This window comes from Erigeron canadensis, chromosome 4 (genome assembly GCF_010389155.1).
Source record: "Erigeron canadensis isolate Cc75 chromosome 4, C_canadensis_v1, whole genome shotgun sequence".
In the NCBI taxonomy this organism is placed as follows: Eukaryota; Viridiplantae; Streptophyta; class Magnoliopsida; order Asterales; family Asteraceae; genus Erigeron; species Erigeron canadensis.
Genome location: NC_057764.1, coordinates 18,322,360 through 18,394,448, shown reverse-complemented (window position 1 = coordinate 18,394,448; position 72,089 = coordinate 18,322,360). Strand labels below are relative to the sequence as shown.

At 33.8% G+C, this 72,089-nt stretch overlaps 2 protein-coding genes across 5 annotated transcripts; both read left to right on the top strand.

Annotated features, from left to right (window-relative positions):
* The first annotated feature begins 18,022 nt into the window (after positions 1–18,022).
* Positions 18,023–51,122, top strand: LOC122595314 (phosphatidylinositol N-acetylglucosaminyltransferase subunit P-like). Of its 4 annotated transcripts, XM_043767656.1 has the most exons (7): positions 33,987–34,281; positions 34,582–34,692; positions 35,255–35,450; positions 48,403–48,614; positions 49,901–49,973; positions 50,484–50,602; positions 50,750–51,122. In XM_043767656.1, the coding sequence occupies exons 4-7, from the start codon at positions 48,428–48,430 to the stop codon at positions 50,872–50,874; spliced, it is 504 nt and encodes a 167-aa protein (XP_043623591.1). In that variant the 5' UTR covers positions 33,987–34,281; positions 34,582–34,692; positions 35,255–35,450; positions 48,403–48,427; the 3' UTR covers positions 50,875–51,122. The 4 variants fall into 4 exon arrangements, with proteins under 4 accessions (XP_043623590.1, XP_043623591.1, XP_043623592.1 ...); XM_043767655.1 differs by lacking the exons at positions 33,987–34,281; positions 34,582–34,692; positions 35,255–35,450 and adding an exon at positions 18,023–18,170 and having other exon boundaries at positions 48,400–48,614; XM_043767657.1 differs by lacking the exons at positions 33,987–34,281; positions 34,582–34,692; positions 35,255–35,450 and adding an exon at positions 46,402–46,555.
* LOC122595317 (early nodulin-93-like) lies at positions 28,722–29,398 on the top strand. Its single transcript, XM_043767660.1, has 4 exons — positions 28,722–28,803; positions 28,917–28,978; positions 29,090–29,165; positions 29,288–29,398. The coding sequence occupies exons 1-4, from the start codon at positions 28,755–28,757 to the stop codon at positions 29,392–29,394; spliced, it is 294 nt and encodes a 97-aa protein (XP_043623595.1). The 5' UTR covers positions 28,722–28,754; the 3' UTR covers positions 29,395–29,398.
* Positions 51,123–72,089: the final 20,967 nt, after the last annotated feature.

The window sequence follows — 72,089 nt, the reverse complement described above, 5'->3', positions numbered from 1 at the left end:
TCATATGATTCATTTACTCGTGTCTACAAGGAAATTTCTTTTGTTTGTTTTGCCACGAGTGGGATGTTCCCTAGACATAGACCATGCCGATATCAATACAACATCTTCCACAACATTCCATTTAGTGGTTCCTGGCAGTTTTAGCAGCAGGAACCCGTGCGTTCAGATTTTACAGCACGTTAAATGATGTAATGATAATAACAACTTGGTACTCTTTTCGTAAACTAGAAATATATGTTCTCGGTTTTAACGTGTGACATACGTTTGTACAACCCGAATGCAAGACATCGTATCAATTACATGATGGTATGCTGGGACACAAGAAACATACTAAAAATAACACCATCGCTGACTTGGTTCTAGTCAAGCAGTAGCTGCCAGAATCTAACAACAAACTAATATCACAAACTTGACCTTATAATTCAAATTGCCAAGGTTCTCAATAATATTTCCTATTGCTGACGATTTATGTCCACAAACGCTCCATATAGCAATATTGAAACTTAGGTTAACTAATTAGATTCATTAAAAAGCAATGCAACTGATAATACTTCATTAAACCCTTATTTTGACCATGTATGGAAAATACTATAACTGAGGTAAACAAGACATGCTTTTCATGTTCAGAGTAGAGTGAGTTCTTAATTCATGTAAGTGGTCTAACCAATATATCTTCATGACCTTCTCCACATCCTTTCTCTGGGAACCTCCAATAAAATGCTATTTTCCTACACCAATAACCATGGAGTCATGAACAAGTATCATACCAATTTGTAAAATTTCTTTTGTTTACGTAAAGTTTAATAGTCATAGTTTATCATGATTGGGTCAAAAAGAGCTGCAATCAAAGCATAAAACTCCAACCTTCTCGCCATGTCAAATTACTATTCTTGCATATTCTAATCAAGATCTTAACATCAAACACAGTTTTCCAAACAAGTCATGGGTCTTCAGGCAAGTCTTTTCAAATTTTTAACAAGCATCATGTCTACTTTGTTCACATAATAGATACCGTATAATTCTTTATCGAGTTTATCTATTAGTGAGCACTGATTATAAAAATGAGAAGCACAAAATGTCAAAGGTACCTTTAATCGCAAAATTCACCTACCAGAATAGATAGATGAATCTTGCATGTTGGGCGAAACATCAAACATATTCTAAATTTAATTCTTACAATAGTGTATTACCAAATGACACAGATCCATATATGTGTTGGGCGAAAGTTTCACTTTATTGTATGTAGTTTCCGATTTTGTGAAAGAATTAAAGTCAGCTAACGAAACATATTAGAAAGAGCAAAAGGCATGATTAGAATCTTACGGTGGACACTCGTTTAGGTTGGTGGAGGGCCATGATACGAGCTTTGACCATCCGAAAATAGGAAGAAACTAGCAGAAACAGCAAGCATTCCCAACACCAAGCACTGCAGCAAAATCGTTACTTTCCTAGGAAACAGTTTAACCACCTTGTCCTGCTCTTCATGCAAAATATAATACTCTTCAGGTACGGTTTTAACCAAAATATCCAAAAGCTTCTTATATGGTAGATCTATCTCAGCTGAATGCAAAACCTGAAGCATAGATAGCCTTAGATGCTTTACTAATGATTCTAGCTTATTTGAACTTGTTTCTTCTGTTGTAGTCCCATTATGAATGACTGAATCAACGAAAACCATGTCAGTTTCATCAGTTATTGGGGATGACTGTGGAGTCTTTTTAATAGTTGTTATGCTTGACAATGGAGTGCCTTCTACAGAACCAGCCGTAGTAGTTGACGACGTAATGAATTGATTCAAAGACACAATGTAGCTCTGATACATTAAAGAATAAACCCAAATTAATACGAGTAGCAAATGGAATAAAGGATTAGTAGTATACAACAAGCAGTTATCTCCAATGGAAAATATAAATTGAGTTGTCCATCAAATGAAACTCGTATTACAGAATTCTTCAGATGCTTTAAGATCCAGTCACTACTAACAGCAACACATATAACTACTTCTAATCGGGAAAAAGACTTCATACCAGAAAAATAGAGAACCATAAAAGGTAAATTTGAATAAGGATTAGTCATAGATATTGAAAGATATGTGTTAAACTTGCATAGGACAGTGAATAAGGATGTTGAAAGATGTGTGTTAAACTTGCATAGGACAGTGAATAAGGATGTTCAAAGATATGTGTTAACTTGCATCAGAAAGTGAATAAGGAAAAACTGCTAATCTGTTGTGCAAAGAAAGCATGCAGATTTTAAATCTAAATATGTAAATGCATGTTTTAACAACAATTTGGTTACTAATCTGCAAGTTGTAAAAGTAATAAAACACATTAGTCATCATACTACAAATTCATACTATATCCATTACGCATCACAGATCACAACCCTTGCTCAGTTGTGACTTGAACCAAATACCAAAGTAAAGTATACATCACTTAGACACAAATGTACATTCTACACATTTTTTGTATTCTAAAAAAAAAGGGTAAATGGGTGGGAACCTATAGTCCCATGTACCATTTTGGTACATGCATTCTTTGTATTCTAATTAGCAAGCATCACAATATGTCCACTGATGTGACTAATTTATACCTATTACCCACATCATTATTAGCCACTGCCCATGAGTGCGTAGTAGTGAGTTCTTTGGTAGTTTTAGTTTATAAATTTTAAGCTCGATTTTGCACATCAAGTTTTTGGCGCCGCTGTCGGGGACTGTGTGCCGAATTAGTTGTTTATTTAGTGGTTTGATCCTTCCTCACGCGTGAGGAAGTTAATTGCTTTATTAGTTTAGACTTGTTTATTTGAATTATCACAAGTGCATTTAACGCGTGGTGTTAGTTGTGTTTTGCAGGAAACCTTAATAGTTGATGATTTTGCGTTCTTCGGGGAGACCTCTTTTTAGTCCACTAAAAACTCCACCTAGACGCAGGATCAACTACACGGCACCACCAGATTGGGACGAAGAAGGCTTCTATCTAGAGGAATTCTTTGACCTTTCACTTGTAAAAGAAAAGATGGGTGACAATCCGCCAATAGATCCGAATGATATCAAGTATGGAGACCGAACCCGCAATATCCCTTCGGCTCGTGGTTCCGCCATTAGAACACCGGCGGTCGATCAGAACTTTAATTTGAAACCGAATCATTTAAAGAGCATCGAGGAACAAAAGTTTGATGGAAAGAAGAAGTGGGATCCATATAAGCACTTAGAAAGGTTTGAGAAGTTGGCACGGCTCTACCAATATGGTCAAAACCAAATGAATGCCGTGAAGCGTGAAACTTTTCCTATCACTCTTACCGGGGAAGCCGAAGATTGGTTTAATGATCTTCCCGAGAATTCGATTACAACTTGGGATCAACTCAAGGAAGCTTTTATCGGTGAGTTTTACTCAGTTAGAACTCAAAGGCAATTGGAGAACTTGATTAGGTCTTTCATGCAAGAAGATGGGGAAGATGTGGTAGATGCATGGATCCAGTTTAAAGAAATGTTGAGAAATTGTCCGGGTCATGATTTGACCAAGGAGAAGTATGTTGAGTTGCTCTTTCATGGATTGACCAAGGCCTCAAAAAGAGAGATGGGATATGCTTTTGGTGGGAGTTTTAGCAAGATCACTCCAAATGAAGGTTTTGACATTTTGGAGAGAATGGTGAAGGATAATGCGGCCATGGATGATAAGAGGTTTGTGAAGAATGAGAGCCGATTCAAGTAAAACAAGGTTGCAAGGGCCGATGGAAGCAATAATTCTAGTGTAATTGATGAGATTCAAGCTTTATCGGCAAGGATGGATAAAGGTTTTGCTAACCAAGAAGCGAGGTTTGGACATCTAGAGCGAGAGGTGAAGGTGCTAGCTGATGGATGTGACCATTGTGGAGACATACACTATTCCGAAGAGTGTCCCAAACGGGGACCTGAAGATGTCAATTTCGTCCAGAATCAGCAAGGAGGTTTTCAGAGGAACACCGGTTTTCAGAATCGGTCATCAGGTAACAATTCCTATAACTCTTCTTTTCCTGCTAATACTTCTCGTTTTTCTGGTAACAGGTGGCAAAAGAGCAACTATCAAAGTCAGCCAAAGCAGCAGGAGACTAAGCAAAGCCAAGGATCGGGTTCAGCCTCTTCTATTACCGATCCTAATGCCGAGCTGAGAGAGATGATGAAGCAGATGATGAGTAATCAGATTGAGACAAACACAAGTATCCAGAACATAAGGGAGGATACTCGGGAGTTGAGTGAGAGGCTAGACAGGATTAATGGCAAGGTGGAGATGAATGCCAAGAATCAAGATATTAACTTTAAGGATCTTGAAAGCAGGATGGCTGCTCTAACTAGGCCCCAGGGTGCTTTGCCTAGTAACACTCAGTAGAATCCAAAGCAGGATCAAGGATCCAGCAGTAGTCAGAAGTACACTCCACCACCTGTTCGTCATGAGCAGGCGAAGGCCATTACTACTCGTACAGGTAGATCCTATGCCCCTCCTCCTAATCCTAATGTTGTTGTTTCAGATGTACAGGATACAGGAAATGAAGAAGCTGAAGATGTGGACGAGGAGATTGTGATGGAAGATCAACCGACCATGAAGACTCCGGTTACCCGACTGGAACCGGCGGTGACACCCGAGGCTAAGCCATTTAAGCCTAAGGTTCCATTTCTACAGCGGTTCAGGAAGGCCAAATTAAAGGAACAATATGATAAATTTGTTAACATGATTAAAAATGTTCATATTAATGTGCCTTTAGTCGATCTGATACAGGGAATGCCCAACTATGCAAAGTTTATCAAGGAACTCGTTACAGACAAAGGAAAGATGGATGAGGTGAAGGCGACATATCTCAATGCTGAGTGTTCTGCTATCTTGCAGAATCAACAGATTCCGCCTAAGCTTGAGGATCCAGGGATTTTTCTTATAACTTGTTCCATTTGTACTTTGAGTTGTAAGGCTTTAGCAGATTTAGGTGCAAGTATTAATTTGATGCCTTACTCGGTTTGGAGTAAGTTGGCTTCCGGTATCTTGAGACCCACTCGTATGAGTATAAGACTAGCTGACCACTCTTTTCAGTATCCCATTGGGATTGCTGAGAACATGACTGTCCAAGTAGGTCATATAGTCTTTCTTGTTGATTTTGTGATCCTAGAAATGGGAGAAGACACTAAGGTACCCTTGATTTTAGGTAGACCATTCCTTTACACCGCGGATGCTATCATCCGGGTGAAAGATAAGGAAATTTCATTGGGTGTGGGTACGGATAGAATAGTGTTTAATGTTGAACGACCTATTAAACATTCTTACTCGACTGATGAATCTTGTTTCAGGATTGACGTAATTGATGATGCTTTGGATCAAGAATTTCAGGAATTCATGGAGACAAAAGTTGATGAAGAGCTCGTTTGCTTAGGAGTTGGGGACATTGGTGATGATGATTTGTTTGCAGAGGTGATGGCGCTTGATATGGATGAGACACCTCCAGAAAATGAGAGCTTTGAAAACGTTGTTGCTGATGGAAGCTCAAGGGTGCCAAATTCGGTTGATGTACCCCCTACTGATCTGGAGCTCAAGCCATTTCCTGCCCACTTGGAGTATGCTTACTTGGCAGGTAAATCCTCTTTACCCGTTGTCATCTCGTCCGCACTTTTGAGTGACGAGAAGGATCTTCTTTTAGCCGTGCTTAGAGCTCATAAGCGGGCTTTTGCTTGGAAAACCACCGACATTCCAGGAATTAGTCCTGATTTTTGCATGCACAAGATAGATTTTGTTGATGATGCTAAGCCCGTTGTCTAGAGACAAAGGAGGCTTAACCCGAATATGAAGGAGGTGGTTAAGAAAGAGGTGATTAAGCTTTTAGATGCAGGGACATTTTTCCTATTGCTGATAGTTCTTGGGTAAGTCCCGTCCACTGTGTTCCCAAAAGGAGGGCATGACGGTCATTGAAAATGAAAATAACGAACTTTTGGCCACTAGGACTGTCACGGGTTGGCGGGTTTGCATAGATTACCGTAAGTTGAATGATGCCACCCGTATGGATCATTTTCCCCTCCCATTTATTGATCAAATGTTGGAAAGACTTGCCGGAAATGCATACTTTTGTTTCTTGGATGGGTTCTCCGGGTATTTTCAAATACCCATCGACCCGAAAGATCAAGAAAAGACCACTTTTACATGCCCATTTGGTACCTTTGCTTACCGGCGAATGCCCTTTGGTTTGTGTAATGCCCCGGGCACCTTCCAAAGGTGCATGATAGCTATTTTCCAGGACATACTTGAAACCTCAATGGAGGTTTTCATGGATGATTTCTCGGTTTTTGGGGATTCCTTTAGGTCTTTTTTGCATAACCTAGATAAGATGTTGACTAGGTGTGAAAAGGCTCGTCTAGTTTTGAATTGGGAGAAGTGTCACTTCATGGTAACCGAGGGAATTGTTCTAGGTCATAAGGTGTCTAGGGCCGGAATAGAAGTGGATAGGGCTAAGATTGATGTGATAGCCAAGTTACCCCCACCTTCAAATGTGAAAGGGGTACGTAATTTCCTTGGCCATGCCGGTTTCTACCGGAGATTCATTAAAGATTTCTCTAAGATTACTCATCCGATGACCCACTTGTTGGAGAAGGACGTCCCTTTTGTTTTTGATAAATCTTGTTTAAGTGTTTTTCAAGTGTTGAAGGATAAGTTGACCAATTCTCCCATTATAGTTGGACCGGATTGGAATCTACCGTTTGAGCTGATGTGTGACGCGAGTGACTATGCTGTTGGAGCTGTGCTTGGGCAGAGGGATGATAAGCATTTCAGGCCGATTTACTATGCTAGTAAAACTTTGAATCCCGCCCAGCAAAACTATACCACTACAGAGAAGGAGTTACTCGCGGTAGTCTTTGCATTTGATAAGTTTCGGTCATATCTTGTACTGAGTAAAACTGTTGTTTTCACTGACCACTCTGCTTTGAAGTATTTGTTTTCTAAGCAAGATACAAAGCCTAGACTGATTCGATGGATTCTATTATTGCAAGAATTTGATGTCGAAATCAAGGATAAGAAAGGTGCCGAAAACTTAGCAGCTGATCATTTGAGCCGGTTGGAGGACCCGAACCGGGAGGAGCTTCAGGATGGGGAAATTAAGGATCACTTCCCCGATGAATATTTGAATTTCATTTCTAGTTCTGATGAAGGTCCTTGGTTTGCTGACATTGCTAATTATTTGGTTGCAGGTGAAATACCAAATGATTTCTCGGGTCAACAGAAGAAGAAGCTCATATCGGATGCTAAGCATTATTACTGGGATGACCCATATCTGTTTAGAATTTGTGCAGATGGTATGGTCAGGAGATGTGTTGCGGGAGCTGAGACTAGAGAGATTTTGGATGCTTGCCATTATGGGCCAACCGGAGGTCACTATGGCCCGTCAGTTACAGGTAGAAAGGTTTTTGATGCAGGTTTCCACTGGCCTACAATCTTTAAAGAGGCTCAAACGTTGGTTGAAACCTGTGACATTTGCCAACGCCAAGGAAGCATCACAAAAAGGGATGAAATGCCACAGCAAGGGATTCAGGTATGTGAGGTTTTCGATATTTGGGGCATAGACTTCATGGGACCATTCCCACCGTCTAACAAGTCCTAGTACATCCTAGTTGCTGTTGACTACGTGTCTAAGTGGGTTGAAGCCAAGGCCTTGCCTACAAACGACACGAGGGTAGTCATTGACTTCTTAAAACAGTTGTTCAGTAGGTTTGGTTGCCCTAGAGCCTTAATTAGTGATCGTGGAACACATTTTGCTAATCATCATCTAGATAAGGTTCTTAAGAAGTATGGTGTTCATCATTACTTTTCAACTTCTTACCATCCACAGACCAGTGGTCAAGTAGAGAACACCAATAGGGCATTAAAAAGAATTTTGGAAAAAACGGTCGGGGATAACCCCAAGGTTTGGTCAAAAAAGTTAGATGACGCCTTGTGGGCATTTAGGACCGCTTTTAAGACGCCTATTGGCACGACACCATATAAGTTGCTCTACGGTAAGAATTGTCATTTGCCGATTGAATTAGAGCATAAGGCGTATTGGGCTTTGAGAAATTTGAACCTAGACATGATGGAGGCCGGTGAACTTAGGTTGTTGCAACTCCATGAGCTCGATGAGCTTAGATTGGGAGCTTATGAGAATTCCCGGCTTTACAAAGAAAAGACCAAGATTTACCATGATAAAAGGGTCCGTAGGAAGAAATTTAAGGTTGGTGCAAAAGTGTTATTATTCTTATCAAAGTTTATAATCAAACAACCGAAATTAACTTCCAGGTGGATAGGTCCTTTCGTGATTAAGCATGTTTATCCATCCGGGTATGTTGAATTGTTTAAAAGGGATGAAAATGGGTCCTTTATTGTGAATGGTCATCGTTTGAAATTGTATATGAAAGAAAAACAGGAGGATGGGACGATTGAGGAGGTCCCCATTTTTTAATCGGAAACTTGAAAGGTGATCGAGTCTAGCTCACGACTCGTAAATAAATTAAGCGCTTCTCGGGAGGCAACCCGTGTTTGATTTTGTTTTGTCAAATTGCTTTTAATTTCGTTAGATAGTTTTAATTTGTTTTGTCGAGAATGTGCTGGTTCAAGTGTGGTGTGAAGCGATTGAGGTAAGTTTATGTTTAAAACCGAAAAACTAATTTTTCTGGAAAAGTCCCCTACTGCGCCGCAGTGGGGGTGGTAAACTCAACTGCGCCGCAGTCGGTTTCCACGGACTTTATTGACCATCACCCCACTGCGCCGCAGTGGGGGTGTGAGGGAAGGACTGCGCCGTAGTCCAAATGTTCGGCATAGGCTGCTCAAAGCCTCACTGCGCAGCAGTGAGGAAAGTCTCAGCCCACTGCGCCGCAGTGGGTCTGTTGACTGGTCAAGAGGGGGAGCGGGCCTTTAACTAAAAAAGGAAAGTAGGGGATGTTTTAACCACATATTCAAATCTTAAGCTATTTCCTTTTTTTCTCTCTAGAGCAAAACCGAACCCCTCCCCAAGAACACCCTTGAATCCGAAAATTTTCCCCTTATCCACTAAATTCTTGCATTCTCTTTTCTTTCTCTTCTTAGATTACCAACTAATCATCACTACCATGGGGAAGAATGTAAGTTTTTCTTGTCTATTTTCCTTTTAATCTCTTAATTTTGATTTATAGGTTCTTGTTTGTAATTGTTGACTTGATTGGGGGATTTTGTTGATTGAGGGGCATAGATGATAATGTAGTGCTGAATTTCACGAATTTAACACTTGTTCATCCGGATTTAAGTCTAAATCAAACCTAGGGTTTTGAAAAAAAAAATTGGGGCTTTTTGATGAACAAGTGTGGGGGAGGTTAATGGAAGTATTTGTAGTGTTAATCTGTTGAACGATTGCTATTAGTTGGATTATTGCCCCCCTTAATCTGGAAATTTGCGATGAACACCAAGAACCTGCCCAGAAACATCATCCCACTGTGCCGCAGTGGTGAAGGGTTTAGCCCACTGCGCCGCAGTGGGTGGCTTGTGACCTGCACGTGTTCAGAACCTCACTGCGTCGCAGTGAGGGTTACTTCATACCACTGCGCCGCAGTGGTAATCCTCGACCAGTTCTGCCTTGGCCTCACTGCGCCGCAGTGAGGAGGTGTTGATGCCCACTTCGCCACAGTGGGGCACCTTACTGCCCAGATTATATTCGTTTTTAATACGGTTCCTGGTTTGTATTCCAAGTTTAACATGTTTATTTGTCTTCTGATTTGTGCTTGTACGATGCTTCAGGAACCGACAAAAGGAAGCAAATCGAGGAGGGCCAAGGAAGCGGTTCGGCCCAGAAACAAGCAAAGGCTTCTCGGGAGGCGGTAGAACCGCCAACACTCAAATTTTGGCCGGGGCAGATGAACGAGAAGCATACGTGGTTGGAGTTTAACAGGGTTAAGCAACCCCACAAAAACAACTTTCTCAATGAGTTGTACTCCATCCACAAGGAGGTGGTCTGTCCACCTCGATATCTTGGTCCCACTGCCGCCCAGCATTTCGGCATTCAAGCCGACATCAATGGGTGGTTTAGGATAGAGGCTCAGGTAGGTGATAGGTTGGTTGTGAGTGATATGTGGCACAACGTGTTCAACAACCGGGAGCCTGTGTATAGGGAGTTGTGCTTGGAATTCTATTCAACTTTGAAGGTGACGAAGGAGTTGAATAAGGTAAAAGATATATTTGAGGAGAGGTGTGTGACTTTCCAGTGTGGGGGTGTTGCGAGAAGGATATCTATAGCCCAGTTTAGCTATTATACTGGGATGTACACCATGGACCAGTTAAGGGACAGCGAGTTTCGGGGTTTGTTGAGACAGGGCCTATATGTTAAGCAGGCCTTTGATGGTGAGTCCATTCCCCAATACTGGACTCGAATTACTGGTGGAAAAGCTTGGCTGTCTGGGGGGTCAGGCAGTGTTTCTAAGATCAGAAGTGTGCGATTGAGGATGCTTCATCGCATGATTGTCACGTTTCTGGTACAGCGGTCCACTCACTGGGACAAGGCGTACCAGACTAATCTCTGGCTGATGAAGTTGTTCGCTGAAGGGGCGCCTAGGAGATTTGCTTTGGCCCCCATTGTTGTGTTAGATAGGATGTGGAACCACTCCGACTCGGAGCTGGTTTTGGGGCATTTTATTACTATGATCTATCGGGGAATGGGCATTTTTGACACTGATGAGTGCCAGACCGATCTTTCACCCCCTATCTTTCCGGAGACTTTGACCGAGGCCGAGTTGGTGAGGGCCAAAATTGTGAAGAAGATGACGCAGACGGAGAACTCTAGGCTGCTGGACGATACTGGGGTTGTTGCACCGCCTCCGGTTATGGAGGGAGCTGAGGATGTTGAGATGGGAGATGCTCCACAGGAGCAGCCTAGGAGGCGGGATCCAACAGGTATTGATTTTACGTCTCTTCAGTTTGTGGTAGAGAGGATGTACGCTGATCAGCAGGCTTTCCACGGTCGTATGGATAGCTTTAGGGAGCAGGTTGGCGGGGATATGACTATGGTGGGTTCTGGACTTGGGAGAGTCGTTTATGATTCGCGCCGTTACCAGCCCATGTGGGAGGCGCAGTTGAGAGGCAGGATTTTAGCCCACCCATGGATCTTCCAGATTATCGTCCTCCCGCCATGTTTATCCCACATCAGCGAGTTGGTGGAGGTTTCTACTTTCCTCCCGAGCATGTGGTTGAGGAGCCTCCCATTCACGATCCAGGTGCCTTGGACCGGATATGCCGGTTCGTTTTGGTTCTTATACAGGTACTTATGCAGGTATGGACATGAGTCAGACCGGCGCCTCTGAGCCGACGTTTAGTGGTCGGTTCCTTCTTTGATTACGGTAACCTACCTAGTTACCAACATTACCCACCACATCCTCCACCACAGTGATTCCACCATTTTGTTCGGTTGTATTATTTGTTTGAACAATTTACTTTTCCATGCTCTTTAATTTTCATTTTGTTGGCTTGTATCCGCCCTACGGGGCGATGAAACATTATGTATGGTTGTTTTTCTTTTTCTTTTTCTTTTGGTTGAATTGAATAACGGTATAATAATTGGATGCTTGATATTTTGATGAGTTTTCTGATGCAAAGTGAACAAGTAGTTGATAACTGTAGTGCAATTCAAGTGTGGGGGGAACCCTTTTACTCCCCTACCTATCTATTTTCTATGGCGATATTGTTGATTGTTATGGTGTGCATATGCTAGCAGTAAGTTCAGCGCCTTATTTATATTGCTATGTTTGATGCCCACACTACTCTCGCACCTTCCGTTTTGGCACAAGTTGTTTATCCCGACAACCAAAGTGTCCTTCCTATTTCGGAAGTGCCATTTGTAACACGGGGTCGATAACTTGTTTCAAAACGGAATGTGTCCTCATTCCGGTATGTGCTTTTATTTTTCTATGTCACTTACCCCTATTTACCTTTGTTTGACCGAATATGGACATTGAGGGCATTGTCCATCTTAAGTGTGGGGGGGTGGCAAATAGGTTTAAGCTACCGAGTATATCACTTTTGTTGTTTTGTCATTGAGATTCCTATCAGTTTTGTTGATGTGTCCCTCTCGTAGGCCTTTGGATTTCATCTAGAGGTTTGAGTCTCTCTTTTGAACTCTTAACTGTGATGTGCATGTTTGAAACTGGTGTTATCAATTTGGCGGGATAATAGAAGTTGATATCGATCTTTAAACTTGAGTTGAACTTGTCCTTGTGGTAAATTGCTTTTGACACTTAATTTATTACTTATTAAGCAATTTTACTACAAACTGTTTCCTTGACAAAAATTTTTAATTGGCGAAGTGTGTCCTGAACGGTTATTTGGCTAGTCCTTCGGGATTGATAACATTACTTGCATACTCATATATATCCAAAACACCCAACTATGAGATTTCATCATTTTATATATAGTTATTCAGGTGACGGTTTTGGTTTGTTTTCCTCGTAAATACGTCCCTCTCTTAGGCTCTTGGATTTATTCGGGAGTAACGGTATTCATTTTCGATGCCTTGCACTAGGATGTGCGTGTTTGAGGTATTTCTAAGCCATTTCCGGGTTCTTCTATTGATGAGAGTGTGCAGGTGATGTGTTGATTCTAGAACTTGGCTTGGTGATCGTGACGAGTACATTGGATGACGAATTGGCATTTAGGTTTGACCATACATTTTTCTTTCTTTCTTTTCAATTTTCTTTTGTATATCCATACCCTTATACAACCTTATACAAATATACATACAAATTTTTCACTTTTCCTTGTACATTTACACATTTATAGACCCTTGTAACTTAACAACTCCACTGTAAATTCCCATTCATACTTGCAAACTAAACCTTACTATACCTATAATCTGGGGAGCCGTTGATTGTCATGGTTTGTTTGGATGGTTTGGGAGAGTTTCATGGGTTGATTTGTGGAATATTCTTGTCTATGAGAATACGTAAACGGGTTAAGTTATTGAAGATTATCTTGGATTGTTCAAACAAAAAAAGTGAAGCGTTATAGACATGTTTTTCATTGTAAAAGGATATTTGCTAGTAGAGTAAAAATGGTTCAAAAAGAATAAAGAGAAGTGAAAAACAGAAAAATATAAATAATAAAAAAAAAGAACTCGGGCTACTAGTAGATATTTCTCATTTCCAAATGTCTAGGAAGTGTGTTGTATTATTTTGGAAGATTTGGTTGTTTGTAAGTTGTTTGAAGTTGATACACCACTATGGTGTCGGGTTTTGCTTGGCTAATTTGGGGTGGTGTTCGCGGATGGCAGCTTTGGGTTGGTGGTTTGATGACAATCAATGGTATGGGTTTGTATTAGACTATTTTGTGCACTTAACATATACATTATATCCTTTTTCATTTCTCCACAAATCTCATCAACCTTTATTCCTAAATTCCATTTTACATAATCATATACATAGCCTTAGTTTAACTACACACCTACCCTTAATGCCTATTTTGACAATGTGCTTGATCCTTGCGCCGTAATGGTGGAATGACGATCCTGGTTCAAGCCTATGGTAAAAGAGTATACATCACAACTGAGCTATGAGTGATTCTTCATATATTCGACCCCGAAAGTAAGTTTGTTGGAGTAGAATGATATTGATAGGATCGTTTGTTTTCATTTATGCTTAGTTAATTATCGTGGCTTGTGGATTGTTCAGGTATTGTCAAACATTTCGAGTTTTCATTTAAGATTAAAACTGCTTTACCCATTTTCTGTCATTTGACATGTTGGGTGTTGCTTCTTTTTGATACTTGTCATGTGTTTGATAATTTGGTTGTCAAGGATTACTTTTTCTTAAATTCTGGATTTGCTTGAGGACAAGAAACGCTCAAGTGTGGGGGGGTTTGATGTGACTAATTTATACCCATTACCCACATCATTATTGGCCATTTTAGTAGATGTTTTAAGTCGTTTTTGTATGCATTTGGCGCGTTTATGGTGTTTGTTAGTGTTTTCAGGTTCTGAACAGGTTACGCGTTCATTTGGTACATTTTCGGTTGATTATTGGCCAGGAAATACGTTATGGTAATGAAAGTCGATTTGAATGGACGAGGCGGCAGAGCTTAGCAAGTAATCGAGACCGAAACAAGTTGGTCCTGTACAAGCTCTGGACTGCGCCGCAGTGGGGATGCACAAGCCCACTGCGCCGCAGTCTGTTGAAGAAGAAAAGAGGCCGTGGAATCATACTGCGCCGCAGTGGTGATCACACGAACCACTGCGCCGCAGTCAGCCGAAGTTAAAGTCGACCAACACCTCACTGCGCCGCAGTGAGGAAAAGTCAAGACCCACTGCGCCGTAGTGGGTGCACGGGAGAACAGATCCTGACTTGTTTCTACATCAGATTTTGAAGGGGTATAAATAGGAAACCCTAACTCGAAAATTAGGTATTCAAACTCTTTCTAGGAGCTGCTCTATCAGGATTCTTCCTTCTCCAATCAAGTGTTTCACTTAGGCGGACTCGTCGAAGATATTACGGGCACCCATCTAGATCGTATCTACATTATTGTCTTGAAATTTATTTTCTTCAAACAATTGGTACATCATGTTTCTCTTCTATTTCATTGATTATCGTGAATTGATCATGAGTGGCTAACTGTTTAATCATCCACCTTGATGAAACGAGACGGATAATGTGATTGCTATATTTTTAATTCAAAAGGGTTTATTTAATTATCGTTGTTCCGTGATCTTGATGATTTTAATTCTTCTCATTTAATTAATTTCGATATTGGTTGCATATGATTCTTCGTTGGTGGTACCAGTTGAATGTGTATGTGATTTTAAAATGGTTACTTGTCTATAAGTAATTATCACTAGTTCATGGTATGATACTGAATATCATTTTAAGAAAAGATTAAATTTGTCAACGTGATTAATATCGGTTGGTGGTACCACGTTATTCTCATATAGGTTCAACTGATAATTTGATAGTCAATAAAACTGATTGTTAGGAGAATTGTCTTGGTCTTGGTGGTACCGGCTTGGGTAATTCAACTAGTAGTTAGGTGATTTGATAATTTGTTCACGGTTGGTGGTACCACGTGAGTAGTATAATCTTGTCACGATTATCTTTTAAACTCTAGAGAATTTGACCTTCATCAAATGAAATCACATTTGAAGTCAAGGGAAGTCAAGGTGGATGACTTTTAATTATATTGTCTGAACTTGTCTTTTAAATTTATGCAATCATTTTGCAAATCAATTTATTTAATTGTCAAAGGGGAATTTCGAAGCAACACCTGTTTTCCAAACCATTTAACAAGCAACTAATCATTTCACAGTCCCTGAGAACGAACTCAGACTTACCTCTCAACTATATTACAAATGATCGGGTCCACTGCCCGTGAGTGCGTAGTAGTGAGTTCTTTGGTAGTTTTAGTTTATAAATTTTAAGCTTGATTTTGCACATCATCCACTATCTCAAGCTCACCAACATTCCAGATCCGCTTTGCTTAACTCTTACAAAAATACAGCAGTAACCATCTGACCAAGTTCTGCATTGTACTAACTTTCAAAGTAAGTGCAAGCCCAGAAGTCCACATTATATGAATCATCCATGTGATGGTCCAAAGTAACACTAATTCATTTCACTTCAATCCTGCATACTTAGAGGCCGCAGCTTCATCTATCAAATTAAAATCCAGTCTGAAAATGACTGTACTTATATTTGCATCTTCAACTCTCTTGTTCTGCCCTTGTGAACATCAGTAGTGTTTTAAAGCATAAACACATCACATTCCATCTCATACCGTCTACTCGACCAGCAGACCATGGTTTATGACTAAAGCCTTCAAGATAAATTACAAACTATACATTCTCAGTCTCGACCATGGCAAATATTCAAAGTGCTTTTGAAGGGGAGACCACTTAATTGAACCAGATATTAAGTCAGAGATGCTAAGTTAGGGGGTTTATTTAAACTTCGAGTCAGAGATGAGACGCAACTTCGAGTCACAGAGTTGATTATGGTTCACGACATTGCTAAACATGGTCGCTATTATGAAGGGGAGACCACTGATTGTGAAAAAGGCAGTAGCAATTCCTGGTGAATTTGTTCTTAGATGTGACTAAGTGACTCAACCAAAAGATCATGAATTGCGAACTAGAGTCAGGTGGGACTTTCAGGGGGTTTATTTAAACTTTTCTGGAATGTAGTTTCCTTGAACCTATATATTAACCCCTATTGCTTGTAATATCCAAAGATACGAATTTAATACAAGAAATCTCTCTAGTTAAGTTTTGGTTAAAACTAATTACCGTAATTGGACATAGTCACGTAAAATCCTTGTATCCTTTAATTGCCCATATCTTCAATTTTTTCGATTAAGATTTGTGTGGTGCAAGAAGTGGTTGATCCTAAAGGCTAAAATCCAACAAAATTTCTAAAGGGATTATAAATATTCCTTAACTAGAAGATTAACATGAAAATATGCTCAAATCTTACATGTCAACAATTATCATTTTTGATACATAGCTACATAAATTTCTTAAATACTCTCAATTTAATCCCTTAATGCTCATGCTTTAAAATATCTCTATAAGAATTACAGGTTATTCAGTTATTTCTATTTACATGCAAGTTTCCTTAACAAATTTTCATTTTTTAGTTTTCACTTTTTAATAGAAAAGAATATTTGATGGACCAAGCATAAAAGACACAACTCACAAGTGAAATTTGGTCAGATGTCCATGCATTTAGGATTGATTAAAAACTCATCAGCCGCATTTCTTAATGAGCTGAGACACAATGTAAAGATAGTAAAAATAAGAATAGCGAAAACAATGGTCGGCTGTAAATTCTCAGGTTACAATGTGAAGTTTGGCTCATCTAAAGATATAACTCAATAATTTATCCTGATGTTTACTATAATACGAAAGTTGAGAAGCAAAATATATCAAGTTATATATCTCAATATATATTAATATATATAATAATCTTTTTTGTCCAAGAAAAAACAGTGAAACTTAAGATAATGGCCAAGAACACTTCCATGTTTGTGACAATTTCCATGATACTCTCGCTTTTCCTGCTGCTTGTTATACTAGCAGACAGCAGAGTGACCCCAAGCAGTAAGTTATTCAAATCCCCTTCTTTTTAAGCCTTTTAATGGTCCATAAAAACTGAGAAACTTTTTATCGTCCTCGTGACATTGACACAATCTTTTAAGTTATACACACACACACACATACATATACTGATTTACATAATGAAATCACTTGTAAACCTATATGCAGATGGGTTCTTTAAGGTGAAATCACTTGTATGTAATGAAGTTACCGGTGTAAAAGTTGGCGATGATTGCACCACCGTTAGTCAGGGGTTTCAATTGAGTTTACAATCATTTTTGGAAATTAACCCCAACATCAATTGTGAGAAGATTTTTGTTGGTCAATGGGTGTGTGTAGATGGAAGTGCAAGTAAGTGATCAATCTTGAAGAAATGTCCAAATCACGAATAAATTAAGGGCTAGAAAGACTTCAAAGATATCTAGCTTAGCTTTCCAATTAATAGTGTATCGTATTTCATAATGTGAAACACTTGAATCATATTCATTACTAGTATTATTTTGACTTTCTAAAATTCCTTCTCTTGCCATACAGAATGCCAAATTGCCAACACATAAGAATCAGATTTCGAAAGTGTTAAATCATGTGCTTATCATATGCATAAAGATAAATTAACAGTACTAACACCAAACAATAACTTTCTGGTTTTGTTTTAGAGTGAAAATTCTAATCAGAGAAAACACGACGAAAGTGCAAATCAATCATGTTCAAGTTAACATACATGTGCTATTTTCTAGCTTATTATAGAATAAGTTAAAATACTTAACTATCATTACAACAGTTAACTGGATTGAAAATATAAACCTCCATAGATTGTTGATCATCTTCGAACACAAACGGATCAGATTCCGGAACAACTTTCACCGATTCTTCAGAAACTAGACTTCGATCAAAATCTAAGCTAGTTTTGTAGATCTGCATACGCATCATATAAATAATCAAATAACGAACACGAAGAGATTCAAATCAAATAAACACATATTCTAGGGACTGAACATACATCAACTATTGACGGATCGGTATCAACTGTTTCTGAAACTGACGAGATCTGATCGGATGATTCCTTGTCCAATAAATCCAATACGATGTCGTTTTCAGTAATCGGAGTTATAACAGAATTCAAACTCTTCTTTACGCTCTGTTATATCAAATCCTTTAATTAAAACATATTTCTCTAATACACATAATATATATATATATATATATATATTCACAACATCGTTAATCAGTAATCGCCTAATCGGAATGAAAACAAATATTCAGTTGCTATGTTACATCAAATCAATTAAATCTTCATTTCATATACAGGTGGATATATACATATAAATATATGTGTCTGTATATATATATACCTAACATCGAATATCATATCGAATAATTGTATATATTGACTTATTTGAGATTAATTTACCTTTTGCTGGTGCTTTTTGGAAGAATTACTCTGTTTAGACTTGCGATTAGAAGAAACTGGATATTGGTCCTTCTTTAGTGTTTGAATTTCGTGATGATCCTCTCTCATCTTTTCTCTCTCTCTCTAAAACACATACACGCACAAATGGAGATTTATTTTTTGGCGCTAATATTCGAAATTTTGTATCTTGAGATTTGAGAAGGTTAGGTTTGGGCTAGTTTTATTTAAAATTGGGTTGATGTTTGTAAGTTAGGTCCTAAGTTTATATATCGGATATTCCTAAACAATGGCATCTCTCTTATATGGATGTAATCTCCCCATTTAATTTTTTTTCTTTTTTTAGCACTTTATAGAGTTAATTACACTTTTGGTACCTTTCATATGTTACAGTTTTGATCTAAAAACCTTTGTTTCGTCAACGCTTTTGATCTAATTCTCGAAACAGACGTTAAACACCCATCACGTGATCTGCACGTGATAGGTATTTTTGTCTTTTTCTTAGCAAAGGACTAAAAACATAATTAACTCTAAACTCTTTGTCTTTTTTTCATCTATCATCTGTATCTATAATTACATATATCCATCCGAAAGATCCTTCCAAAAGTGTAATCCATCAATAACTATATCTATATAAGCTATAAACAAAACAAAAAAAAAAAGATATCCATACAAACACCATTTAATTAATAATTCACATATATAAAATCCTAAATTTCTATAGTTGGGGTTTCTATATTATCATCTCAAAATTTTCTCAATCGTGGACATACGGTGCATATATGAGAAGCTTTTGTAGGTGGAATAATGCGGCTAGAGGGGTTCGGTTCGATGGCTGAATGATGAAATGAACTATGTTGTGTCGATGGTTGATCCGAAAGATGAACTTGTGGATACAACTTATTATCGTGCTATTATTGGCTCATTGATGTATCTGACTGCTTCACGTCCAGATATTATGTTCGTTGTTTGTCTTTGCGCTAGATTTCAAGCTAGTCCGAAAGAGTCACATTTGACTGCAGCAAAACGTATTCTACGTTATCTTAAGGGAAACCAAGGGCTTGGTCTATGGTATCCAATGGGAGGAACGTTTGATTTTGTTGCATAAACTGATTCGGATTTTGGCGGTTGTAACAATGACAGAAAGTCTACGACTGGAGGTTGTCAATTGTTAGGAGGGAGATTAGTATCGTGGCAATGCAAGAAGCAGACATGTGTTGCTCAGTCTTCATGTGAGGCAGAGTATATGGCTGCTGGTAGCTGTTGTTCCCAGGTATTATGGATTCAGCAACAACTTCGTGACTACAGTATGGATTGATCTAGTCCTTAAATTTTGTGAAAGATCTAGCATTACTATAAGATTTGATCAATGTATAGGCAAAAACCTTTACCAATCATGAGCATGAAAGCTAAATGTGATATTGTTATGCACATGAAATGAATGTAAATTAAGGGGCTAATGTGGTCTTTGAGATTCGGACAAGTATGTCCTCGGGGTGTCTTTGTATGCCTAGCCTACCTAAAGCTTCAAACTTGGGATAGGTTGTCAGAAAATTCGCTACATGGGTCTTATAGAAAATCACGGGTTCCTTATAAATAATGAAATGCAAAAGAAAATAAGTGAAATCACAAAGTAATTAAATTATGTTATCTATAAAGTGTCTCATGATTTGTTAAGGATGTTTTTGAATATACATTGAATTTTTGTTATCTTAGTGCTTGTATCGATTACGAAAGTATAACTGAATGTGGGTCACATAAGTTCGCAAACTATTCAATGGCATATTAGGATACTCGGGTTACATGGTGACTGTCCTTGGCCAGGGTATGTCGAAAGTGTCATAACTCAAAGGAAACTGGAAGTACCGAGTGTTTAAGAGGACAAATATACCGGTAATCGTGGTTGAATCACTGTTCATAATTAATAATAAGAGAATTATTTCTCACTTGCAGACTTATGTAAATGCTAATCTGATCTAATCTGCAGAAACTTAAGATTTCTTGTAAATAAATAAAGTAGTTTAGTATTTTATTTTTAATTTTATTTTTATTTTTATTTTTATTTTTATTTTTTGTTTCGTCTTTATTTTTATTTTTGTAATAAGTGTCAGTTTGTATGTCAAACTAGTTCTTATTGCACGAGAGATTTGATAAGCATTAAAAGTTATAATTCTTAGTGAATTATATAAGTCTTGTTGCTTACGATATAAATGTTTACAAGATGGATTTTCTAATTAATACATAAGTTGTTTAATTTAGAAAATGAAATGTTTTGAAAATTGAAAAGTCAAAATATTTTTGAATATGTTTCAAGTAAATTTTTGAAATTTCAATTGTTTTTGTTTGATAAGTATGCTTGACAAAGATTGGACTTGCCTTAGATTGCTCAGTTAAGTTTTTGGTTGTTTTGCATATTTATGATATTTTTATTGTTCTTGATGCATTGATGAAGTTTGTTAGGTGTGCAGGTTACAGATATCAAATTTCATTTGAATACCATGTTGAAACAAGTCGGATTGGATATATCATGATTAATCTACATGCGGAATGCATCATTGCCTATTTATTAACCGAAGACTTAGTGTGATAGGTTATAGTTTTATTATCAAGATCACAACCTAAGATGTAATGTGATAGGTTGTTGATATGATATTTTTGATGTATTGTAATGCATTATACATTAAAATGCTTTGCATTGTTGAGTTAAACATCAATGAAGAAATGATCGATTTTATGTCAAGATAATAATGTAAGATTTATTTAATACATTATTGTGATGACAAGTTAGTACGGATGATTTACGATAGCATATTCGAGTAGATACAGGTTTTTAGTAACGAGTATCTACAGGTTTATGTTTCTGGAATTTCTGGAATTTTTTTCTTGTTTACATTTCTGGAAAATTCGCAAAATTTGGCTAAGGAATGTAGCTTCTGTGGTTTAAAATCTGGAAATTCGAAATCACCTCGTGCTGACATCAGCATGCCTCGCGCTGACATCATCACGAAGCCCACGAACTACGTGTTCGGCCCGTCCCATGTAGATTCAAATATATATATGGGTTATCACTATTCATTAATTACCATTAATCGAAAATTAACCCTAAAATAACCACACGAACTTCGTCTACCTCGTGCCACTATTCATTCGTCTACTTTTCGATCGATTTCACCCTCTTTCTTCGTGTTATTCATCCAGATTTGTTGGTATAATTCCAATCTAGGATGGTTGATTGATGTTTTGACCATAAAAATTAACGATTACAAGTCGTTATAATGCTCAAATTTTGATTTCTCTTCGCGTGAACAGTAACTAGGACGAACCACAAATTAAATCTTTGATTTTTGATGATTTGGACTTAAATTGGACTTAAAATTGGATTAATTGATGTTTAAAAATGTTAAATCTAACAAAAATTTAAGTAAACAAGTGTTAAATCAAGATTAATCAAAGAAAATTGTGTTTCGGTCACTATTCACACGAAGAACACAAACCAACTTCGTATTCATCAAATTCGTTTTGATTTTGTTTTCTGGGCATACACGAACCATTTACAAGTCCACGATGATGTTTTTGATCGATTTTAACATCATATGGAGATGTTTTTGATCTTCGTGTTTCTGGTTTCATAGTGGCTCGTGCTGACGTCACGACGAGGGAAAACCTCCTCATGATGACGTCATCATGAAGCAGACGAGCAAAACCCTAAATTTAAGTTTTGTTTTTTTTTCTAACTTTTGTTTTTCTTGTCGTTTTTGTCTGTTTTTGTGCAGGTATGGCAGGACAAGGTAACAACGCTCGTGTGTTCGTCAAGGAGCACAATGCTGCACTCGATCTCAGTATTACGCAAACGGGGTGCACTGCAGAGTTTTATGGTGTCTTACAATTTCTTGCACATTCTCGTGTCCATTTTGCTGTGACAGAGAATCCTCCGTTGGTGATAAGTCTCATTAGAGAATTTTAGAACTCAGCCCGTTCGGTGCAGATGGGTGCTCATACATACATTCGCAGTACTGTTGGAGGACGTTCATTCTCTTTTTCTGCTGGAGACTTACGGACGATATTACACTTAGGTGATGTCGCGATAGAGCAAGGTCCGACTGAGTTTTCTGAGGATTTCTGCGACGGTGCTCTACGTCATATGGGGTATACTGGAGCTATTTCTCACCCATACTTCAGGAATCATCTTCGTGGCAAATGGAAGCTTCTTGCTTACTATTTGATGAGGGCAATTAGTCATCGGAGTACAGGCTATGACCAGATGAATATACAGAATGCTTCTCAGATGGTTGCCTTGGTGCTGAACAAGCCATATAGCTTCTCTCAGTACATTTTTGAAAATTTGGAGAAGCAGTTGAGGTCATTTGGTACAGACAAGAAATTCTTTCTGTTTCCAAGATTTGTGATGATTATCATTCGTCACTATGCAGCTGATTTGCCATTTGACGGTCCTACGTTCAATTTAGGTCGTCTTACTTATAAGGCATTTGCTGAAAGTTTGAAGCACTTGTCGGGAAGAAATGTTCCGATTGAGGTTAATAATCCACCTTTGTTCGGACATTTGCTTAATCCTAACTATGTCGCACCTCGACAAGGTTGGGAGGATGAAGAACCCGTTGCTGCTGCTGCTGGTGATGATGATCAGACTCAGGATGATCCTCAAGAAGAGCGAGCTGATCAGTTTGAGGGACTAAATGATGTTCCTCTATATGCTGGAGATATAGAGCATGATTCTGATATGGATGCTCTCATGGAGGATATTGATGATCCTACAAATCTTGTACCATCATCTACTGGAGTCTCTACTTCTACCTCTGTTCCAGTTGATGTTAATATTGGTCCTTCTAAAGTCCCGGTTAATGTTGTTGAGGACTCGGAAGATGAAAAAGAGGAAGAAAGACTGCCAAAGAGAAGAAGAAGACATGCAAGATCTCAAGCTGAGGTTGATAGAGAGTTTGCTGCATATAGTGAAGCCATGGAGAGGTCTCATGCACCTACTGTTGGTGATACTCCATTGGTTGCTGCTTTAAGAGCTTCTGTTTCTGAGATTCCTGCTTCTGTGTCTACTACTTCTGCTGCTGGTGTTACTGTTGGGGAGAGAAGGTCGAGACCAAAGTCTATTATAAGGGAAATTGGTTCTTGTGCACAAGTTGTCACTGAAGCTACTACTGTTACGATTCCTGCTGCTCCGGAGTCTACAGTTCCGACACTTGTTGCTCCTAGGCCTTCAGCTGCTCCCATTCAGGTGACGGTTCCTGTCTCTACAATTATGGGACGTCTGTTGGCTCCTCTACAAAGACCACAGATGCCTCCCACAGGAACTTCTAGTGCTCGTATGCCTTCGTTTGAAGCTACGATGCCCCCTCAGGCCTCTACATCTGATGTTGCTTCTACTTCACGTCCACCTGTACCTGTTCAAGTGCAGCTGAGTCGTTTATTGTCTGAGAAAAAGATGTTAGAGATGAGGGTTACAGCTTTGGAAAATCAGCTAAAGCTCCAAGCTGCTAAGCATCAGGAAGAGATGGACATGATGACAGCACTTGTTCATTCTCTTGGATCTAGACTTGACCAATTCTTGGCTCAAGGGGGAGATAAGAGTGGTTGTAAGGATGATGAGCTAGCAAGGAAGTCAAGAGATGATGATCATGAAGATCAAGATCCAGCTCAAGGTCCTAATCAAGCACAACCATCAATTGGTGAGCCAGAGAATAGAGGTCAAGATCAAGACGCTGCTGATGATGCTGCTATGGATACAGAGACTGCTGATATTCAGGGGGAGTCATCAAGACAAAGAGAGTCAGAGATTGCTGGTACAGCTGGTGCTAGTACTTCTGGGACTCAAGATAAAGGCAAAGCTGTGATGACCACTCCAGATGCAGATCCTGATGATCCAAATAACGATGATGGGGAAGATTCCAATTCAGGTAACTCCGATTCTAATTCTGATAGAATAGAAAGGGAGACAGTGAATGATCCTCATAGTAATAAAGAAAAAGAAAATCTTAGCAAAGGAAAATCTACTAAGGATAGTGAGTCAACTAAGACTGATTCTACTACCAATGCCTCTACAGAGTCAGATTTGCACCCTTTAATTGTGCATAGACTAGAAAAGAGATTGGGATATGATCCACAAGCTCATATGAGAGCTAGAGCTAAGATTATGGATTATGATGATTATTATGATCCAGGATCACTTAGGGATCAAATGAAAGAACAGTCAGGGTTAACTCATACATCTTCAGAGTCAGAGTCAGATTCGGATTCAGATTCGGATTATGAACCTTAGTGCTATTGATTTTGTATTTTTAATTGATGTGTGTATATTAGATTACTTGAGTTATAATAACAGTTTAGAGTGTTAATCAAAGTGTTATTCAGCTTAGAATAGTTATCAAAGAATTATTCTGTTCGGCTTAACATATTGACAGTGTAATTTTAAAATACTCGAGTAATGAAAAATAATGATTATAAGATGAATATGAATGTATGTGTTACATTATATTTATGATATAATATTATTGTTATAAGTTAAAATAGATAAAGATTATAAGATAAATATTAATGTAATTATTACATTATATTTATGATATAGTATTATTTATTTTAATTTCTTTTATGTATTTATACCATTTTATTATGTCTTGACTTGTGATTTATGTTCTTTATCTTTGTATATGTAAATTGTTTGAATTGCAGATAAGCTTCAAAGAATAGGTGCATTGGACGATCTTGATGTTGAAGAAGATCTAGAAAGTATCGATGATGAAGATTTGGAAGAAGGAGAGTTCATTACTTCAGAAGCTGATAGACAAAGGTTACTTGAGACACCTTATGACTTTGATCGTGTCTTTAATGAAGATGAAGTCATTCAAGTTGAACCGATAGTTGAAGTAGAACATCTCAATCTCAATCCAATCAGAGATAGTCCAGATGAACCTAAGAATGCTGCAAGGTTAAGATTTGCTATATATGCAAACATAGTCGATGAAGGACATGACAATATTTTTGATCTATACTGGAATATAGATGCTACATGAGAGGTTGACCTTGGAAGATTTAATATACCTCCAGTGCAGCAAGATCATGAGTTTATTATTAATAGACTAATTCCAGGTTATAGAGGACATACTGGTTTGATGATACGTGATACGTATAAACCATCGATGTTTTGGGAATATGTCTCAGACAAGGATGCACCCAAATACTTCTCAGTGATACAAAGTTGGTTCTATGATCACAGAATCAAATTGTTTATTATCAAGAGAAAGGAGGGTTGCCAGTACATGTCAATAAGTCAAAGACATTTCCACTCTCTCGGTGATTCGGACATGATAGATCTGGGAAGACACTGGTTCGTTAATCTTCAGAGCAATGGATTTGCAGATTTCTACTGGAATAGATTCAGAGATGAAAGAATTAAGAATTTCAGTGATAGAGGTCTGAAGCCAGAAGAAAGGTTATAAAGCCAACACCTTTGAAGAAGATTAAGAATCCAGATGGCACATTTCGATTTGTCCAGAAGAGGATTAAATGTGTTAAGAAGGTTCCCGCTATCAGATGGGATCAAGACATGCTGACGGAGATGACATTTTGGCAAATAGATATCAAGTCATGCGAAGCACAGATGTTTATTGATGATTCAAAGAAACAGATGTTGCTACGCATGTATGATCCAATGCAGGCTGTCAACTTGTCAAGAGGTGATCAAAGAAGATTTTTGGATACACCTTGCTCAGCTGTGGATTTTTGGAGAGTAGAGGAAAGACGCTATCGCAACATTCTCGCTCATTGTTTACAAGAGAGAATTCATGCGAATAGCACAAGACTTTTGTTTAATGGATAATTTTGAAGTTCAAGTTTTGAAGACTTTAAAGAGATCTAGTTGCAATCGTCAAGGGGGAGTCTGTAGATGCAGATTTGTTGTGACAATCGCAACATAGATTTGATTATCGTTTATGTTTTTAGGAACTTGTTTGTAATCATTTAAATAAGAACTTGTGTTGATATTTAATGATTACATTTGAACTTCAATATTATATCTGTTTATGTTTTATATTGTGTTTGTGTGTTATATATTGTTTTGCAGGTACAAGAACATAGAATCAAGGTTTATAAGTGTCGTAGAACACTTAAACGGTGATTGGATGTTATGTACGAGTCAAACAAAGTCAAAACAAAGAACTAAAGGTCGTCCCTTGTGCTGACATCATCAGTGTGAAGGATGAACCTCGTGCTGACGTCAGCACAAGGCAGAACGATTAGTTATTGTTCGGGCCTAATTACGCAATTAAGGCCTAAGCCCACACGAACCCAATATCAATTAGTATAAATACAAGACCTAATCTACGAAATTAGGTTAATGATTTACGAACTCTTGAGAGTTATTCACGAATTAACGAGCTAAGGTTATTTGTTCCTTCGTGTGATCTCCTACACGAACCACAAGCCTTGTGCATCTCCTTGGGTTGGTTAATTGCTTATTAATCAACAAAAGGCAATAGTAATCTAGTTATCTCAAGAGGATTCCGCACTCTTGATATAACGAATCACATCTTATTACGATCCACGCAACAATATGGCACCTTACACTGGATATAGATATGGACATTAAGACTGATCAGAAATAGAAGTAAAGATTGATATAGATATAGATACAGAGATTGATATCAAATAGTGTTTATGTATATGTATATATTTCCAAAGTTATTGAGAAAAGTTGGCATTAACAAGGAGAGATTGATTTGTTGGTTTGATGGGTTTAATTGTTTAAAGATATCGATCAGATTGTTGGGTGTAATTGTATATATAAAAGAAATAAATCTTTGTTGAATATAATTATATGTATAGATGTATGACTAATAAATTTTGGTACTGCATGAAATTTGGGTATAAAAGGTGGTGAAAAGGGTCAAAGTACAGAAATACCCATCATGTACGTGATGGGTGTTTAACGTCTGTTTCGAGAATTGGGCCAAAAGAGATGACGGAGCAAAATTTGTTGGACCAAAACGGTAAAATATGAAAGGCAGGGACGAAAACGGTAACCCTCGACAGGGACCAAAAGTATAATTAACTCACTTTATATTAATAAGGATAAATTACAAATTTCATCTCTCGGTTGGTCACAAACTGCAAACTTCACCCCTAATTTTACAAAATTTCAAATTTCATCCCTGATTTTCCTTTCCTATCAACATTTTTGGTCCAAACCACTAACGAGCATTAAAAATGATTCACAAGTTTTGTCCCTGTGTTCAAAATTTTGTGGGAAGAATCTTTGGTGGGGAATCCGAGTATTGAGATGGATATGTTGTGATATACAGATAGATAGGTTGTGATGTATATGTATATTTATTTATTTTGGTTGTGGATTGAGAGATTTAGTGAGCCTACAGTGGTCACTGGTTTGTTTGGTGGTAGATGATGCTTTTGAATATGTAAGAACGTTAAAGATGGTAACTGATGGTGGTGACATGCTTGAGATGAGAGAAAAACAACATAATTGAGATGTTGATGGTATGTTTGGTGGATCCGAAAGTATAGATACAAAAACTAAGACTCTTTAAGAATAAAAGAGATTATCAAAGGGGATTAAAAGAAATGTATAAGTGATGGGTACGTGTGACTAGATGGAAGGACATTAATATCTCCACGTGCCCTCAAGTGGGGCACTTAACGACATAAAGTAAACAGATTCGTCAAATTGGACTGCAGTTACACTTGAAACATGACTCCAGAGATCATCGTTGCAAAAAAATCCAAAGAGAGACCGCCGTTGCAAAAACTTAAAGAACCACATGGAACATTCTTGAATTTAACGGTAAATATTCCAATATGCATGTATTTTACTAAATACACTCATATATATACCCGTCTTAATTTAGTGGATCTATAATCTAGTTCAATTAATGTAGCAATTTAATTATTGTTTATACAAATAATAAAAGGACTTTGATTTACAATTTGTTATATTTTAAATTGTTATATTTGAAGTAACTTTTGCGATATAAGATTGTTAGTTTAGAGAAACAATTGACTAGAAACCGGGTGAATTCGAAGCAAAACCATCAAAGCCCAATCTTGAAAACATGAACCCAACAGTAAGAGCACCTGATTTTGTCTCACCCACCCTTGCCCCACAATAATACTTCAAAACCTCTATAAATACTTATCCAAAAATTCAATTGTACATCATATTCTGCACCAACAATAATCACCACACAACAAGCAAAAATCTCTTTCTCGATCGATCAGTGAGCATTAATTCACGATGGCTTCATTTGACCAAAAGCTAGCCATGGCCAAAAGATGCTCTCACGGTAACCATAATAATATGTTTATGTATACTAGCTACTCATAATTAACGTACGTACGTGTTTCTTTTATAAATAGTAACCTATATATGTTTTGTGGACTAATTAATTAATTACAGAAGGAGCAGTTGCAGGAGCTAAAGCTGCAGTTTTAGCTACGATTGCCACTGCTATTCCAACTGTAAGTATTGATGTATGTTAGCTACCTTTAATTATTATTCCCAATTAAATTTCCATTTATTTTTTAGAAAAACAACACATTAAAAAATTTGTTGTTGCAATAATAATGCAGATGGCAAGTGCAAGAATGTTGCCATGGGCAAGAGCTCATCTTAACCATCCAGCCCAAGCTCTCATTGTCTCCACAGGTACGTACATTATGACTAATTATTACAATCCTTCTATCTACTATACTATACGATTTTCGTGTGTATATATATATATACAAATAATTAATTAGTTTAATATATATCTTATTATAAAATGGCAGTCGCGGGAGCTGCATACTTCATAGTTGCGGACAAGACAATTTTGAAAACTGCAAGGAAGAACTCCTTCAATAATAATACTCCTCCGCTCCAGCTTAAACTTTATTGATGCATGGTCTAACTAATTAATTATTATTGCTTATTTAAAGTTTGTTTTTGTTTTTGTTTTTGTTTTAGTACTACATGTCCCAATAAATTAATTAGCAGATTATGTAAATAGTATTGGAAAGCTTCGTCACAAGTAGTAGTATGCTCCGCTTATAGTTTTTGATTATTAATATTAACGAGATACTACCCGGGCGATGCCCCGGGAGACATTATATTTATTGTGATCTGTACTATGTAAAAATTATTACATACTTTTAAAAACATTATTTAGCTTAAAATCTGAGTTGATATTGATTTTTTAATGGGTAACCAATTATAAATTAGAAAAAATCGACGATATAATTTTATAACAGATTAATATATTATATAAATTCTAAAAGATAATAAGTATGAAAGTAGAAATATTTAAAATGGAAAAACAAATTAATAATAAAAACATAATTAAAGCTAATTTTTTAAATCATTGAAAATAGAAAATGAAAAAAAAAATAATCCATAATAATAAAACATCAACCAAAATAACATTGAAACTAATAAGTATAGCAATAAAAATTTTCGGAGATAGTTAGGTGTATATATCCAAAACATACACCCTACTGTTATGTGTATATATACTATGTAATAGTTCACTTGTACTAAGATGAGATAATTTTAAAAATGTTAAAAACTTAAAAAATAATAATATGCAATTAAAATAAGTGATCTTTTGTAAACAAATTAGAAACAATTTAAAATATCAAAAGATAATTTGTCAAGCCCAAAATTAAGAATATTAGATGGGTCCAAAAGAAAATAAAGCGGTCTGCTAAAAAAATAAAAATGGGCCCAAAGAAATAAAATAAAAATAAATATAAATTAAGTATTCAGGGTTAAAAAGTGTAAATTATTGATGGATAACAAAAAAGTGTAAATTAATGAGACTTTTTTTTTACAGATTATTATAAATATTAATATAATAATATATTTAGATAATGATTATTAAGATTTTTAATTTGTAGTTTATCTAAATGATGACATCATTAAAAGTCAATTTAATAAAATCAAACGATGTGATTGGTTAATAAATAATTAATTGAAGTGTTATATATTAACATAAGATATGACATTTGAAAACCATGAAACCGCCCTGATGGTGATGGCTGATCGAGTAGATAAACATATGCATTGCGTAAATTAGTAATTATGCTTTTCACTTTTGAAAAAAAAAAAATAGTAATTACGCTTTTCAACTTTGTCGGAAAGGATTTTCAACATTTTTTTTTATCAATCATGGCAAATTCATACAGATTTTATTTTTATTATTATTATTATTATTTTTTGAATTATTTCGAATTTCCATAGTGTCTTTTTCTTGATTTTTCTATTAGACCAAATTCAAACATGTCCACCGGATGCATAATACTTTTATCGTTAATTCGGTACTACGGCATATAAAAAGACCAAGGTGGTGTTTGTTTAGGACTTAATAAATTAAGTCATAACTTAATCAAAAATACTTAATCCATTAAGTCATCAAAAGTGTTTGTTTCCTGACTTAATAAACAAAAAACAACTGTATTGACTTAATCCATATAGACATTAGTTATCCATTCAGTCATTTAATCAATTCAGTCACTTAATGGGTAAAAAACAAACAGGCCCAAGTTGGTTGCTTAAGAGTTCTAAGATTTCTTTTATTTCATTTTAAAATGTTTATTGAAAAGAAGTAATTTTTTTTACTATGGATAAGATAATTTTCATACCGGGTTAGTTAGTGTTTAAGTTTTGTCAGGAAAAGAAGCTATATCAAAAATTTTTGTCTAAATTAAGGCTACATGTTTTGATTCGATTTTCCTTAACACGTGGCAACCCACCCCGCCTCATACCTCTCAACTTTATGGTCTTTTTCAATTAGGGTTTTGTTAAACGAAGTCTTAAGGGCTTTCATTAAGATATATAAAAAAGTTGTACACTTACCATAAAATTCAGGGGTGAGCTTTTGATATGGAAACGTATAACTTTTTTATACACGTTAAGTGAAGCCCTTAGGGTTTCATTTATCATTTTCCTTTCAATTAAATCACTCGGTACGGATTTTAAAAACAACACACTTTAACCCTGTGTTCTTCAGTTTTTTTATGAAGAGAAAGGAAGAGAATATGAATGATTTTTAAAATATTTGTGTTCTTAAGTTTTATTAAAGAGAAGAAGAGAAAAGAAAAGAAAGGAGTTGAAAGGAAAATTCAATACATTTTGGTTATAACTTTTTCCTTTCATTTTTGGGATGATTTGGAAGGAAAGAAAATACATTTCTTCTCTTCCATTCACCTCTCTTCTCTTCTTTCCCTTCCTTTAAAAAAGAATTCGAGAACACAGTGTAATAGTTTAATGACTTACATTAGTATGTCGTATTAAAACATTTATTGGTGGAGAGTGTGGGCCTGTGGGGCTTTGGTTGGGATCGGTTTGTATGAAGCCATAAAAAACTACCCCTCCCTCCTATGTGGTTTGGCTTTGGTATTATGGCCATTGGTTTAAGCAACCGTACGAGAAGCCAAAGATTTACACCAACATTCATGCATATCTTAATACATAAATATGAGAGAAAATGTATAGGATTAGAGAAAAAACGTTTTAGTGGAAGAAAATGATGAAAATAAAGGATCTCATTACACCCACTAAACGAAGTTGAAAATGAAGTTAAAATGTTGACATGAGGTGTCAAAAGGTTGGAGAGGGTTGAGATCTCATAACACCCTCCACCGTTAAGTTAATTAAAGTAACCCGTTTATGACAAAATATCTAGGCGATATAACCCAATATAACAAGTCCAACTGAATTATGCTAAAAGTGTTGGTCTTGGTCATGTATGAACAACTTTGATTTTAAACATATCAATTCTATGTATTCGGGTTAAAGTTTATCGTGAATTTGGTATCAAAACTTGAAGTTAAGACCCTTCCTTATAAGGCTTCTAGCCTCCATCCAACGCCAACATGGCCGAAGACGCTAGTAGTACGGGGTGCGTCTTCAGTGGCGTCTAGGGGTTTCTTCTAACTTTAGACACGCATCTAAAGTGTTTGTGAGGGGAAGAATAGGGGTTATAAGGAGAGGGTATTCTTGGGGTGTTCTATGAGGGGAAAAAAATGATGAATAATGGAAGAAGAGAATCTGTATAAAGAGAGGCCTAACAAAAAAACAATTGTGCACATCGAGTTGAGTCCGCCTTCAGGTTTATAAGTTTTTAGTTTGATTTCTGATGTAAAATGAGTTTTCAACTTTACAAAAAGAATACACAAGGGTGCGTTTAGTTCAATAAAATATTTTCTAGTTTTCTCTTTTTAATTTTTTAAAAATGAGAGGGTTTTCCATTTTTTAAGAAAACTTTGAAAATTTTGAAAATGCGTTCAAAATAAATAATGTTGTTTTTCATTTTCTATTTTAGAAAACTAAAAAACATGTTCAAATTCACTTGTTTTTGTTTTGTTTTCAATTTCTCCATCTTATTAGCTTGGAAAATTAGAAAATAGAAAATGGAAAATAATATTAAAAAAAAGTAGTTTTCTAATTTAATTTCAAAAAGTGGAAACAAGGATTTCTGTTATCTAGGAAAACTGTTTTAGAAAAATGCAATTGAACGCGTTTTTCGTTTTCCTCGTTTTCTTGGAAAACAAAAATGAAAAATAAGGGTGTTTTTTCAAACTAAAAGCTTAAAAGAGTATATTGATTAGACATGAAATAAGCAAATCTGGATTGAGGATAAATAAAATTAGGTTCTCTAATAAAAGGTTGATGAAAAGTTTATCTTTTTTAACAAACAAGTCTTTCAATAGCTTATTATTATTGGAATAAATAATTTTTTTTTTAAGGTTAATATTCTTAAATCTATCTGATCAAAGAAATTTTCTATACACTCACTAACTTTTAAATTCCATTTGTTAAAATATAAATTTATAACATTAACTAACTTCTTTAATTTAGTTTCATAAACTAATAATAGGACAATGAAAAAATCATAGTGGATGTTCTTATATACATATATATATATATATATCATTTGGCCTATAATTAAGAATGATATGATAAGCAAATATCAAAACTTTTGGGTTAAGGTATACTCCGTATAAATTTGCTAACATGTCAACCCGCAATCTTTTAACCCGACCAGTCGACCACGATACGTTTATCAGTTTACCACCCTCTGATCATGACTTTTCTTTTTTTTTTTCTTCTCTTCTCTGAGTCCGCATTAGATTTTGCAAACTAAAACCACATTTTTTTTTTTTTTTACCAATGTGAATTTCAAAATTAAGCAACGCACATATTATGATATCTATATATCATTTGGCCCATTAATGAGTTTTTTTGTTAAACACTCCTAGAAAAATAGCCTTTAATGACACCAAAATTATGACACACGCATCTACGATGACGCGTAATTTTTGATGTCATAAAAAAACTGTCATAACTTATAAAATTTGAAGGGTTATGACACGTAATTTTTATTGTCATAAAAAAAAAATTTGTAGTATAACGCGGAATACACTTACATTTGCGTGTCACCTTTGTTCCCCATGTATAAAAGCTAAAAAAAAAACCAAAAAAGAACTATCCATTTTTTCAATCAGCTCCAGAACGACCGAAGCCCCAAAACCCCAACATCGTTCCCCCAAAATCGAAGAGGAGCTCCAAAATCGAAGCCCTAAAATCGAAAGACATCGTCTACATAAAATCGAAGCCCCAAAATCGTTCGTTTTTATAATCAAAATCTTTCAATTTTAATCAGATCCAGACCTAAAAAAACCCTAAGTACTGTTCAAATCGAAGCCCCAAGTTAAACGAACGACGTTGTTTAATTGTTCAAATCGTTATAGTCAAAATCGTTAGTCAAATCCAGATTGTTCAATTGGTAATTTTAATTTCACTCTCTTTTTGTTAAATTATTATTTTTATATGCAGATACATGTATATATATTGATTATAGTTTATAAATATTATTATCTCCAAATTGTTTCAGTTGTTGTAGTTTTGTGTAGGTCTGAATTAATTTGGGACATATTTTATGATTGTCTGGAATGTTATTAGTTTGTTTTTGTAGTTTTTTTCAATATTATTTATTTATCAAGGAGACTGGACATAGTAATATGTATTTTTTTTTCAATATTATTTATTATCTGGAAAAGTGATTGTGAATTGTAAATGGCTGCAGTTTATACTGTATTCGTTTATAGAGAAAGAAGCCAGTCATGTTGAGGTCTTTGGTCTTGAATTGGCTCTTGTGACCGTTGGAGGAGGGAAAGAACTTGAAGAAAAACTTGTGGTATTGATTCGGTTACTCTATAACTGATAATGTAACATGTTTCTGTTTGGATGATATCGTGTCTTTGTGTTTGAGGGAATCAGGAACTAAAGATGTTAGTTTTCTCTTGATGAATATTTATTACTTTCATTTTCACTAAGCTTCTAGATATGTCATGTGATTGGTTAATTAGAGGTTGCAATTTTGACCAATTGTGAATCGTCTACCTGACTTCTGGGTTAAACTGTTAAATAGTAGCTAGAGGTGAACATATCAAGTTTGTTGAACACTTGACTGGTCACTTGGCCTACTAGTCTCCAAGGTGTTTTTCTTAAATAGTCGATTCATCTTTTTCTTAAAGTTTGTGTTAATGTTGTGTCTGTAAATTTATACTTGTATTTCACACTAGTTTTCTAAATAGCAATCTGAGATTTTTGGCCGATTAGTGTTTGGTCAGTCTGATCTTATATGTTTCGACACGATGTTAATACCCTTCACCAACATCGTTTGGCTGGTGTATTTTTGCCTCACTGGTTCTGGATTTCATAGCCGAGTTATTGAAACTTTTATCTTCATGATGTAGGTTACGGTGTATAGGTTAATTTGCAAAGAAACGGTAGAAGAAATGATTTTACACAGCTAGTCAGAAAAGTACCGTCCAGCAACTTGTCATGACTGGTGGTCACATACAGGGTGACATATTAGCTCCTGAAGATGTTATTTCTTTACTGATTGATGATCCACAAATGTTGCAGAAGCTAAAAGAAATCCCAGCACAGGTATCATCGATTCTATTTTGATTTTCTGAAAATAGTTAGAGATAGCAAGCTGTTCTGGTTGGGTAATGTGTTGAAACAGGTTTGGATTGAAACACTTTACTGTGTTATTTATAATTGAAAAAACAACATTGTTACTCGCCTTATGGAATATCGAAATCTTTGAATAAAAATAGTTCGGAGGTTGTATGCATTAAAAATAGATTGTGGGTGTCTTTCAACCAGTTTAATCCGTTGACCGACTCTACTTGTTCCCTTCTTAGCTAAATCCTTTTATATTACCCATTTGAGATTGAGATGAATCACTTGTAAGATACAGGATAAAACTTATGAACTAAACTCTAAATATGATTTTCAAAACGTATAAACGTTTTGTATATATATGTATGGGAAATGATATATCTTTCTTAAAGTTAGTCTAAAAATCCACTTCGAAAATAAGATGGTGATATGTGGATTTTACAAATTTTCTTTCGTAATCTTATACCTTGATTTTGTCACTTGTCGTTATCTTATGATTAAGAGGATTTTTAAGCTATTTAGTTAGGATAATTAATCATTTTACTGTACGTAGTTTATCTAGAGTCGGAAAAACAAAATCATATATGCATAAAGTTTTGATTATTGAACCATTACAAATACAAATCATACAGTTTGTAGCACACATTATATGATAATTGAACTGATAAAAACACACACTTTGCACACAACTTATGTTAATAATTAAGCTATCATCATAATTCATACATATATACTTTGTAGCACACTTACACTATAAACAAGCCTCTTGCATTTAGTTCCTTAATTAGGCGAAACTCTGTTCATCCACTTCCATTATCAGTATCATCACCGGCATCTCCACCACCATTATTACCACCACCACCACCTTGTGAGTTATAATTCTGTCTTGGAATCACGTGGTGGTTGTTGATGTAGCCATCAGGATGAACGACAACCACCACATCTTTGTGTGCCCTAATTCCTTGAACGACCAATAAGCAAGAAGAACACAACAACATGGTAACCAATATAAGCACCATAGGCTTCATTTCTAGTGTACGTCTGAATTAGTAGCTGTTCAATTATCAAGCAAAATATATAGACCTTGATTATATATTGAAATGGAAACGTTGCACGAAAAATGTATGTGTAGAAAGTAGTACCTTGTCCTGGTAGCTATGCAATATATAATATATATAGCTTTGAGAAGAAGAATTAGTATATATATGAAGTGACAAGTAGTGCACCTGGAGATTAAGATCAACGAAGATGGTTTTTATAAGGTCAGATAGTAGTGGATTAATACATGGTGGTGAAATTCTTTAATCATGCTCATGCATGATGTTTCTTTGTCGAGAAATAATTAAAGAGGCGATAATTAAGCAAGTGGTCTCTGATTATTATTGCAGCTAGTTTTAGTTAGCTAGTGCATGTATATTACGTAGTGAAAGCATTTTTTATGTTTACATTTCTTTTCCAAATACTGTAAATGGTAATTGGTAAGTGTTAACATATTTTGATATTTCCAAAACGTGGAAAATAAAAATGTAAATGTATGTCCAAAGTAAATGTCCAAAGGTCAATCATTATAACAAACAACAATGGCCAATTTCCGACCAAACGGGGTATGAGAGAAGTAGAATGTATACAGTCTTGTCTATACCTAAAGGTGAAGAGACTGATTCCAAATATTAATTATCGACCATGCATATTATTACAGGAGAAATGAAAGCAAATGGTAACAGGGAAAAACCACTTTGTAGTGGGATTAAGACTCACAAGTTAAGTTGGCCAAGCATTATATATGGTGTAGTTCCTGTATATGTTGCATCGTGATATCATCGGTTGCATCAATTAAGACTTTAAGAGGCCGGTTAATTAAGTAATTCTTAATTAATTATATATACATATGAAAAAATAATAACCATTCAGATGATGGCAACCAACAAAAGCAGGGGAGAATCTTCGCAATTGAATTTAACGTACGTGATAACATGTTGGATCGGATCTTAGAGCTAGTCTCGATCAGTTCGTGTATAAATATTGCTTAGATGTATCCCGTGCGTCTTTGAAACTTGAAAAATATAAGGCGATACAATAATTGCTGATGATGTTTATCAACGATAAAACTCGTGTATCATAGTTTTACACCTAGCTTAATTAATTGATGCAATAATACTTTCACGTTATATATAGCTCTAATATGGTCCATTTAGTTTCACTAATTACTACTTTATATGAACCATTGACAATTTTATGAACTAGTCAATATCTTTAATATACAATGTGTTCAAAACTTTTTTTGGATCGGTAAAAGAAAAAAATTGAAGCTTTCATTATATATTGATTGGCAGATTTGACTCTACTTTTACATATTAGTTATGGTTTATGCAAGGATGATATATAATTCAGGCAAGATCATTCCATAAAATTATAAAAAAAATTTCCTTTTTCTTTTATGTAGACCGGTAAAGGAAAACTTTCAATTGATCGAGCATGTTGAATTTAGATTTATTTCGAAATATCTTACAAAATGATTTTTTTAAACAATAAAAAAATGAATTTATGATCTGTCGATCCATTTGGCTTATTTATCTTGGCCATAATAAAATCATGCCTTCGAGAGGATGAATCATTTGCTGGCTTTGAATTATTTTCTCTCTTTCTGTGCATGTGTAAAATCTTATCCCTATACTATAAAACCGTTAATTATTTAAAAATAAAGTAAAAGAACTCAATATCATCTCAAGAACAACTAAATGGGCTCCTTTTTTTGGTTACCTAATTAAACAGGCTCTTACAAACAGCATGAATCTGTAAGAATGTATTTATACGCAGAAACATATATGTAATGAAAAACTCAGTAAGAGTGGAAGTAAATATGTAAACAGTAAACCCGATACAATTGTGGTCGGATGTGTGAAAGAACTCAATAAGAGTGTAAGCATGTGACACTATGACACCAAGTAATTGTTACAGAATTTTACACTTACATATAAATGTTATATAATATATATATATATATATATATAGTAAAAAGATAAAATGAGAACCAATAAAATGTCAAGAACCGTGAGAACCTTTTTAGATAAGGATAATTTTATACTTTAATAATTATATGACAATTAATACTAATTTAATTTCTTGAACCCTTAAATATCTCCATAAGTTGTGCTTCCTTATTTTTAAGATAATAAGATTAATCAATTTTTTTCCCACGTTTGTTTTGTTCTGCACTCTTGAAAACTTTTTTTTTTAACTTGGTAAATAAAAGTTCAAAAGATTTAACTTGATTAAAATGTAATATCTATGGCAAGAAAAACAATTTTTACGTGTTGTCTTTATAAATGGTTTCCTAATATTGTACTACTAATGAAAAAAATGCTAAAAATAAATTATAATTTGACACTTTATGTCACATCGTTTAATAAAATCTTAACAATTATATAATATAAAGTTTTAAACATAAATCACATTAATAATTTATTAAAAAGTGGTATTACAATTTATTTACATATTAAGCCATATTTAATAAAATTATTTACGCGTGAACATCATCATACACAAGTGTAAATAAAAGTTGTTTACATGTGATCATCATCGTACACATGTATAAACAAAAGTATACATGTAAACAACATCGTACACATGTGTTAATTAAAGTTGTCGACATGCGAACAAAATTCATATATGATTTTATTTAAAATACACTAGCAAACTTTGTAAAAAAAAATAAATTGTACCTATACATGTGTGAACATGTTCATGTACATGTGTACTAACCAAAAATTTATAGTTTCTAAAAATGAATTATTTTTGTGATTTATATGTTCAAAAGTTAAATATAACAACCTATTCATAGATCCTATATTATTATTATTAACATATATTATTAATTAATTTAATAAAGTTATGTTAGCGAATATTAAAATAAAATAAAAAAATTTATACGTAACGATGGATAAGAGTCTTCATCTTGACAATTATTAAATAATTTTGAAATCAAATAACTACTTATATTGAATGTGGGTGCCGAATTTTTTGGAGATTTGTTTTGGAAGATACGGTTTGTTTGTTTTTTTTATTTATTATTAATTTATAATTCCATGTTTACTCTCTTATATATAATAATTATTTATTTATTATTTTAAATGCATATTAATTCCTAGCCATTGATTAATTTCATCTAATGGTTTAAAATAGTTCTCGCAGTTCTCGACAAATACTTAGTTCTCGTAATAACCTAACACACACTCTCTCTCTCTCTCTATATATATATATATATTTGTGCCATTCGCCAATTACATTTTTGAATTTTGTTTTCAAGATAAAGAAAGATGATTACATGAAGGGAAAAATAATTATTAAGGTAAAGTGAAAAAGTCAACGGTTACTAAAAGGGTGTTTGGGATTGAGTTATAAAGTGATTATTTAATTATTGCGTTTGTAAATTGTAAATAATCTAGAAAAGTGTTTGTATGAAAACTTAATTATCGGCTATGAAAACGCAGTTTTGAAGAAACATACACCTACATGCTTTTTCAAAATGCAGTTTTGAAAACGCATAATCTATTTTGAAAACACAGATTCTGTTTTGTAATCGCAATACCAAACACCTCTAAGTAGTTCAACTTATGAAACATTGAAATGGAGAATAGAAAAAAAATCTAAAGTGGAATGTGATCGATTATGGTAATTACCCACTTCCCACTAAAACCATATGTCATTTGTCAAAACAAAGTCATTTACATCATATAATATGTATCATTGCACAAAAAAATAGTATAAAGGCCCAGTCAATAATATATATAATTAAGCTCAAATGCTCAATCAATATCAAACTTCTGTAACCCATATTTCCTTGGGCTCACATCATTTAAATCTCCCCATACCCCTGGCAGATTCACTTTACACCCTCAAAATTGGCCCAACCATACCATCTTTCACCTGCTTAACCATATGTAACTAGTCCAAATATCATCAAACCACATATTATTTCCATCTATGGTTATGTTTGACCAAATTACCTATGTTATTAACGAGAAATGTCATCCGGGCGTTGCCCCGGGAGACATGACGTTTGTGGATGTCTTTCTTTTTAAGAAAAATTATCTAAATTTATTAAGAAAATGGTATTAGGAGAAATGACAAAATATAATACATAAACGACGCTCTTATAAGAATGACAAAATGTGTTGCGATCATAATACAAATAATAATAGAAAAAAGATGACTTTGATATATTAATTTCTTTCTACCATTTTCTAACCAAAGTATTACATGTTCCCTTAAAAAGTTTGTGTGGAAATAAAAAGGGGTTTAATGGATGCCTACAATTTAAAATGAAATCCTTAGTACAAAATGTAAGAGATCAAAGTTTTTGGTGTAAATATATTTTAAAAAAATAAAATTAAAAAAATTTACAAAGATAATAAATGTATAATGAAAAAAAAGTAAAGCATGTAAAAAATGTAATTTAAAAGTAATAATTAGAAAATAATGGACATGTGGGGCCTACAAAAAAATAAAAGAAAAAGTTACTATTCTTTGCACAAATCCCAATACTCTCGGGCGTTGGCCCGGAAGACATTACGTATGTGGATGTTTTAAAAAAAAATTACTTAAATTTATTAAGATACTGATATTAGGCGAAATAACGAAATACGTCTATAAATACTTATATTAATACCGAGACGACGCTCTTAAAAAAATAGCAAAATGTGTTACGAACATATAAATATGACATTTTTTACATATAAATCCAAAGTTTTGAATTAACCTGACATACTAAAATGTCAGCACAAGGCCCAAAATTAAATATAAATAAGAAGCCCAAAAGTTTGAATATGGAATAACAAAGCCCATTAACGATAACTATATTAATACCGATAACGACGTTCTTTAAAGATTGGTATAATATTAAAAACAATAATAGAAAAAAATGACAATAAAAATATATTTAATATTATACGATGAGTTTATGTTTTACAAATAATTATGGGTTCATGAGCCGGGAGTTAAAAGACATAAATTTTTTAAGGGGAATATGTAGTATTCATCTGGTGGTTAAAAAAAAACAAATGGTAAAAATAAATGAACGTGGTATGCCCATGTGAAAAAAAGAATATTAAAACTTCTGTGTGAAATTGAAATCTGTACAGTTTAAAATGAAATCCTTACTATATAATTGTAATAGATTAAATCTTTTCGTATAAAATGATTTTAAAAGAAAATAAAAATAAAATACTTTAAAAAAAGTTAAATAAATTTATCAATACTATATTATAAAGCAGATTCCTTCAAGATTTTCAACGTTGAGTTGAAATTTTTAATATTGATTTTAAGTACATCCCCAAAATACCCCTCTCATTTATTCTATATTTATCTAAAATAACCATAATACCCTTTCTCTCTCCTCAAATCTCAACCAATCATCTTTTTTCTCTCTCCTCCATAAATCATTTATTCTTCCAATTCATTCAAAATCTTTTATCTCAAAAATCATACGTCGATAAATTATAAAAATTGTATTGGTGTTCATAAAATTTCATGCTCTTTCATTAGAGATGTCATTCGATATACTTTCGACGAATTTTTAAATCCGAGGGCAAATGGCGAAGGCCGTAAGCATTTGACTATCACCCTCTCTGACCCAGCTATCACCTTCACCATCTCACCGCCGCAACGCGCGAGTACTTACTCTCGTAGTAAAAAAAGGTTAAACATTTTTGAAACACGACGAAAGTGCAAATCAGTCATGTTCAGGTTAACATACATGTGCTATTTTCTAGCTTATTATAGAATAAGTTAAAATACTTAACTATCATTACAACAGTTAACTGGATTGAAAATATATACCTTCATAGATTGTTGATCATCTTCGAACACAAACGGATCAGATTCCGGAGCAAACTTTCACCGATTCTTCAGAAACTAGACTGCGATCAAAACGGTATTGGGACTGTTTACATATCAACCTCCCTCATACACCGTCGAAAATGGTATTGGGACCTAAATTCCGTGGAAGACGGCATTGGGAGTTACTTATTTTTTTTATTCATTCATTAACAGTTTAACACGATACGTGAACATTCTCAAAGATTTATAAACAGGCTTCATGGAAAGTTGGTATTATCATGATATTAAAATGCAGTTAATTATATACATAACTTGTTAACTTAGTTAAGCTCTAATAAACTCTTTTACTACTACTAAACTAAATAATCAAGGTTAGTAGTATATGATGACAAGATCTAGATCTTTCCAGCGGTTTTTGGATGCATATGCGAATTATGACTCTTGGATCTTACTTTAATAATGCTCTATATTTAGTATTATTACAAAGAAAATTATTTAAGAATCTGAACTGTATATATTATATTTTATTGTTGGTCTCAAATCATAAATTTATGATTGAACGGTGTCGTGTTTTTCATCTATCATCTATGATTGATCTTGGTATGTGGTATACTTAAGTCAAAATGTAACCTTTTATTCGAAGAGTGAATAATCAAATCTCATAATTTTTCATTGTCTCCTAACTCATAATTTTTCATTGTCTCTTTACATACAAAAGTGTTTATTTTCTTTTTATATCATTTACAAATGCTATGAGATTTAAAATTATATAAATTATATATATCAAAAGATAACCACAACTAGTTTAAACATCTTTTTATAATTTAAATATCAACATAACTTTGTAAATATCTATAAAAAAAAATAATTAATATAATGCAACACAAGTATAAAAGATACATAAATAGCTAATATGATAAATCTAGCACAAATTAATGTAACACATTAAAAATACGTAAAAAACTAGCATCTCACAATATACTAACTAAATTATTGTCCCGCGTAATACTTGAGTAAATACATTTTTATCTTTATCCTATATGTGGAGTTTAAATACGCGGGTTCAATCTTTCGGGATACCCAGATCATGTGGAATTAGGATAGAGGTATTTTACCGGCAACATATGACTCATACAGTGTAGGTCAATGGGTATCTAATTGTGCTACCGACATTGGGGTTCCCCCATTACCTTTTTTTTTATATCTAATAAAATATAGTACATACAACGTAACTATATATAGAATTCATTTTTTTTCCTCAGCAAATGTGATACATTATTATGAATAAGAAATAGAAGGTATAGAGCTCATGTAAACGTTATGAACTATTTTTTTTAGTCAAAAGTTGATGTAGTTACAACATCCAGTTTTAAGTATCATGTGATGATGATAATCAACAAAGGTCAAATGAAAAAATACAAACAAATATTGCCTACAAAAAGATATTACAAAAAGATAAAGCCCATTATATGCATTTAATGTTTTTAAATTTTATTCTTTAATTTGATTGTTTTTAATTTTAAATTTTCATATTTAATAAATCTAGTCATAATCTTAATATATATTAAAATGCAACTGACTTAACTTTAATTGACCAATTATAGCTCTTAATTTTTCAAATTTAATTAAATCAACACATGTCAAAATTAATTTATACTTTTTGGTTTTTTATCACCAATTTACACTTTCATTCAATTTAAAAATTAGTAATTTACACTTTTTGTTTTTCCATCATCAATTTACACTTCAACCCAATTTAAAAATAATTAATTTACACTTTTTAGTTTCTATCACCAATTTACACTTTAATCCAATTTAAAAATAATTAATATTTTATTGTATAATGTCTTTCTAATAACAATATATAGTTAAAAGTTAAAGAGGTTATTTGGATTAATACGAATTAAAACTAATCTCATTTTTCGTATATGCAGTATCTTAATCTTCTATTATACTAAAGCACAATTACTCTAATAATTTATCGACCAATCACAACTATTGATTTTTTTAAAGTTGATTTTCTTTACAATTTTGACTTGAATTTACATTTTTTTGTTTTTCATTAACAATTTATACCTTTTATCTAATAATTATAATATAATAAATAAATAATAATAACTAATATTTATTCAATAAAATAATAACTAATATATATCTAATAGTATGTTCTATCATATTTATATAAATTAATTAATTAAACATAAATAAAGCTTAATGTATATATATTAAGATTTTAGAAGTAATTGTATTATTAAATTTTATTGAGGTGTTTTGTAGTAATTATCATTATATATAAAATAAAAAGCATCTAAAAATATAATCATTATAAGTAAAACATATAACATTATCATATCTAATTAGAATATTTAAAATATCTTTCATCTAAATATAAAGTATTATTTATAATAGTGTAATATAAGATTGTAATACACCATGTGTAACAATAAATCAACTAAAATGATAGTAACTTATTATGATTTTTTAATGTTCAAATATCGCTAAGTATTTCAAAACTTACAACTTTGATAGATCTATTATATTTTGTAATATTTAAATATCGCTAAGCATTTTATAGTAAACAATCTCGATGAATATATTTTTAAATTAATATTTTAATATAAACTCAAAGTGTTGATATATATATCAATATTTTATTACTCAGAATAGTATATTAAATTTTAAACTATAATAAATTAACATCTAATATTGATAATGTTATAATCCCTGTGTATTAAACACGAGTCTAAAAGATATTATATACTAAAAGACAATTAATCTAACTTCAATTAATATTATTTTTAGCTAATTAAGAAATTAAAGAAATATAATAAACAAACCTTTTTTATTAATTATATTATAATTCTATATAAATTCTTATTAACTTATACGTTTTTGTTTTTCACCACTAATTAACATTTTTTTGTTTTTCATCAGATATTTACACTTTGCATCATTAATATATAATTTAGAATGAGTATAGTTTGACTAATTATCTAAATGTGAATATTAATATTGTCTTTAACCAAATAAGACTTTACAAAATTTAATCTAGTGGTCATAAATAAAACCATAACTAATTTACAAAATTTTTTTTTGTTTTTCATCACATATTTACACTTTTCGTTATTAAATATTTAACTTAAAAGTGGTATATTTTGATTAATCTAACGCGTGAGTATTAATATTGTCTTTAACTAATTAAGAAATTAAAGAATGTGATCCAGTGGCTATATATAACAATTAAAAATCATCCAACGGTCTTTATTATTTTAATAATTTATAAATTTTTTTTTGTTTTTAATCACATATTTACACTTTTCGTTATTAAATATTTAACTTAAAAGTGGTATATTTTGATTAATCTAACGCGTGAGTATTAATATTGTCTTTAACTAATTAAGAAATTAAAGAATGTGATCCAGTGGCTATATATAACAATTAAAAATCATCCAACAGTCTTTATTATTTTAAAGATGATTTTTGGATTTTGTTATATATGAATTTTAATATTGAACTTTAAGTTTCAATTAAACTGTAGATCTACAAAGAAGCAAAGATCTATTTTAGTGTTAATAGAAAGATAAAGAAAAAGAGCTAAAAACCATGAAAAGCAAAAAATTTGACAATTGTATTTGATGTACGTAAGCTGATGTTAAGTTCTTGAGGTTGTTCAATGGTTTAAATTACTATTTATTTATGGTATGCATATAAAGGAAGGAAAGTTGCTACGCCTTTACATAGCCTATTAGATTTATTTACGGATTATGATTTAAAAGTGGGTTATTTGTATAATCATATAAAGTGAAAGTATTAATACCGTCTTTAAAAAAGATAAAATAATTATATTTGATCTAATGGTTCTAAATAAAAGTTAAAAGTCATCTAAGGGTTTTTATTTGTTTAGAATTGAATTTTGGACCTTGTTATATATATATATATTAGTAGATTAGCCTTTCAATCAAATATTATAGATCGTTTTATAGTATCGTCTGTATGCAAAATCCCAATAATAGATGGAATGTTTATTTAACAGCGAGAGAAATTCAACTATTCAAGTTCCCTTTTTTGGCCTTTGTAAAAAAGGGCCATTTACAATTACAAATAAATGGGCTAGCCCGTATGACTTGGGCTCAAGGAACGCTTTAACCAAATTACAAGCCATAAAAGATAAAACCCTAGCTAGGAGCAGTTGTAAATTCTAATATCACTTGAGCAGCTGTGTATCTCATCTTTCCTCTACAGCAGCCATAGTAATCCTTTTTCTTATCATTTTTTTTAACCGTCAAAATCACTTAATTTTTTATTTAATGTTTAGATTATATTTTTAGTATATATGTGTTGATACTGGTTTTTGAACTGTTCATTTTGTGTATTGTTATATGTTTTCATTATATATATATATATTATATATATATATATATATTGTAGAAACACTCAAACACTTGTATTCAAGATTGTATCTCTGTATTATGTAATTACCTTAGAAAACATTTTTTTTTTATGTGAATATGTAAAGGTATATAATTCATGAAATTGTTTATTTAGCAATAAAAGTTTCAGTATTAATTAGAGGCCAAGCAGTAAATTTAAATTTGGGAATTTTTAGGAAGTAACTGTATCTTGAAATTCTGTAATGGTTGAATCGATGTTTTTTTTTTTGTTATATTTTGTTATTTTGTAAAGGGCTTGTTTATAACCTGTTGACAACTGTGGTTGGACTTATTACAGTAAGGTTAAGTTAGTACTACTAGTCGATTTGTAAATATATTTGAACCATAACTGATACACAATGGTGTGGTATTTACAGTATTTTGAATAAGTCGATACACTTATACTTATGCTCAAATTGGACTATTGTAATGCTTTGTTTTTTCTTTTTGACAAACAATGTGGATTTGTTTTTTCAACGGAATAATGTATACATTTAAAAGTAGAAGTGTTTGAGTTTTACTGGTGTAACAGTACTGGAATCACACTTATGATACGTTGTAGTGTAATCACATAATGGAAAATGTGATTAGGTTAGATAAAACACCATAAAAGGTAAATTTGAATAAGGACTAGTCATAGATATTGAATTATATCGGCATATGTTATGTGAATAATTTATGGTCTTGCAGTATAAACATGGTATAAACATGGTGGTCGTTAAGTTTCACTGACAATGGAATACAATAAATATAATGAGTTGGTGAATTGGCAATGTATACAATAGCTGGCATCTCTAGGAGAGTCTTATCTAGAATTTAGAAAGTCTTAATCTAGTTAATTCCTACGAGATTATTAGGAGCATAAAGTATCTACGAAAAACCATGTGAGCCAATTCCCAAGTTTGATTGATCCTTTAACAATTCATTAGTTCAAACAGCCTTCCATGATTATCTTATGACAAGCTGAAGATCTTTATCCATGGGGACATTGACTACTTTCTTTGTGCTCTACAAGACATGTACCAGTCTTTAAATATTCTCTCACCCATTGGTCATTTATAGAATACAAACCTTTTCTATGAGCTTTTGATAGGTGATGTCGGTAAACCTTAACCCTCGGGTTGGTTGTCCTGTATTGATTTGAGTTATTCTACGTATTTCTGTAACCTCTGGCTGTAATTAGTCGTATTAGATCAATGAACCCTTGATACATAGCTTGTTAGGATTATGTATTTATTGTGAGTTATAGGCAGTTGTATGATTGTGTGCTGCCCAGAGGAATGCCTTGCAATATGTTATTAATACCGGTGATTGAATTTTTGTATTCTGTACTTTTTTGTTCCACTTTGATATATAGTAGGTCCAATCTATCCATCCTAATGGTTATGTTCTTTTTGTTCAGAATTTTGTATATGTAATTATAAACCGTCATATTTTAACTTCCTAATATCTTTTTTAGTTGATTATCTCGAGTGTTAATTAGGAACCTGACAAATATAGCAGATGTGAATCCTCATATGAATTACCAAAACGCTAGAATTTAACAGTAAGTAACCAAAATATGGGTGTGTAGGTCCTCATGTTGATCTTTTCATATGCTGTACTAGATTGTAAAAAAGTTTAGACATTTTGCTTGGAGTGATGAATATTTCATCTTGTGACACTAGATGTAATTGCTGGATACTAAAGGTGATGGAAGATCAGCGTTCTTTCAATAGCCCTAGAAGGACCCTTAGTTATTCTAGAAACAGGGGAGCAACTTTCTCTGTATTTGAAGCGGACAACAAGGCTTCTGGTGTCGGTGTTTCGGGAGAGCATGGCCCTAACCCTTATGAAGTTTATGGATTTGTAGGAGCCATTTCAACAGTTGTTGCTACAGGTATTCTCCGTCTTTTACACTTGTTTAAAAATCTTCTTGCTTATATCAAGTTAAAGTGAGACATAAATAGCTAAGAAGATAACAAGCCAAAATGATTGAAAGTCACCTAAAGTGTTTTCTTAGCAAAAATATTATAGCTCATTGACCCAATCTCCTTTGAAATATTATAACTCAGTAATTTAAATACATATATATATCTATATACTTATACTTGTTGCTATCGAAATATTTGAGTTTTGTTGCTATTTGAATTATATGTGTTATATATGTACGTATGAACAAACGTAAATGGAGAAGATACATGTTCAGGTTAAGAAGATAACAATCCAAAACTGTTTCCTTCCTGCCTGACGGAAAAAAACAAATAGACAAGAGAATTAGAGAAACACGTAAAAAAAACTAATAAAGTAATCACCTTTCAACTTTTAAAAACTTGAACATAAAGCGACTATAGTATCTCGGATACACTATATAAATTCACTGGATACGGTGCTAAAGGTCACATCACTAAATACATTGAAGATGTAATCAGAGACCCAATCATCTTTAAGACATGAACCATTAATAGAGTATTTACTAGCATATACGACTTCAGCGAAACGTTTTTCTTTCATTAGTATACTTTGGTCTTTATATATGATAATAAGATAAGTACATTATAAACGTTTTCGCACAAAAAGAAGAATCGTACCATCGTAAATAATGCTACTCTAACCGAAATTGACTAGCAAAATCTAAACCTGCAAAAAAGATGAAAACTTTATGTAATGAATCAACAAAAAAAAAGAAAATCTCGTATAAGGTCATTGTACTTTATGAAAATGTTGAATTTTAATCATTGAGTTTAACATGTAAATTTGTTATGAAAGTGTTCACATCCACAATGACTGCCTAAAAGCATTTGGCAGAGTGAGTGAGTGACAATATTGATATATCACATCAAAATGGTTACCCGTTATGCTGAACCCAGTTATATACAATTGATTTGACTATGTGTTGAATGTTGTAAGCATCCTCCAACAATGACAAACTAAAGGACTGTTGTGGACCACAGTCAGTAGCATTAAGAAACAATGACAATGCAAAAAAGGTATTAGTCAAGAAGGAAATGTTGGTGTCTTCATGACTTTAGGGTAAATAAAGGACTATCTGCTTGTGTAGATTTATGTGCGTTTTTACCTTGACTTCCTATTGGTTCAAAAAATTTTATCTTGTGCAACTGTCTGCAGTGAAATTTTTGTGTGTTTAGAGGATTCCAATATTAATTTATTTTGTTGTCCCGACAGTTATTTTCATGATATGGGCATACGTTCCTGATCCTTGGTTGCATTCTATTGGGATCTTCTACTATCCTAGCAAGTACGTATGCACGGCCCTTTTAGTCCTTGCTTTTCATTTGCTTTGTAAACCTTGATCTACAATTCTCATTTAGGTTTTCATTCTGTATGCAAAAGTGAGATAATATCATTTGAAGACCTAGAAGAAAGATGTTAGAGGTGGCAATTTTTCTCGTTACCTGTGCATGGGTTGTTTCGGTCATGTATTACCTTTAACAGCTAAAACGTGTAAATTCTAGATAATAGTTTAAACTGAATTGGATCAAATGGGTTGAAAAGCTTAGATTATCCTTCAGATAATATATTTCTTGTAGACTTGTGTTGTACACACAACTGATCTGTAATAAAATGAAAGTTTTGGACAAAAAGTTTTATTGGTCAACCCAACTTATACAAACTTACCTGAGAACCTGATCTGACCCAAACCTAATTTGAGGTACTCACCCGGATCGTTTTGATACCATCAGATAACCTACATTTGCGGCCCTTGTTAATTTGTTATTGAATAAAGTATTTGGGTGTCATCTTTCAGGTATTGGGCACTGGCGCTTCCAGCTTACGCCATTGTGACAGCTGCAACTACCTTTCTATTCTACATTGGCCTCAACTTTATGGCAACTCCACCCCCAACATCCCTGAACTCGATATATGGTGAGTTGGTTTTTCTATAATGCCAGTGTGTAAGATTGCTTACTGCTTAAAGTACTAAATTAAGAGTTGTGGATCCGTCACAAATGCGTCGAGGGATCTATTCGAGAATGTTCTGCAAGTGTAGTATCTTATGTATATTTTTTGCAGATGAAAACAGCAAAGATCCTGTGTGCTTTGATGCCGCATTAGACGAAGATGACAGACCCATTGAACCTTACTCTGATATTGGAATCGACCAGATCAATGAGCTAATGTTCAAAGATTGGAAATAATATTTACCTCTCAGATATTTTGGTTGTTGGTAGAAGTATTCAATTGCATAGTGGTATATCTTGGAGCACGTATATATCATTCCATGCTATTTAAGTTTTTTAAGTCTTTTGTGATTGGCCTTGTTATAAATTTGGTCTGTTAACCTGTTGTCATTGTATGATGCCATCATTGAACAAATAACTGATGTATAGAAAATTTTCACTGTTGTTATGTTAGTTCTGTTATAGAATGAGATTCTTGAGCTGAAGTATTTTTATTTTGAAGTTTCTTTTTAAGCATGCATTACCCATATCTTTTGATATCATACAACTATTGTATACACGTAGATCTGAATAATTATAAGGTGTTGCAGTATTTTAGGCGTTGTTCTTTATGCCACAATCCCACAAACAAATTCAAATATGACATGTCTGCTTACACTACTCAGTGAATAAGTGAATATGGTGACCAATTAAGTCGTACAATATTAAATTAATATACTATTCACTTAATGAGCATAGGCTTAATTTTTTTTCCTTCTTGTCAAGCTTTTTTGGATTTTCTTATTGAGTTGTATGTTATATCATATGATTCATTTACTCGTGTCTACAAGGAAATTTCTTTTGTTGGTTTTGCCACGAGTGGGATGTTCCCTAGACATAGACCATGCCGATATCAATACAACATCTCCGCAACATTCCATTTAGTGGTTCGTGGCAGTTTTAGCAGCAGGAACCCGTGCGTTCAGATTTTACAGCACGTTAAATGATGTAATGATAATAACAACTTGGTACTCTTTTCGTAAACTATAAATATATGTTCTCGGTTTTATCGTTTGACATACGTTTGTACAACCCGAATGCAAGACATCGTATCAATTACATGATGATATGCTGAGACACAAGAAACATACTGAAAATAACACCATCGTTGACTCGGTTCTAGTCAAGCAGTAGCTGCCAGAATCTAACAACAAACTAATATCACAAACTTGACCTTATAATTCAAATTGCCAAGGTTCTCAGTAATATTTCTTATTGCTGGCGATTTATGTCCACAAATGCTCCATATAGCAATATTGAAACTTAGGTTAGCTAATTAGATTCATTAAAAAGCAATGCAACTGATAATACTTCATTAAACCCTTATTTTGACCATGTATGGAAAATACTATAACTGAGGTAAACAAGACATGCTTTCCATGTTCAGATTACCGTAGAGTGAGTTCTTAATTCATGTAAGTGGTCTAACCAATATATCTTCATGACCTTCTCCACATCCTTTCTCTAGGAACCTCCAATAAAATGCTATTTTCCTACACCAATAACCATGGAGTCATGAACAAGTATCATACCAATTTGTAAAATTTCTTTTGTTTCCGTAAAGTTTAATAGTCATAGTTTATCATGATTGGGTCAAAAAGAGCTGCAATCAAAGCATAAAACTCCAACCTTCTCGCCATGTCAAATTACTATTCTTGCATATTCTAATCAAGATCTTAACATCAAACACAGTTTTCCAAACAAGTCATGGGTCTTCAGACAAGTCTTTTCAAGTTTTTAACAAGCATCATGTCTACTTTGTTCACATAATAGATACAGTATAATTCTTTATCGGGTTTATCTATTAGTGAGCACTGATTATAAAACAGAGAAGCACAAAATGTCAAAGGTACCCTTAATCGCAAAATTCACCTACCAGAATAGATAGATGAATCTTGCATGTTGGGCGAAACATCAAACATATATGTATTACCAAATGACACAGAACCATATATGTGTTGGGCGAAAGTTTCACCTTATTGTAGGTAGTTTCTGATTTTATGAAAGAATTAAAGTCAGCTAACGAAACATATTAGAAAGAGCAAAAGGCATGATTAGAATCTTACGGTGGACACTCGTTTAGGTTGGTGGAGGGCCATGATACGAGCTTTGACCATCCGAAAATAGGAAGAAACCAGCAGAAACAACAAGCATTCCCAACACCAAGCACTGTAGCAAAATCGTTACTTTCTTAGGAAACAGTTTAACCACCTTGTCGTGCTCTTCATGCAAACTACAAAACTCTTCAGATACGGTTTTAACCAATATATCCAAAAGCTTCTTATATGGTGGATCTATCTCAGCTGAATGCAAAACCTGAAGCATAGATAGCCTTAGATGCTTAGATTCTAGCTTATTTGAACTTGTTTCTTCTGTTGTAGTCCCATTATGAATTTTTGAATCAACGAAAACCACATCAGCTTCATCAGTTATTGGGGATGACTGTGGAGTCTTTTTAATAGTTGTTATGCTTGACAATGGAGTGCCTTCTACAGAACCAGCCGTAGTAGTTGACGGCGTAATGAATTGATTCAAAGACACAACGTAGCTTTGATACATTAAAGAATAAATCCAAATTAATACGAGTAGCAAATTAAAACCTCAATGAAATAAAGGATTAGTAGTATACAACAAGCAGTTATCTCCAATGGAATAAATTGAGTTGTCCATCAAATGAAACTCGTACTACAGAATTCTTCAGATGCTTTAAGATCCAGTGACTACTAACAGCAACACATGTAACTACTTCTAATCGGTAAAAAGACTTCATACCAGATAAATAAGGAACCATAAAAGGTAAATTTGAATAAGGACTAGTCATAGATATTGAAAGATATGTGTTAAACTTGCATAGGACAGTGAATAAGGATGTTGAAAGATGTGTGTTAAACTTGCGTAGGACAGTGAATAAGGATGTTCAAAGATATGTGTTAACTTGCATCAGATAGTGAATAAGGAAAAACTGCTAATCTGTTGTACAAAGAAAGCATGCAGATTTTAAATCTAAATATGTAAATGCATGTTTTAACAGCAATTTGGTTACTAATCTGCAAGTTGTAAAAGTAATAAAACACATTAGTCATCATACTACAAATTCATACTATATCCATTACGCATCACAGATCACAGCCCTTGCTGAGTTGTGACTTGAACCAAATACCAAAGTAAAGTATACATCACTTAGACACAAATGTACATTCTACGCATTCTTTGTATTCTAAAAAAAACGGGTAAATGGGTGGGAACCTATGGTCCCATGTACCATTTTGGTACACACATTCTTTGTATTCTAATTAGCAAGGATCACAATATGTCCACTATCTCAAGCTCACCAACATTCCAGATCCGCTTTGCTTAACTCTTACAAAAATACAGCGGTAACCATCTGACCAAGTTCTGCATTGTACTAACTTTCATAGTAAGTGCAAGCCCAGAAGTCCACATTATATGAATCATCCATGTGATGGTCCAAAGTAACACTAATTCGTTTCACTTCAATCCTACATACTTAGAGGCCGCAGCTTCATCTATCAATTAAAATCCAGTCTGAAAATGATTGTACTTATATTTGCATCTTCGACTTTCTTGTTCTGCCCTTGTGAACATCAGTAGTGTTTTAAAGCATAAACACATCACATTCCATCTCATACCGTCTACTCGACCAGCAGACCAGGGTTTATGACTAAAGCCTTCAAGATAAATTACAAACTATGCATTCTCAGTCTCGACCATGGCAAATATTCAAAGTGCTTTTGAAGGGGAGACCACTTAATTGAACCAGATATTAAGTCAGAGATGCTAAGTCAGGGGGTTTATTTAAACTTCGAGTCAGAGATGAGACGCAACTTCGAGTCACAGAGTTGATTATGGTTCACGACATTGCTAAACATGGTCACTATTATGAAGGGGAGACCACTGATTGTGAAAGAGGCAGTAGCAGTTCCTGGTGAATTTGTTCTTAGATGTGACTAAGTGACTCAACCAAAAGATCATGAATCGCGAACTAGAGTCAGGTGGGACTTTCAGGGGGTTTATTTAAACTTTTCTGGAATGTAGTTTCCTTGAACCTATATATTAACCCCTATTGCTTGTAATATCCTAAGATACGAATTTAATACAAAAAATCTCTCTAGTTAAGTTTTGGTTAAAACTAATCACCGTAATTGGACATAGTCATGTAAAATCCTTGTATCCTTTAATTGCCCATATCCTCAGTTTTTTCGATTAAGATTTGTGTGGTGCAAGAAGTGGTTGATCCTAAAGGCTATAATCCAACAAAATTTCTAAAGGGATTATAAATATTCCTTAACTAGAAGATTAACATGAAAATATGCTCAAATCTTACATGTCAACCATTATCATTTTTCATACATGGCTACATAAATTTCTTAAATACTCTCAATTTAATCCCTTAATGCTCATGCTTTAAAATATCTCTATAAGAATTACAGGTTATTCAGTTATTTCTATTTACATGCAAGTTTCCTTAACAAATTTTCAGTTTTTAGTTTTCACTTTTTAATAGAAAAGAATATTTGATGGACCAAGCACAAAAGACACAACTCACAAGTGAAATTTGGTCAGATGTCCATGCATTTAGGATAGATTAAAAACTCATCAGCCGCATTTCTTAATGAGCTGAGACACAATGTAAAGATAGTAAAAACAAGAATAGCGAAAACAATGGCCGGCAGTAAATTCTCAGGTTACAATGTGAAGTTTGGCTCATCTAAAGATATAACTCAATAATTTATACTGATGTTTACTATAAATACGAAAGTTGAGAAGCAAAATATATCAAGTTATATATCTCAATATATATTAATATATATAATAATCTTTCTTGTCCAAGAAAAAACAGTGAAACTTAAGATAATGGCCAAGAACACTTCCATGTTTGTGACAATTTCCATGATACTCTCGCTTTTCCTGCTGCTTGTTATACTAGCAGACAGCAGAGTGACCCCAAGCAGTAAGTTATTCAAATCCCTTTCTTTTTAAGCCTTTTAATGGTCCATAAAAACTGAGACACTTTTTATCGTCCTCGTGACATTGACACAATCTTTTAAGTTATACACACACACACACACATACATATACTAATTTACATAATGAAATTATAAACCCATATGCAGATGGGTTCTTTAAGGCGAAATCACTTGTATGTAATGAAGTTACCGGTGTAAAAGTTGGCGATGATTGCACCACCATTAGTCAGGGGTTTCAATTGAGTTTACAATCATTTTTGGAAATTAACCCCAACATCAATTGTGAGAAGATTTTTGTTGGTCAATGGGTGTGTGTGGATGGAAGTGCAAGTAAGTAATCAATCTTGAAGAAATGTCCAGATCACGAATAAATTAAGGGCTAGAAAGACTTCAACGATATCTAGCTTAGCTTTCCAATTAATAGTGTATCGTATTTCAGAATGTGAAACACTTGAATCATATTCATTACTAGTATTATTTCGACTTTCTAAAATTCTTTCTCTTGCCATACAGTATGCCAAATTGCCAACACATAAGAATCGGATTTCGAAAGTGTTAAATCAGGTGCTTATCATATGCATAAAGATAAATTAACAGTACTAACACCAAACAATAACTTTCCGGTTTTGTTTCAGAGTGAAAATTCTAATCAGAGAAAACACGACGAAAGTGCAAATCAGTCATGTTCAGGTTAACATACATGTGCTATTTTCTAGCTTATTATAGAATAAGCTAAAATACTTAACTATCATTACAACAGTTAACTGGATTGAAAATATATACCTCCATAGATTGTTGATCATCTTCGAACACAAACGGATCAGATTCCGGAGCAACTTTCACCGATTCTTCAGAAACTAGACTGCGATCAAAATCTAAGCTAGTTTTGCAGATCTGCATACGCATCATAAAAATAATCAAATAACGAACACGAAGAGATTCAAATCAAATAAGCACATATTCTAGGGACTGAACGTACATCAACTATTGACAGATCGGTATCAACTGTTTTTGAAACTGACGAGATATGATCGGTTGATTCCTTGTCCAATAAATCCAATACGATGTCGTTTTCAGCTATCGGAGTTATAACATAATTCAAACTCTTGTTTACGCTCTGTTATATCAAATCCTTTAATTATAACATATTTCTCTGATACACAGCTATATATATATACACACACACAATATATATATATATATAAATTCACAATATCGTTAATCAGTAATCGCCTAATCGGAATGAAAACAAATATTGAGTTGCTATGTTACATCAAATCAATAAAATCTTCATTTCATATAAAGGTGAATATATACATATAATTATATGTGTTTATGTGTATGTATATATATATACCTAACATCGAATATCATATCGAATAATTGTATATATAGACTTATTTGAGATTAATTTACCTTTTGCTGGTGCTTTTTGGAAGAATTACTATGTTTAGACTTGCGATTAGAAGAAACTGGATATTGATCCTTCTTTAATGTTTGAATTTCGTGATGATCCTCTCTCATCTTTTCTTTCTCTCTCTAAAACACATACACGCACAAATGGAGATTTATTTTTGGCGCTAATATTCGAAATTTTGTATCTTGAGATTTGAGAAAGTTAGGTTTGGGCTAGTTTTATTTAAAATTGGGTTGATATTTGTAAGTTGGGTCCAAAGTTTGATATATCGGATATTCCTAAGTTGGGCTGGATATTTGATTTATTGATAATTGCTTGGTTCAAAGTAAGAAATGGGTTCAAACTTCAAAGTAAGGACTGGTAAAGAAAAAAGAAAGGAAATGCAATGAAATCTATATCTATACCAGTACTATTTAATAAAATAAATTATCCTTTTTTTTTTCTTTTTTTCTTCCAAAAACTGAAAATACCCTTCTACTTTATTTACTAATTTAAACATCTTTATCCGATATACATATAATAACCTTAATGAAATAATACAATATAATATTTAACATCAATTACTTTTACATTCACTATCATCTTCGCCCCCATCACTGTCCCCATTTCCGTCCCCACTAACGCCCCCACCATCGTCACCACCACCACCTCCGCCATCACTATCCTCACCGCCGTTGCATTGTGTGAAATATTACAGGGAATACAATTCTCAACTTTCAAGTTTGTTAGTTTCTATCCCTTAAATATTATTTTTTAAAATAAATTACCCATAATAATTTAACAAGTCATAGCTATAAAATAGAAACTAACAAACTTGAAAGTTGTATTTCCTGTAATTTGAAGTTTTATACGCAAATTTATCAATTGTGTAGGTATGGTCAAAATTGAGAAATTTATATTCTACAAAATATATTTATTATTATTATTATTATTATATAACTTTTATTTAATGAATATTTTTTGTTGTCAATACCAAAGCTTACTATATTATCAATCTCTATGTTTTATCTCAAGATCTCAATAATTGTGTTGTTTTTTAGGATTAAGAAGACGATATTATCGGGTTTATAACAAATAAACGCATCCAAGATTTGTCCATAGATCATTATTCATTATTCAATTGTTATACATCCTATATTGCTCTCATTTATTACTCTAAAATAAAGGAAATCACTATGTTATTAAAAATTATATTTAGATTATTAACGTAAATAAATTAATACTCTTGACGTATATATGTTATTTATTGCTTTCAAGTAATATTACTTAAAATATTTTATTTATAATCAATTTAAAATAATGTGTATATTATCATGCATCGCATGAGTATAATCTAGTTACTTATAACCCAATACCCCCAATTTAGTGAGTAATGGTTTATTAACCATTAATGGCCAATGATTAATTAGGTTATAATTAACCAAACACCACCAATTATAATCAATCTCATTACTTACATCCTAATAGACCATACCAAACGTCACGGTTCTCTTTAAAATCTCCCCCTATTCTAATAAGAAAAAAAAATTTGTTTTTCCTAAAATAAAAAAAAAAAAACAATCCCACAAACCAACTTTTTTTTTTATATACTCATAACTCCCTACAAGCTATTTATCATTTGCAAGTTGATCATTGATAACAAAATATTAAAAACTAACGTTAAAAATAAAGCATTATTCTACCCTTAGAAAAAAAAAAAAAAAAAAGAAGATAGCCAAAAAGAAATTAATTAAGATGGCGGTGAATGTAGCTATACTGCCATACTGGTGATCCCGTAGCAACTAATGGTTGAACGAAAGTGAAAAATCCTCAAATTTTACCTACCTTAAATTCCGATGATAATTATTACAGTTTAAGATAATCTCACTAATATTGAAAATTTTTAGTGTCTTGCTAACGCGTATAAAAGATTTGCACTCGTATAATAAAATTTCAGAGGATTAGTTTCTGATACAAAAAGTAAACATTTTTACTGCTGTAATTTAAAAAAATCATTATTTTTATTTACATGTATCTCTATGCTCTGTCGTATTTTTTTTTATGTCACACTTTAACCTACTCCCAAAACATATATGTAGATGTTTAATGTTGGATAGTTAATTTAAAAAAAAAAGAAAATTTTATATATATCTTATTTTAAAGACATAATTACATATATGTCTTAGATGCAAGTTTTTAATGCATAATTACAATGCTTTTAAAGCATACTTTAGACATATATGTAATTATGTCTTTAAAATGAGACATATATAAAATTCTCCTTAAATAAAATAGAACGAATTTGCTTTTACTTAATTATATATTAAAGATCCAACATTTTATTTTCCAAAAAATTGATATCATGCTTTAAAATACATCTTTTAAATTATAATGTAAGCTAGAGTAAGAATAGAAATATGCCGTTAAAAAAAAAGGTTGTTCACCAACCATCAACATATGGATTTGATATTTTGACCAACTTAAAGACTTACAGGTCCTAGTGAGCAAAGTGCTCCCAAAAAGCATAAGTTTTTTCAGATTGAGTTTTCTTTTAAGTTAGGGTTGTTTATATAAAGAGTCAATAACATTCAACATAAATATATATATATATATATACACACGAGAAATGTGGCGACGGGGCGAAGACTGGTGGTGGCAATAATGGTGCCGTTATTAATATAAAATTAATTTATTTAACAGAGGTAGTTTTGTTATTTTAAAGGTTAAGAAATGCATATTGTAACTAATTTCATTAAGGGTATTTTGTAGGTATATTCGGTGAAATATTTAAACTAGTAAATAAAGAAGAGAGGTAATTTGGATAAATAGGGTTAGAAAATATTTTAGGGGTATATTAGGTAGATGTAATGTATGGATAGAAAATATGTAGAAAGGTAAGGGTACATTGAGTATTTTAAAGGTAAAAAGTTTAAAATTGAGGAAGAATAGTTTGTTTTATACAGGAAAATAGATCATTTTTTTAAAAAAAGTTATTCATTTAGTGGTAATCCGTACACCACCATTTTTTAGTTTTACACCACAAGAAATGTTTCATATGATTGTAAACCTTAAAACATATTTGATTTAAAATGATGTAATCATCATCCTATTCAATTTTTTTTATTTGTATAAATGTTGAATCATTTTATATATAACCTTTACATGCAAGTTTTCTTTACAAATTTCAGTAATTAGTTTTAATATAATAATAATAAAAAAAAACACAATCCCAAGTGATATTTTATTGTTATTTTCATGAGTTGTTGACCTTAAAACCCAACAAACTTTTTTGGGTAATCGAATATACATAGTCTTTTCTCATATTTATGATGGACTAAAAATTCGTTTGCCGAACTTCTTGAGCTAAGAATCAATGTAAAGAAACGAAAAACATGAACTAATAACAAAAACAATGGTCGCCTCTACATAAATTCTCAGGTCACAATGTAAACTTTTGGCTCATATCTAAAGGTATATTTCAATAGTTTAGTCCACATTATTGGCAATCCTTAAGCATTATGCATCCTATTGGTTTTTACACTTGATGTGGATGAACTATCTTGAATCAAAGATTAAATGTTGACGTATTGACATTGTTACTTGTTGCAATTTCTTCTTGTCTTATAGAAATGGAACGGCTAAGATGTCCTGACAAATTTAACCTTATTGATGAATGTAATGCCATTGATTTTACACATTGTGATAGTGTAGATACGTTATCCGGCATATACAATTTGGATTACATTGATAATTAGTTATCAAAGATTAGACTCATGAATATTCAGTCAGTTAATAATGGAGTGATCACCAACAGTTTCTCACAATTAAATAAGTGATTAGTGAATTTTTTAGTAAAAGGAATCATAAGAAATCCGATTGAGGTCATAAGGGATGGGGATTAAAGTCCAAATCCTTAGTTAACACTAGGAGCGTAATTCAATGTAACACATGTTTTACATCACGCCAACTCAAAGTATGTGTTTGAATATGCAAGTTAATTAGCTAAAGGTTGAAGTATATCTTCACAATGGTTCTTTTTTTAAAAATGCAAATGTGAGTACAAGATTAAAAAAATCACTTAATTGAGTATGAAGTTTTGTCGCTACAAGAAGCTTGGACTTGGCTTCCTATATATACTCATGAATAGAGATTGACACATGGTTTATAATAGCCTAGAACAATAGAGTTTTGTAGTAACTTATGTGAACGTTATCTTCATGTATTGAAAGAGAAGCAAGGATTCAATCTATAGAGACATCTTGATTCTCGAATATTTGGAACGTTTAATGTACCAAGTGAAATTTCAATAGACTCAGCATTAGTCCTCTCGTGGAGAAGTCCAGACTGATTCAATCCTTGGCATTGGTGAATTTATGATTAGTTGTAGTAGAAGTAGTATCTAGTAGAATTTCCTTCAAAACTAAATCATAAGCCGAACTCCGTTACAAGCTAAGAATCAATGTTAAGATAGAAAAAACAAGAATAACAAAATCAATGGTCGGCTGTAAATTCTTAGCTTACCTAAACCTTGGCTCATCTAAAGAAATACTACCATAATTTATGCTGATATATGTCTCATTATAAATGTAAAAGTTCGAAACCAAAATATTTCAAGTTTGTATCTCAATATATATAATCTTTCTAGTAAGGAGAAACAGAGAAACTTAAGATAATGGCCAAGAACGCTTCAATGTTCGTGACAATTTCCATGATTCTCTCACTTTTCTTGCTGCTTGTTATAGTCACAGAAAGCAGAGTGACCCCAAAAAGTAAGTCATTCAAATTCGTTACTTTTTAAGCCTTTTAATTGTTCATAACATTCGAGATTGACTTTTTATGTTATAATGGAATTATGGAACTACGTACAGATGGATTCTTTAAGGCGAATGGACTTGTGTGCAATGCAGTTTATAGTGTGCAAGATGGTGATGATTGCACCCTCATTAGCGACGAGTTTAACTTGAGTTTAGTATTTTTTTTGATAATCAACCCCAACATCAACTGTGATACGATTTTTGTTGGTGAATGGGTGTGTGTGGATGGAAGTGTAACTAAGTGATGTATCAAGCTTACTTTTCTAGTTATTATTGTGTTGTATTTCAGAATGTGAAAAACTTGAATCACTAGATTAATGATCCATTGTGGGTGCTCAAAAGCTCGTTGAACTTAATAAAGATGGCTTGTTTTAGGATTCGAATATATACAATTAAACAACTTTACTTTTGAAGATATTTATGTTTCTCTTGTTTCTCAATTGATTGCTAATACCCATGAAGTACATATCCAAAATGATTGTGCCAAGGATTGATAGTTTAGTGAGTGTTATTATGTGAACTAAATACTCAAATACTTGAAGAAGATCCTGGATTATGGTTTAGTCTACAATGGCAATATAAGGTTGTACCGAGACAAGTTGGATTATTGGTCAAGAAGATGATACATCCACAAGTACTTGGCTTTTTTACACTTGCTGTGAATGCATTATCTTGGATCAAAGATTAAGCAATGACATCGAAACTTTTTGTAATTTATTTTTGTCTTATAGAAGTGGAATGGCTAAGATTGTTGAGAAGGTGATCATGTTCCTTCAAGCTCGATTCCTTAAGATAATATATTTTATTGATATAATCAAGTTGAAAAAGCAGCATGGTTGGATCAGTGGTAAACAACCTGACTCCTAAAGGCAGAGGTCATGAGTTCAATCTTCATCCCTTGTAAAGATTGGAGAGCCTTTTCTACCATTTAAGTAGAAAATGGAAGCAGCTTCTCTACTTAAGTAGAGGTAAGATCTTCCTACATCTTAACCTCCTCCATACACGGTATTAGGGCTTAAAACCTGCGGAAAGAAGCACTGAGCAGTTTCGTTCATTGATATAATCAAATTGAAGGGTTTAAGTGTATTTTCCATGAAGATGAGGGATCAAATTAATCAGTATGGGTTATAACTTCATTATACCCGTCAGTTATACTAGATCTTATTTAACAAGTATCTTTTCTTCCTTTATATCAAGACATGGCAACACAACAAGAAAAGAAAAAAAGTTTTACTTCAAGAAATTCACCCATTTTATATCCACGAAAATCTATCACAATGTAGATCGTTTAATACTTGAATCCTTTTCTCTCACAATGTGATTCTTCAACTTTTAGATCCGTGTATTGTATTCAAACCTTTTTTTCTCATCATTAATATAACTGCATATTTACTTAGTATTTTTGGTACTCGAATCTTAGAGTCTTAGTTATCTACTAATAATATAGCACATCATTTTCTGCCTTTGATTTTCTTTTTAAAGATGTCCTACTAAATTTAACATTATTGTCAATATAATACCATTGTTTTTGCCCATTGTGATAGTGTGGATACATTATTAATTATGTACATTTTTTATTACATTGGTAAGTCATGAAAGATTGGACTGGTGAATATGTTTTTTTAACAATCAATATTTTATTAACAATAAAGAAACCTTCGGCAAGATGCCGAAAGATTACAATTAAAGACTAGGACTATCAATCCAAGTAAACCACGAATATATAAAAGTGCTACAAAGCTTCGACAACCAAAATAAAGATAATAAAACAATGGAGGAGACACCTTATAAATACTAGGTCGCCTCGAGTAAAAAAATAGGTGTTTCCAAATTGACTACCACCACACGAAACATATGGCTTTAACCATGTCTTTTGCCCTCTTTATCCATCGAGTTAAAAGCAATTTGCACCTGAATCTCCTTCGACAAATTCCGTGGAATGTTAAACCGCAACCAGATGCATCTATATTGTCTTACTTTCTTGGCAAAAACACAATCAGCATATAAATTAGACATTGTGTCAACTCTCAATCAGTTAATAATGGGGTGATCACCTATATTTTGTTACAACTGAGCTAGTCATTAGTAGATTTACTGGTTAAATGATTCCTAAGAAATCTGATTGAAGTCACAAGGGATGGGATCAAATTAAGTCCAATGAAATATCTGATTATAGTTCCCTTTTAATTAGCGTTAAAAGCATAATATAATGTGTAACTCCCACAAGTAGTTGTTGGAACACATGTCATACATAATTAATCACATGTATGTGTTCAAACATGCAAGTTAACATCAAAGGTTGAACTATATCTTCTTGATCATTCTTTTGAAAGATTGCAAATGCAGGTGTAAGATTAAAAAATCACCCAAATGGATATACACTTTTGCCTTTTCAGGAAGCTTGAACTTGGCTTCGTATATACTCATGAATGGATATGAACACATGGTTTCTAATAGCGCAAGTATGAACAATAGAGTTTTGTATTAACTTATTTGAACATTATCTTCATGTATTCAAACTTAAGCAAGGTAAAATCTATAGAAACACCCCACCGATTCTTGAATATTTAGAACGTGCAATGTACTAAGTGAAAATTCAATAAACGTACTCGCCTTTTTAATTATTCTCGAGTTTGTTTTCGCCTTTTTAATTATTCTCGAGTACGTCAGCCTTTATTACAAGGTAGGAGACTGTGAACTACATGATTGTTTAAGTTGTTTTTTTTTTTTCATTTAATTTTTTAACGGCAAAACAGAGAAAAACATGATTGTATAAGTTAACTATAAATATAATGAGTAAATTGAAAGATGTGTTTAAGTTAGCATTCACTTTCAACTAAAAAGAATATTTGATGTTTCTTTAAGCAATAAAAGAGGCCACTCACAAGTGATATTTCATAGGTTAGATGTCTATGAGTTAGTTTATGATGGATTAATCCATCAGATTCGAGGTTCAATCCTTGAATGAGTAAAATTAGGATTATTTTTTGTAGGAGGATTAGTAGATTTTTTTTTAACGACATATTATCTTACTCCTACACCTACATTACACAAATATTTGATTTGTAACCCAGGATTTTCGAGAAACTCCTTATTAAACCATACCACAAAGTGATAAGTGAAAGTCGAACCCAGGTAGATCTATAAGTCACAAACCCCATTGACAAGGAGTAGTAGTAGAATTGCCGTTCAAAAATAAATCATCAGCCGAAATCCCTTACAAGCTAAGAATCTTAGAATCAATGTAAAGTTAGTAGAAACAAGAATAACAAAAACAATTGCCAACGATAAATTCTCATATTACAATGTAAGGCTTAGCTCATCTAAAGAGATATTACAATAACTTATCCTGATGTTTCACTATAAAAGCGAAATTTAAGAACCAAAATATTTCAAGTTTATATCTCAATATATCATCTTTTGACTCGAAGAAAAATCATAAAAAACTAAGATTATTAATGGCCAAGAATGTTTCCATGTTTGTGACAATTTCCATGATTCTCACACTTTTCCTATTGCTTGTTGTAGTCACAGAAAGTAGAGTAACCTCAATCAGTAAGTCATTCAAATTCCTTTTGTTTGTTAAGCCTTTTAGTTGTTTATAATATTAGAAACTAACTTTTTATGTTATAATGGAATTATGAACCTAGATACAGATGGTCGCTTTAAGGCGAATGACGTTGTGTGCAATTCCATTTATAGTGTGGAAGCTGGTGATGATTGCACCATCATTAGTCTGGGGTTCAATTTGAGTTTAAATTCGTTTTTGGCAATCAACCCCGACTTAAATTGTGGGATGCTTTTTGTTGGTCAATGGGTGTGTGTCGATGGAAGTGCAAGTAAGTGATGGTTCTTAAAGAAATGTCAAAATCACGAAGAAATTAAGGGCTAGAAAGTCTTCAATAAAATCTAAGTTAGGTTTCCAGTTATTATTGTGTTTTACTTCCGAATGTGAAATACTTGAATCATTAGATTGATGATCCATTGTGGATGCTCAAAAGCAAGTTGAACTTAGAAAGATGGCTTGTTTTTGGATTCGAATAAATACAACTAATAGCTATACTTTTGAAGATATGTTGTTTCTCTTGTTGCTCAATTGATTGCTAATACGCATGAAATACTCATCCAAAATGATTACGCAAAGGGTTGATAGTTTAGTAGAGTATGTTTTATTATGTACATAGTTTTCGACTCGTAACTTTTTACTCGACTCGAAAACATGATTTTTCGACTTGTGAGTCGGAACGTGACTCAACTCGTAAGAATCTGGACAGTTTTTATAATTACATAATATAGATGTATATAATTTTATATATGTGACATCTTTAGAAATAAAATATAAGTTCATTGTCTTAATAAATTTACTAAAATATTAAAAACTCTAGTTTTGAGTCATTAACTTATAATTTATTTTCAAATTCGCAGTAAAAGGATCAAAACTACATAGATAACACACAAAATACAATAGTTATAAGTGTGTGAGTCGTGACGCAGTCCAAGTTCACACAACGACTCGTAAGAGTTTGGACAAAAAAGAGTAACCTAGTTTAACACCCCAAACTAGGGCTCGAAATATTACCAAAATTATATAGTACATCATGAAATTAATGTAGAACATAAACTATTTGAAAGGAAAGGATACGGTGAATCCATAAATAACATAAAATCAAGTACAAAATACACAAAGAGCAAGTGACCATCAATGTATACAAAACAATCATCAGAAGATGGCGAATGATTCTAAGCATAATGCAAAAGTAGGGCAATGAATCGGGGATCCATGTAAGTCCAAGCCCGGGTCCAATTATAGTCATCAATGAAGCATCTTGTCAGAGTTCATCTGATTACTTGAAAAGTGTACTAAACAAGTCAACACGAGGTTGGTGAGTTCGTAGTGATGGTTCACACAGAACCATCATCAAATAACATATAAGTATACGATGCATAGCAAGTACGTGTAATAAATGAGCACAAGTAATGTCAATATCAATTTATGTGCCATATGTATGCGAATGTCATAATGTATATCACAAGTGTGTCAACCACGTCATCAATGCAACAAATAGTGTATGCTGGCGAGTGTCCCGCACATATAGAGTATGCTTGCGTGTGTCCCGCACAATTAGAGTATGCTTGCGTGTGTCCCGCACAATAGAGTATGCTTGCGTGTGTACCGCACAAATCAAGTGTAACAATGCGTATATGTTCATTTCCAACACAATCCCAACATCCATCAATTTCACCAAAACCACAATGTCACGTACACTTCATACGACTTTACATTTATGGAATCATAAATGCTTATATATAGGGACACCCGCAGTCTTCCCACCACATCTACAACTCTTTAAAAGTATCATCATCTTCCATGTACGTACAACTATCCTAATTTAACCACAATATCACATTTCATTGCCAAAACAATCAATTAATCCATCAAACCGTCAATCAACTAATCAAACAATCAAACAAGTAATTGTACACTTTCGAGCCCAAATTTCAAGTGAGTAGGGAGCTATAGAACTCACCTTGATTGGAAAAGAGAAGTTAAGATTGATTTATAGTCGAGTTACAATTGTTCAATGTTCACTTTACATCCACCATCTATAATTATAATATACATATTCATTAATTTACAAGCCAACCCCTAATTTGGGTTTTAAGTATCACTGTTAACTTAAAAGGACTCCCGAGACTCGAAAAAGTTGTTAGAGGGCTCAAGTAACTGTTGGGAACCAACTGAGGTCGTTCAATGATCGTCAAACACCCAAAGCGATCATTAAGTTTTATATTTATACGTGTATATATATTTAATTAGGTTACAATAACCCTAACTTAGGCTTTAGATACAACACTTGACTTCACCCAACCCCAGTGGCTTATATACGATATTATAGAAGTCAAGAAGGGACACACTTGAGAGACACATACGATCCAAGGATGCTAGACTCCATGCTAGGTCAAAACAGGAAAGAACAAGGAAAGCAACGTAAATTACGTTTTTGTGCAGCGTCTATTATGGTGGTGCTATGTGGGTGAGCGTATGAGACGATTCGAAGTAGCGTATAAAACAGTGGGCCAAAAATGGTTCGGCGTTCGCTACGGTGGTTCCACCGAACCTTACGGTGGCCTGGATAGGCTGATTTTGGCGTCTGGACTTCTAAAACTAGCGTAAGTCAGTGACCATATAGCGTAAAGATGATAGATACCACCATATCATATGGTGGTCATACCATATAAGACGCCACCTGGACCCTTTGCAGCGTACACGACAATAGGTGGGGCCTATGAGACGTTAAGCCAGTTCAAGCCTTAACCCAGATGACCCAAAAATGTTTTCTAACTTTATTTGACCCTAATTTTGATTCTGGACAACTCAAAACTCATTTGAGAACATGTATAAACGTATTTAGCCTTAACCCATTTCCAATCTCATGTCATGCATAACATAAAAAATTCAAGCTTTTATTCGTTTGACTCAATATTAGTCACCAAAACCCTAATTCGACCCATTTCGGGTTTTTGAAGCCAAAATCGACCAAGTAACACTTTGATGTGGTTTTTGTTTTAGTGTTTAATTTTATAAAAATTTGTGCAAGTAAATATCTCAATACACACACCTTAACGGACAGGAGACCTCATCAGATGTAGTATAGTTAAGTGATAAGTACAGGATCATTCGCAGGGACACATTCCTTTACCTAATCTAGTAATACATGTAATTCTAGCGGTTGGAGTTGTCACGATTTCCTATTAAACTAATTAAAAATACTGAAAACTAAATAGAAGCCGCAACCGCTTATTTAGCGAGAGGCTTAGTCTGAAAATAGTTTGAAAAAGAAAATAACAGTGATTAAATTAAAATATTTGTTTGGCATCTCCGATCTCATGACACGACCAAATATCGTTCTACCTACTTGCTAGACTGTTGAAAACTTAATCACAGCTTAGGTTCTCATTAGATTCACTTTGCCTAAATAACTAGTGTTGTCCCTATACTCACACACTTCATAAACAAATTATCGTTAGATTCATTGTTTAAGCATTAATGACCTAAAGTTTGTGTTACTAATTCATCTTTAAGTTACCCGGCTCTTAAGCCATGACCTGATAATAATTCTTTCCGGGGACCACAGTGCTCGTTTCCAAGTCACTGGATCGCGTCTGACATTATTAAGCATCATGTTCTGTTCATCCTAATTACTATGGTTCTGGATTCATCGGTTACAAGTGAATCACCCTTTATATCTAGTTATAGACCGACTAGTGTTTTCCATCCTTGCATATTAGTCCTAGTGTATGATCATAAACAACCATCAGAATTAAACTAATATATTCGGATATAGAACTGATAATAATATGAAGAACTACTACAACATGGATCTACGATAAACAGTAAACAAGTATTCAACCTACTAGCCTGACATTTATTAAAGGAATAACAAAGTCTGAAAAGATGAAAGACATTGTTTACCAACTGAAAGTAAAGTAAAAGACTAGATCTAGATTGAGGATGAAGATTGGAAGGTTTTAGAAACTCCAAAACTTCCTTGGAATCTACAATGTTGACCTAGCGTTGAATATGGGCGGCTAGGGTTGTTGAATCGGCTCTCTCTAAGGGTTTTGACAGTTGCTTCTGCTTAAGCATAAGCAAAGGTCGGTTTCTGATCTGGGTCGCCCAGGCCCCAGTGGCGCTAGGATGGGCTCCGGCGGCGCTGGGATTGGGCCAGCGGTACTGGCGAGGTTGTCGGTGGCGCTGGCAGCTCCTGCTACTTCTCGATATGCTTCGTTCGGCTCCCAAATCACCTCCGTGTGTCTTGTAACTTCATAAGCCTTCATTTTGAGTCACTTGATGTCGTTTACCCTCACTCTCATCTTTCGTGAACCTGTGTAAACATAGGATCCATTAAGTACCGATAGTTCCGGAATATTAACTTATTTAAGACATAGAAATGAGGCCTTTTGATAGGGTTTTTATCACAAAATGGACGCTCATCACACTTCTATACATGTTTTTGAACATAAATACACGTTTTTTGATGAGCGGGAAGTTTAACTTATATTTTTCTAACAAGTTTTAAATTTATAATTTCAAGGTTAACTTCTCTACTACACTCACTTACGGGCAATAGACCTGTTCGTTTGTAGTATAGTAAATAGGTAAGACCAGGATCGTTCGCAGGGACTATGTCTAAGAAAGTAGCTATGTGTAATTCTAGGATTTGGGGGTTTGTCACGATTTCCTATTAAAAACATGCAAATAAAAAGTAAATCTAAGCCACAACCGCTTATTCAGCGAGAGGCTTAATCTGAAAATAGTTTTGAAAGCAAAGAACAATAATTAAATTAAATTACTTGTTTGGCATCTCCGATCTCATGGTATAACCAAATACTATCCTACCAATTTGCTAGACTGTTGGAAACTTCATCACGGCTCGGATTCTCGTTAGATTCACTTCGCCTAATTAATGGTGTTGTCACTAGTCTCACACAACCCTATAAACAAATTCTCGCTAGATTCATTGTTTAAGCATTAATGACCTAAAGTTTGTGTTACTAATTCATCTTTTAATTACCCGGCTCTTAAGCCATGACCAGATATAATTCCCTCCAGTGACCACAGTGCTCGTTTCCAAGTCAAAGGATCGTGTCTGGCATTGTTAAGTTTCATGTTCAATTCATCCTAGTTACTATGGTTCTGGATCCCTCGGTTACAAGTGAATCACTTTTTACTTCTAGTTAAAGACCGACTAATTAACATGGATCTACGATAAACAGTAAAGCGAACAATTCATGTTGAATGTATATAAATAAACTAGAAAGATAAAGAAAGAATCAACCGGATGATGTAGGATCACACAGATGATTAGCTGATGTTATGAGCCTTTAGATCTGCTTTGGAAACCCTAGATATGCTTCAAGGTCGACCTGTAAGTGATCTGGTGTGGCTCCTGTTCGTTCGTTATGTTTTTGAGGGTTTTAGGTTGGTATTTATAGGTTTCGGACGCAAACCCTAGCTGACGGCACATCCAGCGGCGCTGGCAAAAGTCCCAGTGGAACTGGTAGGCTCCCAGCTCCGCTGGTGAACTCCCAGAGGCACTCGTGATGTTCCAGCGCCACTCATGAGCTTCAGGATGACTTCCAGCGGCGCTAGTATGAAATGAGCGGTGCTGGAGGCTTCAGATCCAACACGAAAGTTATAGATCTTTCTCTCGCCTTTCCGTGGATAGCTTATTCGTCTGAAACGGAGTTTGTATGAAGAAGTTATGCCTGAAATACTAACACATGGTCGTATGCTTCATGTCGGCCTCAAACTCTTCATGTTCCGCTTGCTAGTGTTCGTCCAAATGTCTTGTGTCTTCATAGGCTTCCTCCTTGAGTCACTTGATGTCATTTACCTTCTCTCATATCTTCCGTGAACCTGCACAAACACATCATTCATTAAGTACCACTAGCTCCGGAATAATAATTCATTTAAGCATAGAAATAAAGCCTTTCTTTAGGGGTTTTTATCACAAAATGAACGCTCATCATATACCCCACACTTAAGTCTTTGCTTGTCCTCAAGCAAATAGTCCGAGAAAAATAAAACAGTTGATGAGTGGACATCTTAAGTGTTAAGGTATTCTACTATATTGAATTCATTTGAAAACGTTGTCATGCAAAATGATTTGAGAAAGCTTTAGACAAAATCAGTAAGCTATAGCTAATGGCTACATAATCAGTCAATCAAAACTAAAAGCTAACTTTTTATTTGTGTTAATACCTCTAAAACAGTTCTATACTTCCACATGTCTTACAACTTAATCTTACTACCTTCTGCTAACTAATTAAGCACTTAATTCAAGTTTGTATAGCAATCAGAACTACTAGCTACTAGCAAGGCATTTATATTTCAAGGTGTGTGTACTTGTAAGTCACTACTTAGATATACTCCTACATTATAGTCATGCTCACTAGCTAAATACAAAAGTAGTCATAAAATATTATCATCTTTAATAGTTGAGACAGCGGTGATAGGTCACTAGCTACTAGCAAGGCATTTATATTTCAAGGTGTGTGTACTTGTAAGTCACTACTTAGATATACTCCTACATTATAATCATGCTCACTAGCTAAATACAAAAGTAGTCATAAAATATTATCATCTTTAATAGTTGAGACAGTGGTGACAGGTCGGTGTCCTCACGCGCAGAGCGACATAACTCAACTAAA

Bases quoted from the DNA above. Each gene is read 5' to 3' on its own strand.
- LOC122595314 (XM_043767655.1), top strand. From the start codon at position 18,133: ATGATTCCTTGTCCAATAAATCCAATACGATGTCGTTT. The intron at 18,171-48,399 runs TCAGTAATCGGA...ATCTTGTGACAC, and splicing joins AATCCAATACGATGTCGTTT to TAGATGTAATTGCTGGATAC. The intron at 48,615-49,900 runs GTATTCTCCGTC...TTGTCCCGACAG, and splicing joins TTCAACAGTTGTTGCTACAG to TTATTTTCATGATATGGGCA.
- LOC122595317 (XM_043767660.1), top strand. From the start codon at position 28,755: ATGGCTTCATTTGACCAAAAGCTAGCCATGGCCAAAAGATGCTCTCAC. The intron at 28,804-28,916 runs GTAACCATAATA...AATTAATTACAG, and splicing joins GGCCAAAAGATGCTCTCACG to AAGGAGCAGTTGCAGGAGCT. The intron at 28,979-29,089 runs GTAAGTATTGAT...ATAATAATGCAG, and splicing joins TTGCCACTGCTATTCCAACT to ATGGCAAGTGCAAGAATGTT.